At 43.1% G+C, this 72089-nt stretch overlaps 1 protein-coding gene across 1 annotated transcript; it reads right to left on the bottom strand.

Moving 5' to 3' along the window:
* Positions 1-31502: 31502 nt before the first annotated feature.
* Positions 31503-60867, bottom strand: LOC128946025 (uncharacterized). The gene is made up of 4 exons (XM_054289966.1): positions 59784-60867; positions 32256-32440; positions 31743-31872; positions 31503-31648 (listed from the first exon to the last, which is right to left on the bottom strand). The coding sequence occupies exons 1-4, from the start codon at positions 60790-60792 to the stop codon at positions 31503-31505; spliced, it is 1470 nt and encodes a 489-aa protein (XP_054145941.1). The 5' UTR covers positions 60793-60867.
* Between the last annotated feature and the right edge of the window lie 11222 nt (positions 60868-72089).

Below are 72089 nucleotides of genomic sequence, written 5' to 3'. Positions count from 1 at the left end.
TGATCAGAATCCCATTTTATTGTGAGATACAAGCACTTATATACTATTTCAGGGAGACTAGTAATGTGTACTACAATGATTAGGTTAAAATCGCATACACAAACTTATGCATATAACAACACCTCTTGCTTGCAGAGCTTATGGGATTTTCTTTTTCTGGTAAACCTGTTTGATTTAATCTTGCAATCTAGGTCTAATTTTCAAAGCTCCGTTTGCTTTTGCCAAGGCATCCTGTTATCAAATCTCTTATGTTAACCAGGTCCAAAGTCCATCATCTGTCTTGTGTCCCCCAACATTCCAACATGTCCCTCTTTCCTTTTGACTAAATGGCCTTATTAATTGCCTTATTAATTAATCTCTGCACACATTGAAAGGTATCATGATTAATAAAATTATTATCAACATTACCACATACATACCTATCTTAAAAAGAATCTTTTAGTTTAAAACTCCAGCCACTAAAAGGCTCAGGCTTGATCCTGATAAACTAAAAACATTCCTGATGGCAGCTGCATTACTGGATGTGGGATCTCAGCCCCTCAGGACTGAGGTGCAGAGTGACCGAGACCGCCCTTGGGGGGCTTGGGAGTCCTGGAATGTTGCCAGAAGTGTCTGGTGGCTGGACTTTGATCCTACACAGGAGACGACATCTGTATGAGGATGGGAGGATTTCACTGGGGTAAATGGTGAAGGGATAAGTTAATTAGAGTGTAAAACACAGGGTTTAGGATTTCTGTACAGGGGGGTCTAAAGAAGTAAGATGGAGGAATTGGGGCGTGTCCTGTCCTTCTTCTTCTTCTTCTTGGCCTCCATCTTCTGTGGTGATGGTGGCACTTTGGGATTGGTTATTACAAAAAGTGCACCGGTCAATAAGGGTAAAAGGTATTGGAAAGAATAGGTAAATATTGTATACGTAATTTTGAGTATAAAGATAGGTGACCGCCCCGGGGGCTCGCAGTGTGCACGTGGATGGCTTGCTGTGCGGACCTCTGTCGGGCAGAGAGAAAATCTTTTAGATAAACAACCAATAAATACTGAAGTCCGAAAAAGACCTGGGGCCTCTTCTCGTCCTTTGAAGCGCGGGCTGCCCAAGGCCATCTCCGAGCCTTTCCAGGCCACAAAACAGTCGGAGAAACTGGCAACTGGATTTAGAAAGGCTGCCAGAAGTGCAATTGTACCAAAAGGTTTGATTCTTATACAAGGGGTGATAGGGAGAAACATCCCAAGCTTTAGACTGATTTCTTCCCATGTATTTAAAATTAACACAAAAATCCAATTTCACAGAACCCAGGAATTCTAATTCTTGGGGTTCCACCAATGGTGTTTCAGGAGGGTAAGGGATCCAATTTGATGTGATTTGATCTGCTTTCAACAAAAAGGTTTTTAGAGTAAAGTTCTGGAGGAGCTATATTCTCCCCAAATTTTTTTTTTTAATAACATGTGTGTTTCTCATTATGAACATGAAGGTACTATCAAAGTAAAACAATATGTAACATAACAAACTTATATAGAATGGTGATTTAAAACAATGACTTATCAATTTCTTTAATATTGTACTATTACTTAGAGTCTGTAGTAATCGGCAAGCTTTATTTTTTAAAGTGGGGGCTTGGAAAATCATTCCCGGGTATGATTTCCAAGTTTGCCTTAAAAAGAGGTTTAGCTATTATAGGTCCAAATTTGGTGAGTCAAAATTACTTGAATATAATTTTGGTGCATAAAATTTTCTCTACTAGTTAAGGCCAGGGCTTGGCCAGGGTCCAGGCTTTTAACTGGAAGAGTCTTTTTAATATATTTCAGAAACCTCTTAGTGGTAGTAGTGAAATAAATAGGGCAGGAGATATTTCTCCTTTTTTAATGCCTTTATTAAAAATCAGCTCGGGTGGGAAGAACTGACAGGTCACACTCACGCCGCTGCTACTTCCAGGAGTGGCACGGAGGAGAAGTGCAGCTTCGTCCGCTGGTCTGCAGGCAGAGCTGGGGCTTCGGTCTTCAGGAGAGCATCGGGAGATTCCCAGTTTTTGGGTATGACATTCGAGGTCCTCTGTCCAGCTGACATCTTTTAGGTTAGAGTGAGGGGTAAAAAGGGTCTTAGCAGATACTGGATTCTGTTCCTCACGTATAGACATCACTTTGATCCGTCAATTCCTTGTTTTTAGGGGTTTTTGTTAGGTTTGGTGAGGGGTTTCTTCATTTGCATGCTAGCTGCGATGTCATTTGCATGCCAACCCTAATGTCCTCTCCTCTTCACGTCAGGGTGCCATCCTCCAGGAAGCAGCAGGGTGCCACTCGACAAAAGGGGGATTCTCCAACCATCAACAACAGGTAGTTAACGAAAATGACAGGTGATTACAACAACAAACAGTTGGAACTCCACCCTGGCAGCAACTAGCCCAACCTGTGAACTCTGCAACCTTTTAAAAAATGGGCAAATTTTCTACTCATAGCAGTTGTTCGAAAAATAATATTTGTCTTATAAATAGTTATACAACAATAAGTGAAAGTTTGTAAAGTAGCTGGCTTTCTCATTTATCGTTAGTCATTCAATGGTACCATAGACAAACAGCAAATGAATAAAGTAATGCTTGTTATAAAAAGTCAGTGAATTCACATCATGAGATTAACAGTATAATCAGGGTTACTTAATATATCAGTAGAAATTGTCTTAAGAAATTGAGGCTATATTTCCCTAGACATACATGACATTAAAGCAAAAAAGTAAAAGAAAGCATTAAATAATTCATAACTAATTACAGTCATAATATGGAGACATTCTTCAATACAACTTATAAAAAATAAAATAGCAAATCTGTTATTTCTATAGCAAAATAACGTTATCTTGTATTTTAAATGAGCACATTTTGACAAAAATTCATTCTGACTTTATGACATTCACTTGTATAGCAAAGGAATTGTATCCTGTAACTCAAACAGGTACACTTCTGCAGAATCTGTGGGTCTCTGGGCTTTATATCAGTCCAATCTGGCTTGCTCAGGACTCAAGCCCACACGGAATTGCATAGACCGAGGATAAAAGACCGAGAAGTGCTCTTTGCCATGTGGAGACAAGTATCCAGTTTATTAGCTGAGACAGGACGCTACTGTGGCCAAGACCACCCAGGAAGGAAAGAAGCATGGCCCTTACCTGCTGGGGGTTTTATACCCCAGGGAGAGGGGGCGGGGAAGGAGGACCATGGCCAATGGGATGCCATTGGGGAGGGGCGAGGGGAGGGGCCACCCGTGGGACAGACCACAAAAGAAAAAAGGGGGGTATGGGGATACACCATGTGATGGGGAAGGGGGAATAAACCAGGGTAAAAACATCAACTACATAAGCTATTTAGTGCACTACTACATACTTCAACAAAACTTAAAATCAACTTCAGTAAAACTTAACCTTAATAAAGTATCTCTAAAAGAACTTAAAGTTGACATCACTTAGACAAAGCAAAAATCCATCTTAACAAGAATTAACTCATTTAAACTTTATTATTACAAAAAGGTTACTGAAAATTTGTCATATAACAGTTAAACATAAAAAAAAAACCATGCAAGTAAACAATGGTACTGAAGTCTTTACAATAAAATTACCTAGTTAGAACTATGGAGTAAAAAGCAAGCACTTAATAAAGCTGACAGTGGAATTAAGTCTCAAAATATCAGTACATATAAAGTTCAAGATTTGTCTTGAATGTGAGCTAAAGAATCTTGAATTTAAAACTTATCTAATTCCTCTTAGTGAACGATGTAGTTTTGCTATGTTACTAATATGTAAAAAGACACCATCTCTATACTAACACCTTTGAATTTTTCTTGTAACAATCCTGTTAAAAATCACAAATTACAAGTTAGAAGGTAAATCTCAACATTGGCTGGTGCCACGCAGATGGGGCTGCACCCCCTGCAGCAGCTTTAAAGATTGCTTGTGTTATGAACAAAAATTCAGTTGATTTTTTTCTGTGAGAAAAAAGTTACCACTACTGCTGGGCTGCTGCCTGTGTTATGGTAATTACGGGTCGTTGTCGTTAATGGTTGTTTTTGTATTAGTAAAAGCCCTGGCTGGGGCGAGTTAATGGCCCTTCTCCTGAGACAGTAAAGGGTGGGGACCTTCCCGAACAGTGAGGAGAAGAGACCTGGAGGGGGGGGTTATGCAAAGTGACTCCAGGACCAGCATGTTTTGTGGGACCCCCAACTCCAAACCCACGGAGAAAACCCCAAAAACAACAAGCCAAATAAGAGTTGAGAGGCTGGAGTGATGTCTGGACGTGAGGAGCCGAGTGCTGAGCCTGCAGAGATGCGGAACACCTTCGGAGTCTCTCGCCCTGACCATGGGAGTAGCCCCCGGAGATGAGGGCCTGCTAAGACAGCCGGCAAAAGGAGGAACATCTGGCAGGGAATACCACGCCCTAAAGGCTCCCACGAGGACTGGATCCCCCAGCTCTGCCCCTAGTGGACAGAGCTGTGCATATCCTCCCCCTCTGAGTCGCCCTGGGAGACGACAGACGCTGCAGACCCGTCGAGACGCACAATCCTGAGCTGATCACTTTTAATAAAGGCATTAAAAAGGAGAAGAAGTCTCCTGGCCCTGTTTATTTCAGCTTGTAGGATAGATTTAAATTTGGCTTAGTAAGAGTAATGGCATATAAACATTGAAGGCTAAACCAAAAAGAGATGTAGTTATATAATACTAAATACCTGTACCAAAAAATTCACAACAAAATACATTGTTAAAAAAAGGGCAAGTAACTGGAAGTTTGACTCGGGCTAGGTGTCCCTCAGGGCTTTAGATCTGTATGAACTGTGGTTTTTGATAGCTGGGCTGCTCCTTCCAATGCTTTAAAGTGTCTGGGACACTTCAGCCAAGGACCATTGTGGGGGTGTTGAGTGTCCCAGATGACTCCTGTATATAATCTGAATGCATAAAAATTCTCCACTGTGTTAACACATCCCTCTTCCACAAAACCAGGGGGACAGACAGCACAAAAAGCTTACTGTGGTGATCTGCCCATCAGGCCCTGTTATTTGCACCAAGTGTTGGATTTTTAGGCTTTCACCATTCCCATTCCCACCCCTGCCTGGGAGTGCCTGAGGCACAGTCAGTAGTGGCCACTCACTGGGCCATTGGCCTTTTGAGATAACAGGCACATCGGCTCCTGTATGTCCATAAAATCTGTGAGACTACTGTGGAACCAAAAATCCCCCTCCCTCTTCTCAGTTATCGGGGATGCAGATAAGCGTACCGCTGGAAAAAGTATGAGTTAGTGTGAAAAATACCAATCACTTGTTTTTTAAATTTCAAAAGTTTATTAGTAATAAAATGGTTATAAAAATAGTAATACAATTAGAGTAATAATAATTTGGACAATTCGGATTAGGACAATATGAGACAATAAAAAACAAAGAGTTACAGATATCCGGGTACCTTTTTCTGGGCAACATAAGCCTGAAAAAGGACACCGGTTAACAAAGGATTAACCCTTAAAAGCAATAGCCTGTTGAATATTCATACACATACATGATGCATAAATTTGATTCAAACACAGTATTCAGTCTGGTCATTGAAATGAACAGGGCAGAAGACTTTTTCTCCTTTTAATGCCTTTATTACAATTGATCAGCTCAAGGTTGGGAAGCTCGACGGGTCTTCGGTTTGCCGTCGCCGCTTTCAGGGTGACTCGGAGGACGAGGAATTGGCAGCTTTGTCCACTCAGGGGCAGAGCTGGGCGTCCCGTCCACACGAGAGCAGTGGGGCTATATCCTGTGTTTTGCAACTTTAGGGTTTGCCATCCCGGGTCTTGGCCTCAGCTGAAGTCTTCTTGCTTAGGGCGAGGGGCAACAAAGGTTTTCAGCATCTTTGCAGGCTCGGTACTCTGTTCTTCAAGTCCAGACATCACTCTAATCTCTTAATTCTGTATTGGCTCCTTGTTTTTGAGGTCTTTTCGGTAAGTTTGGTGGAGTAGCCTCCCATGGCATGCTGTGCTGGTCCTGAGGTTAATTTTGCATTCTCTCTAATGCCCCCCCCATGTCCCCCCCATGTCCCCATCCCTCACTGTCTGGGGAGAAGAACTATGAACTTAGCCTCAGGCAGGGTCTTACCTATACAAAAGGAGCAATTAACTAAAATGACCGGTGATTACAATAACAAACAGGTAGAAGTCCACCTTGGTGGCAACCAGTCCAACTGGTTCTGCAACTCTTTTTTTCCAAAAAAAAATTGGCAGATTTTTTATTTATAACAGTCCGCCCTCTTTTTCTTTGATCGAGCTTAAACTTAAGCTTGCATCAACTTGCAATTTCTGACTCATGAGCTTCATATTTCTTTATTTTTTTGTATTGATAATAAATTTCTTGAACACTCTGGTAATCATGGTTACTTTACTTTGTTACCGTTCTTGACTTCTTCAGGTTAAAATTTTTTGAGATCTTTAGGTTGGTCTGCATGGCCAATACTGCTATTTCAATGAAGCAGGGAAATAAGCATAGTAAAAAGAGCAATCCTCCAAGTATACACACAGTGAGGAAAATTACTTTTTCCCATAAATCTTTTTTGAAAATCCATAGGTTATCCCACCAGCTGGAATCAAGTGTGGGAGTTTGTTCTTGGTTATTTACATATGCTAGTTTTTAATTTCGTTTGAGATGTTTCTAATGATTGCATTCTTTATCTCTAATACTGCCTGGAGCCTGATTATTCTGTTTAACATAGATATCGGGGTCTGAACTTGGCTCTTACAATTTTGGATTCTCCCAATTTCTATTGCACATTGCCTCTTCTGTTTGGTTTCTCTTAAATCATTGTATATAGGAACACCTAAACTTGATTCAGTTTCTTTGGGTAATATGAAGAAAGCTGGTTTTATCATTCTAGCAGTGCAGCTGCCAGAGCAGTCTCCTGACAATTTAGTATATGCTGTAGTACTAGAGATCAAAACCATGTGTTTAGGGCTCTCTCGAAATGTGTTATTAGTTTCTCTTGGGCATTCACAATATCTGCACAGTTCATTCATTTTCCAAAAGGGGTTTATCTCTTTTTCAGTACACTCATGAAATTCATATACTTCATGGTAGATACACTTGTCTCTTTCTTTTTTCTCAACAGACTCTAATTTATTTGGATCTCTTGGGATCCACCGGGTAGCCGAATTCTTTACTGCTAAATATTATTACAAACTATCTCTCTTACTGCTTTTACTATTTCTTTTCTTTTGACTAGATCTATTAAGCTTGCTTCAGCAGCATCACATTTAAAGCACAACCAGGCCTCTCCTACAGGGCACTCCCCCAGGAGTTGCTGCCTAAAAGTGGCGGTATTCTGGGTTATCCAATACATTATCTTCTTGATAAAGGACCAATTGGGAGAGGTTAACATAATTAGGGTTAGAATTGATGTGGACTCTTGACAAGGCGCTTACTACTTCCTCCTTATTGAGGGGTTGGTAGCACTTACTGCATGGCTCTCCTGGGCTCCCCAGAGCACCACCAGCAATTAGAGCCATCATTACTACCCTTCCCAAGAGTCCAGTATGGATCATCTTGCATGACCTGCCCACTCGGCCTTGCGTCTTGGGGACTTTGCTGAGAAGAAGCTTCCAAGCTCTTTAGAGTCCCTTCTACCCGCTTCTCTGGTTAAACCTCTCTTGGTCTGTTCCCTAACAATTTTGGTTTCTCCTAGGGGAGTGCTCTGTAGAGGATTAAGCTGGAGTCTTTGGAACTAAATTGGGGGAACTTAACTAGAGTTACTTATTTACAGCCTTAAAATTTTTACAAACTTATTTTACACACAGAACTTTCTTGAAACATTTTAAGCTATGTTATGGCTCTGATACCAACTCTTTTCCTATACAGTTCATTGGTCTTTTTGACTCTTCCTTCTGAGAGTCAACTTTAAGTCTTTTGGTCTTTCTATAACAGTATACTCAGGTGAATTAACTCATGATGTGGTTGAATTTTGTCCAGTGCCCAGAGGTGAGAGGAGTGTGGAATCTGGTCCAATGCCAGAGGGAAAAACTGATGTGGAGTCCAGTCCAATGCCAGAGACAGAGGCGGGTCAAGTCTGATCTGATGCCAGAGGGAGAGTGGGGTGGAGTCCAGTCCAATGCCAGAGGGATGTTTTGCGGAGAAAAGAAGAAACCCCACAACTTTATAAAAGTTGTAAAGCTCGATATATTTACGGCGCCGGAGGCATGCGGAGAAAATTCTCCTCAAAAGGCATGCGTACCCCTGAAGACCTCAGGTCTCCTTTTATCCCCCTTCCAAATGCATATGCATACAGTTTCACAATAGGTTCATACATATTCATTCCGCGTGACATTTATCACCAGTTCTTCTTTATCAAAGGAATTCCTAGTTCAGGGGCAAATTGACCTCTTTGTCTTTTCTCTTTTTCTTTCTCTGCCTCCTTGCTGTCTCGGCATGCAAGTTTTTCCTTCAGCTTTGGCCTCACAGACTTTTCACCTCTCCTAGACACTTCACCTAATTCAGAATGGATCTCTACTCTGTCTCAGGGCCAATGCCAGAGGGAGAGTGGGGTGGAATCTGGTGATGTGGGTCCAACTCTTTCTTCTGGTCTGCACAGTGGAATTAGCAATGAGGAGTACCTGAAAGGGGCTTTCAAATATAGGCCTTAATGGTCTACTGTTTTATGATTTTATCAAAACTTAATCTGCATACTCTGTATTTTGCAAGGAGTTGTATTTCTGTTAGCTAACTTAACTCCCAAAGGGCTTTTACTTTCCTATTTTTCTGTGTATCTAACTTACTGGTTTTCTGTTCTATTTTCAAGATCTTATCTATTCATCTCCCGCCTCTGTTTCTCACTTTCACTAACAGCTTAAATACCACTTTTCTTTCAACTCCCTACACCTAAAACAATTTTTTTTTTCACTATATTTTTCAACACAATACACCTCCCTCCAAGGAGATGTGGTAAAACTTGCAATGCACAATCCACATTACCCTATACTTCCATTTGTCTACATTCACTCACTTTTATTTCTCATTCACCTTCACACATTTCTTCACACCCTCAAGACACAAAGTGGATCTTTATTGCCAGTAAATCACGGGTGCCTGTGGCCCCCTCACCTTGGGGTTGGCCTCTAGGTCTCAGTATCTCTGGGCCTCTTGGAAGGGCCCTGACTCTGGTTGCCTCCGGTACCTGTTCACCTGTGAGGCTGTCTGCATATCACTCACGCTCATCAGCTATGGCCCCCTCACACACCCAGGGAACACTAGCTTGGTTTGCAGGTCACACACAGCCTTCAGCTAAAGCCTCACCTGCCCGGGGAACAGTAGCCTGGTTTTCAGGTCACACACACCTTTCCACTTCCCCCACCTTCCCACCCACCCGGGAAGTTGGGGCTGACTTTGTTACTCTTACACACACAACAAGACAACAATAAGGTACCTTTTACTTTCACATCACTTATTATGAGTTAAGTGCTACTGTCCAGTTCCAGTGCTATTGGATTTCTTTCCACCTAGCTGTTTTGTCTAACTCCAGATGTTTTTGGGTATTTTACTATACTTTCTGGTACTTTGTTGAGACAAGACTTATCTGCTCCTGTATCCGCCCAAAAATTCCAATTCTTAATTTAGGGGTCCCACCTCAATGTTTACCAAGGGCATTTCTAGAGGTTGCATCGGCTCCCCTAAAGTGTAGAGTCCCTGACACACCCAATTCTCACCTCTAAGAACCCTCTCCAAGGCTTCTTGTTCCCTGGCTATTGCCTCATCGAGACTGAGCTTTTTACAAAACTTCCTGAAGTGTCCAGTTACTCCACAATAATAGCAGTGTCGTTCACTCAAAAGGACTTGAGGTCTCTCCATCTCTCTTGTACCTGACAATACTGGCCTATCCTTGCCTCCTCCTGGTGGTGGACCTGCCCATTCTTTTGTTACCTTGCTTGCCCCTGCACTTTCTCTAGCTACCGCAACCATGATCCCAGCCTTGGCCTTTGCTTTTTCTTCTTCCCTCCTTAAATACACCTTCAATGCTTCTCTTAATAACTCATTAATGTCCTTCTCTTGCCAATCTTCACTCTTTTCTAGTTTTCTCTGTATATCAGGCCAAGATTTGGTAACAAATTGGACCTTTAGTAGCACTTGACCTTCTGTGGTGTCTGGGTCTAGGGGGAAAAGTCTCTCTACCTTGGAGGTCCTAGATCTGGTACTACAGTACGGCCCATCGTCAGATGCCAAACTACTAATTTGAGAGATATCAGGGTTACCCTGAACTTTCTGCGGATCAGCAGATGTATTTGGTGATAACTGTTTACCAGGCAAGGAGGCACTTGTGTCCCAACTAGGAGGAGGTAAAGGGACAGCAATCGGAGGGGGAGAAGAGCTTGAGTACATATTAAGTGGAGCTGGAGAAGGGGTGGAGAATGCAGCAGGTGGAGTAGGCACTTGTGGAGGTGCAGAAGGAATTGGAGGAGCTGAAGGGGTGGTGAGGGAGTGGTTACTAGGGGAGATACCGGGTCTACCATAGAGGAAGCCAAAGAGGTAGAAGGAGGAATTTGAGGAGGCGGTAATGAGATGGCAGCCAGGGGAAGAACCGGACCTGCCATTTGAGGTGCTTGAGGAAGAGGATTATAAGGTGGAGGGGCAGCAGGAGGCAAATAATCCAGGGGGTCCCATCTTTTCCCAATTCCAGCATCCCCTCCTTCATTCCCCTGTTTCTTCTTCTGCACCCTACAAATTCGCACACCTTCATCCCCAACAGCGTTCTTTAACTAGCAAGCTACATACAATAATTGCTCAGGATCAGTATCTCCTTGAGCTGTCAAATAATGATTTAATTGTTGGCACATCCTGTGGAAGGCGCTAGCAGCGGGCCTGTTAGCTAAAGGAGCGAGAAGTAAGAAGAAGAAGAAGCTGATAAGGAGCTCTCTCCAAGGCCGTAACCAAGGAGATCGAGAGAAGGAAGATAAGAGCATTCTGCAGCTGGATGAAGCATTTTTATAAAGTTAGGTGGAGTTAGAGTAACTTTTCACCAATGGCATGGTATTGAATTATTGTGGCCAATAGCTAAGGTAGAAAAAGGGTAAACAACTGGAAAGTGTATAAAAGATCAGTCATTTTCACTAATAAACTGTTGCCAAGTGTTGCCAACTGAGACTGCTTGTGGTCTCTGCTTTATGTCGTGACCGCCTCGACTGTGACAACATCCACTTGTCCCTTGTCCTACACCAAGGCCATCCTCCTTGCACCTCTAATTCTGGCCATACTTCTACACAGTAGTGAATCATCTTCACCTTATCTAATCCCTCCGTGGCCTCTATAGAATCCCATTTTTCTAACAGTTCCCCTAAGGGGCTATTGGGAGGTATATTCCCCAATCTCTTGCCTGTCTTCTTACTATTACACCTGCCCATTTTTCGGGTTTCAACAGAAAAAATCCCAAAGGTGCCTCTACTGACAGGTAATCTCAAGAAAAATGTATTTGCCTGACACTCAGGACTTTACACTGAAACAACTGCCTGATCTCTTGATTGCCTAACTTTACCAATGTCAGGTCTTATATCTATCAGGACTTGAAAACATGAAACCCCAGCGTAAGAGACCGATTCATGCCTGACTCCCCTCTGTCAGGAAAAACAGTTGACTGATTTCTAGTTTGCCTAACCTTCCAAATGTTAGGCCTCACCGTATCAGGACTTAAAAACAAACCCCAGCTTCCTTCGCTGGGATTTGTGCCTGACTCCTTTGTCAGGACATAATTTGCCTGCAGGGCTTGTGAGCTTGCCCGAATCCTTCTTGGGACTTGAAATCTGCCTGACTTCCCTATGTCAGGACTTTTGGGAGAGCCTGCCACTCAGACAACTATTTCCTCCGCACACCCGGAGGGGGGCCCTCACTCCCCCTTAGGGGACCACTCACTCACGCTAATTCCTCTCGCTTCCCCCTGTTCCCAGTCAGCCCCCTTGTTGGAGTCTGAAAACGCGGTACTTAGGGGTCCACACTCATGTCGAGGGTCCGACCTGCCTACCCTCATCTCACTCACACACACACTGGCTCATCTCCTACTCCTGCCACCTGATATTTCTCACCAGTCCAGCGCTCCTCTGTGTCACTGGTGCTGAGCCAATCTTCTCTGGTCCTGATAGCCAGCTGTCCTGGTGGTCCAAGATGGCTAGTCCTGGTGTCCTCTTTGGGCGTGGCTATCCCGGACGAATTCCCAGCTGAAATAAACAGGGCAGGAGACTCTTTTCTCCTTTTAATGCGTTTATTACAAGTGATCAGCTCAAGGTTGGGAAGCTCGACAGGTCCACAGTTTTCCGTCACCACTCCCAGGGTGACTCGGAGGACGAGGAATTGGCAGCTTTGTCCACTAGGGGGGAGAGCTGGGCGTCCCATCCACACGAGAGCAGTGGGGCTATACCCCGTGTTTTGCAACTTTAGGGTTTGCCATCCCGGGTCTTGGCCTCAGCTGAAGTCTTCTTGCTTAGGGCGAGGGGCAACAAAGGTTTTCAGCATCTCTGCAGGCTCGGTACTCTGTTCTTCATGTCCAGACATCACTCTAATCTCTTAATTATGTATTGGCTCCTTGTTTTTGAGGTCTTTTCTGTAAGTTTGGTGGAGTAGCCTCCCATGGCATGCTGGTCCTGAGGTTAATTTTGCATTCTCTCTAATGCCCCCCATGTCCCCTTCTCTCATTCTCTGGGGAGAAGAACTATGAACTTAGCCTCAGGCAGGGTCTTACCAATACAGAAGGAACGATTAACTAAAATGACCGGTGATTACAATAACAAACAGGTAGAACTCCACCTTGGTGGCAACCGGTCCAACTGGTTCTGCAACTCTTTTTTTCCAAAAAAATATTGGCAGATTTTTTATTTATAACAGTCATCGTCAATTTCTTTTTCCTAATCCTAAGGTGCCTTCAAACTTTAGCTAGGCAGGAAGAATTCAGTTTCTTCTGATAAGAGAAAAATAAATTCCTTTTCTCTGAAAGATTTAGGTGTCCTGTGGCTGCTGTCTGGTGTGAGTGCCTCATTCCTTTCTTAAAAAAAAAAAATTCCACTTTCATAGTTTCCTATTTTAACAACAAAAGTTACCTTTCAACTACAAGACTACATTTATCCTAATATTAAAATGTTAATACAACACTACAAATCAATACAACAAAATACATATAGTAAATCTCTGCGTAGAGCCATATAATATGCACTTTTCACAGTTAGGATATATGGCTCACGGCCAGGACTACACAGGGCGGCTGGGGAGTCCAAGCCATGATCTTTATTTCCCCAAGGCAATCAGAGTCTATAGCCCCTGGGAGAACAAACAAACAAAGTATGCATACGTTTTCCAGGTGGTCCAAAAACTCCTGTGGGAATCAAATGAATTGATGAATCAGGCAACGTTACTGTGTTGGAGGTTGATATATCCAGTCCTATGCCCCCTGGTGTGGCTGGTCATGTGCCAGCCACAGTGGTCTGGCCAGGGCTGCCTGTGGTCCAGTGAAGGCTGTTTGGGGAGACTGGGTTGAGGCTTGCGGTGGTCCCTCTGAGGCATCGACTGGGGCATCTGTGTCTCACATGGCACCACTCAGTGCTTCCACTCCGGTTTCCCCATATCGGACACCCTTCAAAATCATACTTGGACCGAAATTGATTATGGCATCGAGAGCAAATACCGGGAGTTGTGGATCTGGCCTCCCCCTTTTCAAAACAGTCCTTGTTCAAATGCCCGCAAGTTTGGGGGTCCCCCTCCTTAAGAGCATTTTTCTTTACTTGCATCCAGTTATCATGAGGGTCAGGAGGGAATGGATCAGTCTCATAATCTGAGTCTATTGGCCCTGGATCAAAGGGCTCCCCCTTCCGCCCTGCTAGAGCTGTGGTCAGCGATATAAACTGCTAACGACTGTGATAAAGGATGCCTCCCCCTCCTTTGTCTGGGTGGGGGTGAGGTTGATGGCTGTGGCCGCTCTTCAGTACCAGAGGTGCCAGTTTCAAGCAGACAGGGAGAATCAGAGTGAAGAGAGGCAGAGTGGGGTAGGGGGCCGGCAGCATCTGGCCACTCTTGCTTTTTCAACGTCTTAAAAAGTATTCTCCAGGACGGGAGTAAAGGTGACTTAAGGTTCTTCTTTATGATGGGGGATTCATGCTTGCCCAGAAGGGCAAGCATGGTTTCATAGACGTCTCTCTCTTTTTCATTTCCCATTCCTTTAGTTCCCCTAGCTCACCTGTCAAGTCCCAGAAGACAGGGATTGCAGGCCCAAAGACGGTTCTCTCGCTGTCATGATCAGTTACAGGTGCTCACCGACTGCCGCCAGTCAGACCGGTTCATTTCCTCACACGGAGGCTCCAATTGTCGGCAATGGAGACAGACGGGGAGATTGACTCCGTGATCAGAATCTAATTTTATTGCGGGATACTGAAAGAGAGATTTTTGGAGTTCACTTGAATTAGCAATATGAATTAAGCATTTTTAAGTTTAGCCTGTAGAACTATGTGTTGAATTTTAACCTTTTTACTTAAGAAACCTCTGCCATGGTACAAAGGGCATAGGAAAATGCAGATTTCTGAAGCTTCTTGAATAAAGAACAATACCAGAGAAGACCAAGGGATGCAAAGAGCCCAGATAAAGGAACTCCTTCATCTCCAAGCTAATCAAGGCCAACAGACATACTCAGAAAAGCACCAAGGGACCAAAAGCGCATGTGCAAAGGAGAAAAGTTCAAAAATTCAGTCATGAGGAAGACCACAATCTTCAGTCTCAGAGACCACCAGAGACCCCTGTGTGACCACCACAGCAAACAACGCATGCCCAGAAGGGTGTGGATCTGATTATCATGCGAGGCAAGAACAAGCGGGGCCAGGGGTTCAATATGCATGGAAAAGTTGTGCAATGTATTGCATATGGAATACCTTTGTGAATAAAGATGTGGGTCAGACTGAGGCTCGGGGCACAAGTTTTCACGAGAGCAATCTCGCTTTTGCCAGGTGCTGACATACATACCCACTTCATAACTATATCTGGTTGTGGAATTAATTTATTCCTCGTATCGCTTCATTTTGGCGACCACAAAGGGACAACTCTGCTCACCCGCGGGTCCAATTGGGGGTAGACGCTCTCAGGCGTTGCGGGGCTTTTTCCAGAGAAGGGTCTCTGCGCCTCGGCTGTACACTGCAGGGGGCAGACCACAGCCCGTTGCGACTGTGGACAGAAGTGGTATGTATTAATTTCCTTTTTTTAAGGTTGGCATCTGGTAAGTCTAATTGAGATGTCTTTGCGCACAGTTTTGCCCAGGGGGCTTGCAAGCAAACCGCCTGCCGGGGGTGAGGCCGGTGGCGGTGGAGTTCCCCAACTGATAGTGCAGCTCAGGGAGTGAGAAATCTCGATTTCGGTTTGGTGTGCCTCTTACATCCAGACGTGTGTGCTTGTGTGTGTGTGAGGGGGTGAGTAAAACGGTGGAGTGCGCTGATTGTGATTGCTGCTCAGAGATTGCTGCTTTAACGAGAAAAGCAGCAGAAGAGTGGCAGCGGCGGTGCTGGAAAGTGCAGGCGCAGCAGCGGTGTTACTAAAGAGCATAGACGCGGAGTGGCATTGCTAGGAAGTGCGGACGTGGTGCAGCGGTGCTGGAGAGCACAGGCACGGCAGCAGCCCTAGCGAGCGGCCCCAGGCTGCAGAGCTGGGCGGTGGCGTGCGCACAGCACGGAGGGTGCTTAAACCGGGGCTTAAAGGGCAGGAACCAGCTGGTAGCTGGTAGCACAAGCTGCGGTTTTGCAAAGTTGCTTTGAACTCTGCTAGCTGATAGCGCAGCTAGCAGGAGCGTAGTACAAGTTAGGATTTGCAAGCGCCACATTGCTGGTTGGTAAGGAGCAGGAACTGGCTAAAGGTAGCCAGTTAGCCCAGCTGCACTAAGGGTTAAGTGTTTGTTGTGTGATAACACTGCCCTTCAGTGTTAAAATTTGTTACTGGGAGATCCTTTACGGGGTTTGCTGTTTGGTTCTTGCTACAAGTGAGAAGTGATTTCCCACAGTGGCCGCAGAACTTCAAGTCCGAGCTGAGAGAGCCTGGCCTCCCAGAGAGGCTTTACACAGGTGGTTTCAGCTTGAACCAAGTCAGTCTCTTCATCCAGCAGGGGACTGGGTATTCATAGAGCAGGAGGACAGAGGGAGAGACAGAGTGTTCTTGGTAGGAATATACCGCAGTTCAACGAGTTGCTATCTAGCCTTTGACTGGGAGCAACCACCAGTTGAACAGGCACTTAGGAACCCCTTGAGGTGGGGTCTGGAAGGGGTGATTCCCTGTTTCGTGTGCAGATTGACAACCTTTTGCTGGGAGCCAAGCTGGCACACAGCTTGAGTTCTCCTCCAATGTTTAAAGTGTCAGAGGAGGTGGTATTGTATTTCATATAGACAAAGATCCAGGTGTCGTGCATGCACTCCTGAATTACTGAGATACTATAACCCAGGGGTTGAACAAGCAAGGTGTGAAATAGTGAACTTGACCTGTGGAAAAAGCCACCTAGTCCCTGAAACCCAGAATGTTTTTGAAGAAGATTGGGAAAAGATAAAGGAGTGGCACAGCCTTAGTATTAAAAAGAAGAACTAAAGGCTTTTTTTCTTTTCTCCCCAGTGGTTTAGATTGCACCCTTAGAAGTTCGTAAATTTGTGTGGGACTGGGCAAACAACAAATGACTAAAAGTTAATGGTTAATTATGATCTATTAATTAATACATTAATATTTTAATATTAAAAGTTATTAAAGTATTATTGATTCTTAATTTGGCTAAATTATATTTTAATTTGGTTATTTGATTGACTATTCAATCTTTTTGTATTTGATTAACTATAAATTTCTATTAATATTTTAATTTGAATATTTGATTAATTATTAATTTTTTAAAATCACAAACATAAGAGGTTGTCTTTTGTTTTAATCTGTGACTCATATTTGAACACTCAGGACTGAATAAGCAAAGTTTTCCCTAAAAGACATAATGGGAGCGAGACAGAGTAAGGAAGTACCCAAGGCCAGCCCATTAGGGTGTGTCTTAGCACACTGGAAAGAAATAGCAGGCAAAGGGGGCATGGAAAATAAAAAAAAGTTTAATTAAATATTGCTCTCATTGGTGGCCATTATATCACCTAGAGGAGGGGGCAAGATGGCCTCCTACAGGTACATTGGAATATAATATCCTGTTACAGCTAATGTTATTTCTACGGAGGGAAGGGAAATGGGAGGAGGTTTCTTATTGTGATATGTTCTTCTCCCTCCGAAATAACCCTGATTGGCAAAGGGACTGTGGTATCAGGGCCCCCTCTGACTCCCTTGTTGTGGCTCTTGAAAGAGAAAACAGAAGCAAAATGGGAGAACTTAAATGGTGCTGCTCGGCCTGTGGCATAAGACAGAGATGCACCAGGACAGATAAAGTTTATCGTGCAGCACTAGAGGAACAAGAACAAGATCTAGGCAACCTATTTAGCCCTCACTTGGGAGGGCAGGGGGAAAGGGGTGGAGACTTGGGAGTGGCATCAGCACAACTTACACCGCCTACACCACCTATCCCACCTACACCTCCTATTCCATCTATTCCACTTATTCCACCTACACCATCTATCCCACTTACACCTCCTATTCCACCTATTCCACCTATCCCACCTACTACTCCCACTCCTACTCCTTCTCCTCCTCTGGAGAAGATACCAGCCCCAACCCCTCCAAGCAGCCCAATTGCATCCTGAACCAGAGGACAAATACTGCAGGCCCCTTTATGGGAGACAGTGATACCAGGCAGAGGAAAGATATTGGTTAAGGTGCCCTTCTCCACCCTTGATTTGGAAGCATGGGAAAGGGTTGCGGGAGATTACCGAAATGACCCAGTGAACACTGCTAAATGTCTATGATACATTACGAAGCAGCACAATCCAGACTGAGGTGATATTCAATTGTTATTAGATGCATTCACTGAAACAGAAAAACAGTTGGTTCTAAAAACAGCAGGGGACCTGGTAGCAGACCACTTTAGACAACAAGTGGATCTAAAGGAACATTTTCCACTTCAGGACCCAGACTGGAACTCAAACCAGCCAGAAGAAAGACAGGGGCTAAAGAACTATCAGGATTGGACTATATTGGGGGTGGAAAGAGTGATACCTAAAACTATAAATTGGTCAGCTCTATATGCTATTAAAGAGGGACCCTCAGAATCCCCCACAGAGTTCCTGGACCACCTGAGAAACACAATGTGATACTATACACCACTGGACTCTGCATCTGATGTGGGGATACAACAACTAATTAATCTATTTTTGGGACAGTCCATGGGGGGTATTAGGCGTAAACTCCAAAAAATCCGAGAAGAAGATGCACGGAATTTGGAAACTTTATTGGGGGAGGCTTGGAGGGTCTTCAGCAACAGGGAAGAGGGGTATAAACGAGGGATGAAAAACTTAATAACAATAGTGCAGGAGGAGCAGAGAGAAAAAAGTGAAAGCAGGCAGGGACCACCCAGGCAAGGCCCTCCTCGATTAGGCAGAAATCAATGTGCAAACTGTAAGAAACAGGGCCATTGGAAGAGGGACTGTCTGGAATGGAAGCAGAATGGTCAAGGGAATCAAAGGAGAGGGGTGGTTGCCCATGTGCAGGAGGATTAGGGGGGACTGGAGGAGACTACCCCAGCAGCCCCTCTGGTAGTAAATCTGAAGCTGGGGGAAATGGAAAAAGAAGTAAAATTTCTAGTCGACACTGGGGCAACGTACTTGGTTTTAAATACAGCCTTGATGCCCATAGGAGATGATTATGGTATAGTTACGGGAGTGACTGACCAAACTGAAAAGGCATTTTTCTTTAGGCCGCTAAAATACAAACTGGGAAAGCAGTGGGGGATCCACAAATTTCTATATATGCCCAACTCCCCATAGCCACTTTTGGGCAGAGATATCCTGGGACAATTACAGGCAACTATTGCATTTAAAAATGGGGAGATGACTCTGGAGGTAAATGATCAAAAGTATGTAGAAATATTGAGTTTGATATTAACCACTAGTGAAGTCGTGAAGGAAACTGAAATTGATGAAGGGATAATGAATCAGGTATTCCCTGGGGTATGGGCCTCTGATGTACCAGGGAGAGTGAAAAATGCTCCCCCTATACAGATCAGGCTAAAAGAGGGAAAGCAACCTGTCAGGGTTAAACAGTATCCCTTGAGGAGGGAGGATAAGGAAGGAATTAGCCCAGTAACTGAGAACTTTTTATGTCTAGGATTATTAAAAGAATGTCAATCTGATTTTAATACTCCTATCCTACCAGTCCGCAAACCTGATGGGTCATACCTGTTAGTACAGGATCTGCGAGCCGTGAACAAGATAACCGAGGATCTGTATCCTGTCGTGGCCAATCCCTACACATTATTAACTTGCTTAACACCTGAACTAACTTGATTTACCATTTTAGATTTAAAAGACGCCTTCTTTTGCCTTCCTATCCATAAAGCCAGACGGAAAATTTTTGCATTTGAATGGGAAAGTCCTAAAAGTAGGCGAAGAACTCAACTTGCATGGACCAGACTGCCACAAAGATTTAAAAACTTGCCCACTTTGTTTGGAGAAAAACTTGAAAAGGAATTGGAGACTTGGGAAGCCCCTCCAGAGGAAGGAAAGCTGCTACAGTACATAGATGACATCCTGATAGCCACACAGACAAGGGAAGCATGCGTGACCTGGACGGTAAGCCTCTTGAACTTTCTGGGGCTCCAAGGGTACGGGGTATCAAAGAAAAAAGCCCAAGGAGTAAAACAGAAAGTAACTTATCTGGGTTACGAAGTCAGTGCCGGACAGCGTACCCTGGGCCAAAGCCGGAAAGAGGCAATATGCCAGACCCCAAAACCTCGGACTGCAAAAGAATTACGGACTTTCCTGGGGATGACGGGGTGGTGCAGGTTATGGATCTATAGCTATGGACTGTTTGTTAAGCCCTTATATGAACTTATTGCAACTGAAAGCAGGGACATCCAATAGACAAAGGAAGCTACACAGGCTTTCAACCAACTGAAAAAAGCCCTCATTTTAGCTCCAGCTCTGGGACTGCCAGATGTGAGTAAGCCTTTCCTTTTGTTCTCCCATGAGAAGCAAGGAATCGCCTTGGGAATATTAGCACAGGACCTCGGCCTGTACCGGAGAGCAGTTGCTTACTTCTCTAAGAAATTGGATGCAGCAGCTAAAGGGTGGCCTGGATACCTCAGAGCGGTTGCAGCAGTTGTACTGAACATCCAAGAGGCACGTAAATTCACCCTGGGCCAAAAAATGACTGTGCTAGTGTCTCACACAGTGTCTGTAGTGCTAGAAGTGAAAGGCGGGCATTGACTTTCCCTACAACGGTTTCTGAGATACCAAGCTCTTATGGTGGAGCAGGATGATGTGGAGATAGTGGTGACTAACACTGTCAATCCAGCCTCCTTCCTCAGTGGAAATCAAGGGGAACCAGTGGAACATGACTGCCTGGAGACCATCAAGGCCACCAATTCCAGCCGCCCTGACTTGAAGGACACCCCTCTCGAGAATGCAGAAATCTGGTTCACTGATGGAAGCAGTTATGTCATCAGTGGGAAATGACACGCCGGGCATGCAATTACTACCTGCAAGAAGGTAATAGAATCTGGGCCCCTGCCAATGAATACCTCTGCACAAAAGGCTGAGATAATTGCTCTAACTTGGGCCTTGGAATTGGAAAAAGGGAAAGAAATAAACATATATATGGACTCAAAGTATGCATTTGGAGTATTGGAGTAGTGCATGCTCATGGAGCCATTTGGAAAGAGAGAGGACTGCTGAACTCTCAAGGGAAAAACATTAAACATGCATCAGAAATTCTGCGACTTCTAGAAGCAGTCCAGTTACCAGAGAAAGTAGCAATTATGCACATTAAGGCACATCAGAAGATAAACTCAGAAATGGAAGAAGGGAACGAGCTGGAAGATAGGGAAGCAAAAGAAGCGGAAAAAAATTGAGGTAACAACATAGACGGCCCTGATTCCAGATGGGCAAATTTCCCTTGAAGTTAAGCCAAAATGCAACAAACTAGACAAAAAATTGATCCATGAGCAAAAAGGAAACTATAACCAGGAGGGATGGGCCACCATAGAGGGAAAAGTTGTTTTACCCTCCTATTTATTATGGTCCCTAATAAGGGAGGAACACCAGAAAACACATTGGGGAATTGATGCCCTATATAAATACCTAAATGAAAGGGTAATAGCTAGACATTTGCAAGCCACTATCACCCAAGTGACTCGACAGTGTGACCTTTGCCTCCAGACCAACCCCAAGAATATTCCCAAACCAAAACTTGGCCAGACTGGGAAGGGTCATGGGCCTGGGTAGAAATGGCAGATTGATTTCACAGAATTGCCAAGAAAAGGGGAGTATAAGTTTTTACTGGTGCTAACAGATACCTTTTCAGGATGGCCAGAAGCATTCCCCACCAGGACTTCTAAAGCTCAGGAGGTAACTAAAGTATTGATACAGGAAATCATACCATACTTTGGAGTCCCAGCCGCAGTCTCCTCAGATAGAGGACCACATTTTATTGCAAAATTAGTGCAACAGGTTAGCCAATACTTGGGTATAGACTGGGAACTTCACACCCCATATAACCCACAATCAAGTGGTCAGGTGGAGAAAATTAATCATTTTCTCAAACAACAAATTGTACGATTGGGACAAGAGGCTAATTTGCCATGGCCTCAATCCCTCCCATTAGCACTACTGCAGATTCGAACCAAACCCAGCACTAAAGAAAAGCTGAGTCCCTTTGAAATGCTTTATGGGAGACCATATGGGGTGCAGAAGGGAATGTCTACCCAGGACGTATCGCTAACCTCCTATGTGATCCCTCTAAATAAACAACTTAGAGCAATCAAAAAATATGTGGCTGGAACTCGGAGTACAGGGCTTGATGCACCAGTACATGACGTACAACCTGGAGACTATGTATATGTTAAGTCTCTTACAGAGAAGGCCCTGGAACCACAATGGGAGGGACCATACCAAGTGCTCCTTACTACCTTCACTGCAATCAAGATTAAGGAACAAAGTGCTTGGATACACCACAGCCGTGTTAAGAAAGCTCCAGAAGCCCCTTGGAGAACAACACCGGGTGATGGTGAACTGAAATTGAAACTTACTTGGACAAAATGAATGTATCGTGGGGAGTGGGGATTTTTGCTGAAGCATTGTTTACAGTCATAGTTGTAATGCAAAAATTAGAAAATACTCCTAGCCAGAGCGATGCTGAATGGCCTTGGTCCCAAGCCTTTAGTCAATACACTGGTTCCATGGGGAAACCTTCTGATTTAAAAGGTTTAAACCTAACAACTCTGGTCATGCACAGTAACCAAATATATAAAAAGCAGGAGTGGCAGAAACAGAGGTTGTGGTCACTTCAAGAGACCATAGGGGAGGTAATTAAGATAGGGTGTCAAATGATTAATGGAACTACCTACAGTAAAGCAACCCAAATCAGTGTGAATAAACACTGGAAGGTTTGCAATTGTCCAGATGAATTAGACTGTTGGTACAACTTCCCATTAAGACAAACTGTTGACGTGGTTTGCCTCTGGGCACGCAACACTACTGGGCTATATTTCAAATTTAAAATAAGCACTATAGCCAAGACTGTTACAACCCAACCCAGCACTCAAGCACAAACCCAAAATATGACATTTAAGCTTGAACCTAAGGTTTATGAAATCGGCCCATATGCAATAAGGAATATGGGTCAACAACAACTGTTATTTAACCCAGAATGGTCCCTTAAACATGTCGAACTCTTAATGCAAACCAATATCTCGATGGTTCAGCCAGCTTGCTCCCCCTTCCTAAGGTCATCCTTCAAGGGATGGACAAAATGGCTACAAGAACAAGTACACCTCAGAGATAGAACACGAAGGGATTTAACCGGGATATTAGGGACCGGGTTAGGGGTTTTGAATGGGGTTGACTCCAAAATATTAATGAACAAATTAGGTGCAGCAACTAGCCATCTGATAAAATTAAAACAGCCTTTACAGTCATCTCTATTGGCATTGGGAAATAGTCAGTGGCAAGTTTCAAGGGTGCTGTCAAGATGGAGAGAAATTGAAGATCAAGATCATAGCTTACTAGTAGATGCATTAAAGGTGACGCAGGATAACATATCTTTAGCCCTTAGCTGTATACAAACACAATTATGAATACAATCAACAGCTGCTTTAATCATAAGAGAAGGGAGTGAAGGGGTGTTTCCAAATGAGGTACGAAAGGTTGTCTGGGATAGTGCGTGAGAGTCTGTCCAAATTTTCCCTCATCTGCCTCACGATCGTCCTTGGGAGACCACTGAAGAGAAGACCCCCCCTGTCTAGAATATCTGGCTCTGAAGGAGAAAAGTCACACGCCATGGGCCCTGAGACCTGAAAGCTCAGTGTTAAGCTATTGTTTTCACAAGTGTGTTTGCTGTATGCTAAGAAGAGGGCACCATGCCCCGTTTGCAACAATAGCAGCTTTTGGAAGCTGTCCCAACTCTCGGCCTGGCTGGACTTCTCCTGAGTTTCAGGTGGTGTCCCACAGAAGACCCTCACCTGTTTTACAACCACCGTGACAGACAGACTGAGATGTAAGAAGATTCTCCATCAAGGACTGAGACATGAAACTCCTAACAGGCCCCTCTCCTCCTTCCAAGGACTGGGACTGAAACCCCCAGCCAGGGGGAGGTGTGTGGGGGAGGCAAGCTGACTGAAGCGAGATGTTTGCCTGCAGATTGTGACCACTGGACCGAGAAAACAATGGCTCTCATTTACTGCTGAGAACATAGACTACCTGTTACATCTGTTCCCTATTGTATCTGTTCCCCCCCCTCATAATTTTCAGTAATAAAAACCTCTGAGTTAGCTAGAGCCTTTGAGATCTCCCCGGCGTAGCAGGCGGACCTTCGGCTGGACTGGACCAAAGGACTTCGTCTCTGCGTTGGTAGCTATATCCCCTCTCCCTCCCTCCCTCCCCCCCCTTTCTCTCTCTCTCTCTTTCTCTATCTTTTTCTCTCCCTTAATCCCTCGATCGCATTTTTGCTGTGGTTATTTCAATAAAACTGCATTTGATTTGATTATCACTGCAAACCCCCTTGTACCATGTTGGTTTTTGCACTCTGAGATCATTCCTACGAACCATCAGGTCATCTGTTCACTAGGACAGACCCTGACACAGTGCTACAGACTTCGAGAGAGATTTCCAGTCTTGGTGGACCATGGTAAATTTTACATATAATCCCACCACTAACACAGCTACTGCCTTTGTGCTCACTATACGTAATGCCACAGTCCACGCTATTCACCTCATTGTTGCCTTAGGGTTAAGTCATGAGAAGTTGGTATTATACCCCTCAGAACATAGGGTATGGGCTTGGAAAATCCAGGAGAAATGGCAAACCGTGAAACTGGAACCTTGCATTGCTCAAGAACAATGGGGATTCATCTGTGAGAGTAATTTGATTAGTGCTCAGGACATATGCCTTGACACTGATCAAGGCATTTGTCACTTTGAGATCTACCCAGATACCAACCAACAAATTGTACTGGTGTATATAGGTGATGGCTGTCTGTGTTCAAGGACTGTGTGTGATATCATAGAAATTGATAAAAACAAGGTCCCCTTATGCATTAAGAATAATTCCAATTTTTGTATTTGCAACTTTATTAAGATTACTGGGTGTGACTTTGTATATTCAGTACCAGCCATATCCCACCAGTTAAAAAATCAAACTACACAACATACAAGTTACCACCCACACCCACTGGAATGAATTTAACCCTAGTAAAACAATTAATGGAACATCAGGATCTAATCAAAATTGTAGAGGAGATTCAAAAGAATGGGCAGAGAACTCTGGTAACTGTCCATCATGACATAACCTAAATAAATGGAGTCCTGCAAAGAGTAAAACAAGACACAAGTCATAACTGGTGGGATGCACTATTTAGATGGTCACCAACCACAACTGGGATCTTGACCACTTTATGTTACCCCATTATAGTTTTATTAATTTTAGTTACTATAAGTTTAATGATATCTATTTTAACACTCATGTGGAATTGGAGAATGTTGAGACCCGTGGCCATTTTGACTTCACTCTCTAGGACTCATGGAATCCCTCTGAAAGAGAGCTGTCTTGATAGTAGGTCAAAATTTGGATCAAGAGCCCCATAGTAAATGAATTTACTATATTTTAAGAAAAGGGGGGACTGAAAGAGAGATTTTTGGAGTTCACTTGAATTAGCAATATGAATTAAGCATTTTAAAGTTTAGCCTGTAGAACTATGTGTTGAATTTTAACCTTTTTACTTAAGAAACCTCTGCCATGGTACAAAGGGCATAGGAAAATGCAGATTTCTGAAGCTTCTTGCATAAAGAACAATACCAGAGAAGACCAAGGGATGCAAGGAGCCCAGATAAAGGAACTCCTTCATCTCCAAGCTAATCAAGGCCAAAAGATGTACTCAGAAAAGCACCAAGGGACCAAAAGCACATGCGCAAAGGAGAAAAGTTCAAAAATTCAGTCATGAGGAAGACCACAATCTTCAGCCTCAGAGACCACCAGAGACCCCTGTGTGACCACCACAGCAAACAACGCATGCCCAGAAGGGTGTGGATCTGATTACCATGTGAGGCGAGAACAAGCGGGGCCAGGGGTTCAATATGCATGGAAAAGTTGTGCAATGTATTGCATATGGAATACCTTTGTGAATAAAGATGTGGATCAGACTGAGGCTCGGGGCACAAGTTTTCACAAGAGCAATCTCGCTTGTGCTGGGCACTGACATACATACCCACTTCATAACTATATCTGGTTGTGGAATTAATTTATTCCGCGTATCGCTTCAATACAAGCACTTATATACTATTTCAGGGAGACTAGTAATATGTACTACAATGATTAGGTTAAAATCGCATACACAAACATGCATATAACAACATCTCTTGCTTGCAGAGTTTAATGGGATTTTATTTTTCTGGTAAACCTGTCTGATTTTATCTTCTTGCAATCTAGGTCTAATTTTCAAAGTTCCGTTTGCTTTTGCCAAGGCATACTGTTATCAAATCTCTTGTGGTAACCACGTCCAAAGTCCATCATCTGTTTTGTGTCCCCCAACATTCCAGCAGTTATGTTTTGGTAATGGGTGCAACTGGCCAATCTGAAAAAGCATATTTTTGCAAACCATTAAAATATAAACTTGGAAAATAAGTGGGAATTCATAGGGTTTTGTATATGCTCAATGCTCCAAAGGCACTGTTGGGTAGGGATTTGTTGGAGCAGCTAGAAGAAAAAATCATATTTAAAAATGGGGAGGTTGCTTTGTAGGTCAAAGATCAACAGTATGTAGAAATGTTGAGTTTAATATTACCAATTAATGAAGCAAAATAATAAGACCACAATTGAAGATGAAGAAAAGGTTAACAAGAAAATAATGGATCAGGTATTTCTTGGGGTATGGGCTTCTAGTGTACCATAAAGAGTAAAGAACGCACCCCCTGTGCAGGTCAGGCTTAAAGAAGGAAAGCAACCAGTTAGGGTCAAAGAGTATCCCTTGAAAAAAGGAAGACAGGGAAGGAGTTAGCCCAGTGATTGAGAATTTTTTGCAATTAGGGCTACTGAATGAATGTCAATCTGACTTTAAATCTCCCATCTTGACTGTTGAAAACCTGATGGGTCATATCAATTAGTACAGGACTTGTGGGCTGTTAATAAGATAACTGAGGATCTACACCCAGTGGTGGCTAACCCATATACCTTGCTTACACGTTTAACACCTGAACTAACTTGGTTTACTGTTTTAGGTTTGAAAGATGCTTTCTTTTGCCTCCCTCTCCATGAAGCCAGCCAGAAAATTTTTGCATTTGAGTGGGAGATTCCCAGAAGTGGTCATAAGACTCATCTCACATGGACAGATTTGCCCCAAGGTTTTTAAAACAGTTCCACGATATTTGGAGAACAGCTTGCAAGAGATCTGGAATCCTGGGGAAGCCCCATCAGAAGGAGGACAGCTGTTGCAGTATGTAGACGACCTCCTGATTGCTACTCGAACCCAAGAGGCATGCATAGAGTGGACGGTAAGCCTCTTGACCTTTTTAGGCTTACAAGGGTACTGAGTATCTCAGAAGGCAGCTCAGATAGTGAGATAAACAGTTAACTATCTAGGTTATGAGGTCAGTGCTGAACAAAGGACTCTAGGGCAAGACCGTAAACAGGCAATATGCCAGATCCCAAAACCCCAAACAATAAAGGAACTAAGAACCTTCTTGGGAATGATGGAGTGGTGAAGATTGTGGATTTACAATTACAGACTGTTGGTTGAACCCCTGTATGCCCTAATCACAGAAGGGAACAGAGATCTTCAATGGACAGAAGAAGCCACACAATCCTTCAACCAGTTAAAGAAGGCCCTCATGTCAGTCCCAGCTCTGGGACTTGCAGATGTGAATAAACCATTTTTCCTATTTTCTCATGAGAAGCAGGGGATTGCCCTGGGCATACTAGCACAGGACTTGGGCCTGTATTGGAGGGCAGTTGCCTATTTTCCCAAGCAATTGGATGTGGCAGCAAAGGGATGGCAAGGGTGTCTCACAGTTGTTGCAGCAGTGGTGCTGAACATCCAGGAAGCACGCACATTCACCCTGGGCCAGAAGATGACTGTGCTAGTGTCCCATACAGTGTCTACAGTACTGGAAGTAAAGGGGGGGACATTGGGTCTCCCCACAGAGGTTCCTGAAATATCAAGCTATAATGATAGAGCAAGATCATGTTGAGATTTTGGTCACTAACCTTGTGAAGCCAGCTTCCTTTCTCAGTGGGAATGCAGGAGAACCAGTGATCCATGATTGCCTGAGGACTATAAAAGCCACCTACTCCAGTCACCCAGATCTAAAGGACACTCCTCTTGAGGACACTGAGACATGGTTTACTGATGGAAGCAGCTATGTCATCAGTGGAAACAGGCATGCTGGGTATGCAGTTACCACCTGCAGAGAGGTAATAGAGTCTGGACCATTACCAACGAACACCTCTGCACAAAAGACTGAAATAATTGCCTTGACCCCTGCCTTAGAATTGGCAAAGGGGAAAGAAGTCAACATCTATACAGATTCAAGATATGCATTTGGGGTTGTACATGCATATGGAGCTATTTGAAAAGAAAGAGGACTATTGAACTCACAAGGGAAAAACATTAATCATGCACAAGAAAGAGCAAAATTGTTAGATGCAGTCCAGCTACCTGCAAAGGTAGCTATTATGCATATCAAGGGACACCAGAAAGTGAGCTCTGAATTGGAAGAAGGAAATGAGCTGATAGATAGAGAGGCAAAAGAAGCAGCTAAAGGTAAAGTATCCATTGAAGCAGCTTTAACTCCAGATGGACAGATTTCCCTAGAAGGTGAGCCAAAGTACAACAAGAAGGACAAGAGACTTAGTGAGACTGAGAATGGGAAATACAAGCAGGAAGGATGAGCCATTACACAAGAAGGGAAAGGAAAGCTTTTAGTCGCCTCCTATTTGTTGTGGTCACTAGTGAAAGAGGAGCATCAGAAAACCCACTGGGAAATAGATGCTTTGTCTAATTATTTAAAAGATAGGATTGTAGTCAGAAATTTACAAGGTACAGTTATTTAAGTGACTTGACAGTGCAGTCTTTGCCTCTAAACTAATCCAAAAAATATTCCTAAACCAAAACTTGGACAAATTGGAAGAGGCTATGGGCCTAGGCAGCAGTGGCATATTGATTTTTCAGAACTCCCCAGGAAAGGGGTATATTGATATTTATTGGTATTGACAGATACCTTTTCAGGATGGCCGGAAGCCTTTCCTACCAGAACTGCCAAGGCACGCGAAGTGACTAAAGTACTGTTACAAGAGATAATACCATGCTTTGGAGTCCCAGCCACAATATTTTCAGATAGGGAGCCACATTTTATTTCAAAAATTGTACAGCAAATTAGCCACCAATTGGGCATAGACTGGGAACTTCATACTCCATATCATTCCCAGTCAAGTGGCCAAGTGGAAAAAATAAATCATTTAATCAAGTAGCAAATTATAAGGCTAGGGCAAGAAGCAAAATTACCTTGGCCCCAAGCTCTTCCATTAGTGTTACTGTGAATCCAGACTAAACCAAGGACAAAAGAGAAATTAAGTCCTTTTGAGATATTATATGGAAGGCCATATGAGGTACAAGAGGGAACATCAACTCAAGTAGGGGAAGAAAACTTACACAGCTACATGGGGGTCCTAAACAAACAACTCAGAGAAATTGAGAAGCATGTGGCTGGGGCTCGGAGCAGGGAATTAGATGGACCAGTACATGACATACAGCCTGGAGATTATGTGTATGTCAAGTCTTTTGCAAAAAAACTCTGGAGCCACAGTGGGAAGGACCATTCCAAGTGTTCCTCACCACTTTTACTGCAATCAAGGTCAAGGAACAGAATGCCTGGATCCACCATATGTGAGTGAAAAAGGACCCAGGAGATGTTTGGAAAGTTACACTAACGTACTGAAATTAAAGCTCACTCAGGAAAATAAATAGATTGTAGGAAGAAATTTTAGTCTAGTTTGTATTTATAATGACGTTGTTTCAAAGAATGGCAAGTACAATTTGGAAAGTTGTGTCCTTCACAATCATAGCTATGGCCACAACCGAAGTTAATAGGCACAACGCAACTGGTATTTATACTTGTCAAGGAAAAGCTTATGACTTTTACTCCCGTAGGTCCTTGTTGAAAATGATGAGAGTTATGAATGCATCTGTCTGGGAAGGGAGATCTGTCATCTGTCTGGGGATGTGAATATGCATTTGTTCAGGATGGGTTCCTTGAATTCTGTCGAGAACCTATGGAACTCATCCTGATTGGCCCTGAATGTTGTGACAAATGCTTAAGCAACTGCCCTGAATTCAGACTCAGAATAGAAGGATGTGCAGACAAGAACTATAGAATTGACTATAATATAATGCAAGTTTGTGGTGTTTCTCCGAAGTATAGAATTAGAACGATGCAACTATCAAGACAGACTGCCCAGATTAAGACTACACTCACCCAGATCCTAAAAGAGGCAGTTCAACCTATAGTTACCAAAATTGGACCATATGCTATTGATGCAGGGCGACCCTCAGCCAGGGAATAAAGCACTGTGACTCCATGATTCACAAGGCTGAACAAATGCTTTATTAAGCTATACTATTTTATATTACACTACATACTAATACTATACTATACTAATACTACAGCTAATACTAAAGAAAAACCCATGACCCTTTACAGACAGTCATGACACAGATTTGACCTAATTGGTCAATCAATCCAAACACCATCACCAGTGTCCAATTAACAAATCCCTTTTGGGTAAACAATCTCCATAACACATTCCACATGTGCCAAACAACAGATGCAGCAAGTAGAGATAAGAATTGTTTTTCTTCTTCTCTGAACTTTCTCACTGCCTTCCCCAAGAAAAATCCTGGGGAAGTTGTGCCTGCTGCTCTGTGAAGAGAACTGTGGCCACAATATGCCATTAAAAAGACTGGAATCCAAAGACTACTGCTTAATCTAGAATGGTCCCTGAAGCGAGTAGAAATGACAGTGCAGGTAAATGCTTCTGCCATTAGACCGGAGTGTGCCCCATTCCTTAAGACCCCTTTTATGGATGGGACCACTTGGTTAGAGAAGTGTACATCATATACGCTCAGACAAAAAAGAGATCTGACTGGACTATTAGGAACAGGACTGGGGGTTTTGAATACAATGGATTCAGATGTATTAATGAACAAATTAACTGTATTTGTTCGTGACACAATTAAGTTACAACAGCCTCTACAATCTTCTTTATTAGCTTTAGGTACCACTCAGTGGAAAGTGTCCAAGATATTACCAGAACGGGAAGAGAACTTCAGTCTTGGTGGGTCTTGGTGGGTCTTGGTGGGTCTTTGTCAATTTTACCTATGGTCCTGTCACAAGTGTAGTGACTGCTTTTGTCTTGACTATACATAATGCATTACTGGATTTAATATACCCAATAGTCACCTTAGGGTTGAATAATGAAGGAACTGTACTATAACCTTCTGAACACAATATGGGCATGGAAAGTTGAAGGGAAGTGGCAGACTATTAATATAGAGTCATGTGCCATGAGAAGACAATTAGGTTTTATATGTGAAGGAAATATGAATAATGATCAAGATACTTGTCTAGATACAGAACAAAGCATTTATCACTTTGAAGTTCATTCAGTCAACCAGACAACCCTGCTTGTGTATTGTAATATATGGAAGGGATAATTCACGCTATTAATGTATGGTATAAAATATTGTGAAATCCAAACCATGTATTTTGACCACCCCTGCCGGGAGCAGGTGTCTTATTTAGATTCAACTAGTTCCCGGACACAAGATAAGATAATGATCGATGCCTTAACATAAGAATAGAAGCTTCCAGGACGATGATCGTCGGTTTCCCAGTCGGTTTCCCAAGTTGTCAGGGAGCCACCCGAGAGCGACTATCGCCTTGCCGATTGCATCTATCAAGATAGTCAGCGATGCCACCCTGATACATCTGAATACACAGCTCCTCCGAAGTCGATTGACACCAATGGCACACCTGGACTGGACTTTTGTCCAGCTCTGCACATGGAAAGCAACAGCGATGCATGTGAAGAGACACAAAGAAAATTCGGTCATATTTGCCTCGGGCAGAATAAACTGTATAAAACCTCACTGCGCGAAACCACGAGCGTGAACAGGGGGAACTCTGACACTTGGGAGGTCAGATCCGAGTTCACCCGCCGCTGATCCTGGGCTCGACGCTGTCTTTTTGGCTGTGGTGGTTTTGAAGACCGAACTTTGGTCTCGCAGAAAAATTAATAAATCTTTACTAAATTTTTGATAGTTTTGGCTTACGATTTGATCATTTATAACATGTATATAGGTCAAGGTTGTGTCCCCTATCAAGCACCTGTTGTATCACATCAGTATCTAGAGGCAAATTTGACTATCATACAAGAAGTATTGAAGCGATACGAGGAATAAATAGACTCCACAACCTGATGTAGTTATGAAGTGGATATGTATTGTCAGCACCCAGCACAAGCGAGATAGCTCTCGTGAAAAGTTGTGCCCCAAGCCCTGGTCTGAGCCACATTTTTATTCACAAACGTGTTCCATATACATTACATTGCACAACTTTTCCATGCATATTCAACCCCTGGCCCCACTTGTTCTCGCCTCATACGGTAATTAGATCCACGCCCTTGTGAGCATGCATTGTTCGCAGTGGTGGTTGCAAGGGGTCTTTAGGTGGTCTCTGAGGCTTAAGGTCGTGGTCTTCCTCATGATTGAACTTTTGAACTTTTCTCCTGTGCACCTGCACTTTGGTCCCTTGGTGCTTATCTGAGTACGTCTGTCGATTTTGATTAGCTTGGAGATAGAGGAGTTCCTTTATCTAAGTTTCTTGCATTCCTTGGTCTTCTCCTGGTATTGTTCTTTATCGCAAGAAGCTTCAGAAATCTTCATTTTCCTATGCCCTTTGTACCATGGCAGAGGCTTCTTAAGTAGAAGGTTAAAATTCAACACACAATTCTACAAGCTGAAATTTAAATGCTTTATTCATATTGCTAACTTAAGCAAATCCCCAAAGCCTCAATTTCTATGTCACCTGTACCTATAGGGATGAATTTAACTTAAGCAAAGCAGTTATTGAAACATGGGGATCTAAAGGAAATTCTTGAAGAAATTAAAATTATGGGAAAGAAGACCTTAATTGCAATACATCAGTGAATACTGAGAAGCTAGATTCGCCTCTGTGAAACACACATGTGAGAGACAAGAAACTCCAAGAAGTCACTCTTTCTTTTCTGATTAGCGAGGAGGTGGCAGGCCCCGGCCCCGGCCCCTCGTCTCAGCCAGGCCAGGCTGGGCAGTCCAGCCCCGGGCCGAGCCCCTTCCTCCCTCCCGAGCTGCCCACCGCTCCCCCGCCCCCCCGCCCTCCCCCCCCAAATCGGCTCCAGTCTAACCAGGCCAGGGTCCAGCAACTGCCAGGTAGGAAGGCAGGGGAAGCTGCAGAGCCTTGGCCGGAACAGGTCTGGAGCAGGACTGGCCATGGCTGTGAAGATCTTACCATCAAATCCCCTTCCCCCAGCATGGCTGAGACCAGAGGCGCTTGCAGCCCGTGCATAAAACCAAAGACCAACCATGAGGCCAATCGATCCATCGTGACACAGCCCGCCACAAGCTACCAGCTGGAGTCAGGTAGGCCTCAGGCATAATATTAACCCTTTCAGTGCTTCAATCCTCCCTCGAGTGAGAGAAAAGAACAAGATGCAAGTATATAAAGGAACAGCATAAAGACATTGAGGTCAGTGAGGAAGAAGTAAAGTCTCAGATAAGAGGGAGGAGGAGAAGCCTTGTTTTTAAAACTGAAATCGTCTCATAAGCTATAGAGAAAGAACTCTTTTTCCTTATAATGCATGAAACTATGGGGAGATTAAAGTGTTCAAATTGATATTGAGCAAAAGCCGCCATGCTAAAATAAGCAAATGTTAAAATAGCTGTGATCCCATGAGAAGTTTAAACAGCGGAAGATAAAAAAGTAGTCCTGTGCTTCCAAGAGAAGAAGATCTCTATTCCCAGATGATTGGCTCTTGCAACTAAGGGATAACTATTGTGTGAATATTAAGAAAAGCTTTAGTGATATATAGTTATGTTATTGTAGTTTAAATGTCCTCTGTTCTCCCCATAGTTTCCTTTTCCCCCCCTGTATTGTTACCATCAGACAGCCGGGGTTGTCTAGGACAGAAGGCGTGCACGTGTCCCTTACCTGGTGCAGTTGGGAATAGAAAACTTGTTGCTAAGGGGGTGTGGCATGGCAACACCTGATCTCCAATCAAGTTGCAAGAAAGCATTCTCCACTGATAAATGGCAAAGAAGAGCTGACTGACAGACTTTGGGAGGGGCCAGGGCTGGTTGATGCAACCCCAGGGGTATAAAAGACTGAGCATCCATCTTGAAGACAAACTGTCCACATGGTATCCACGGGGGTCAGTTCCCAGCACTGCGAATTTTTCCTTATATAGTCATTTTGTTGTATTTTTATCAAGGTTTAATAAACCTTTTTTAAATTTTCAAAGTGAGCAGTTGTTTCTCACACCAGAGATGAAGATGATTTTAAAAATAGATAATGAGAACTTTTACCTTTTAACAGCTCATCTTTAAAACAATATCCCATAAGTCAACATAGCCCATCGACAAGCTATAAGAAGGCTTGTAGACGTGGGAAAGATTTCACAATGGTAGGGTTCCCCAGGCGGCTGCTGCTCATGACGAAATTGAGAACTACAAGAGAAATGTTTTTTCCTCTTATAGAAAAGTCTCCATAACCTTAACAAGGGGAACTTCTCTCCCTCACTAAACTAAAGAAAGCCTATTTTAGAAGTGGTAAACTGACTGGAAATCTTACGTGTAGTTTCTTTACATTGTCAGTAAGAAAAAAAGTTGTAGGAAGAGAGAAGTGTTCTGAAAAGTTTGTTTTGATTCTTAGTACTTTTTTTCCCTTCTAGTTACTTTTAATAAAATTTTCTTTATACCCTCCTAAAGTTTTGAGCCTACTTTGCCTTTCTCCTAATCCTGTCTCACAGCAAGAAGTGAGTGTATGTGTGCGTCAGCCAAGCAAATATCAAAATTAGAGAAATCTTAAATTAGCAAACCAAAACCCCTACAAGAGCTTAACAAGGAAATTAATTGTTACCAGGTGGGGACAATTGAAGTGAAGACAATATATCATGTATTTGACTTAGTTGTGTTCTTAGAAATGACAGGAAATATATGAAGTATTGTAAAAGTGTAGGCACCATAAATATACCTGGCTTCTAAGAATAATTGAGCCCTGGAGAGGGGATTTGGACCATGAACAACAGGTCAAGAAACCCTGCCAACCAGATAAAGGTGAAGAGTTTACCACAAGGAAGACCTCCTTCTTCATCTTCGGAAGCCCACTGACCCAATTAAAGAAGAGGACTGCCCAGCCATAATGAACATTCATCTAATTATAATACAGAGCAGGAGCAGGTGATGCATATGTATAGGTATCTCAGATGTCTTTATGAATGTGTAGAACTTTTGTGGATATATGGAGAAGCTACAGTTTTGGAAATTTGCACATGCCTTTGGAGGACTACCTCCCATGTGCCCAGGGCACTGAATCAACATTCCCCTTTTCAACTTTAATTAGTTGAGGAGTCATCTGTCCGTGCATCAAGACCACCAGTTAACCGAGTCTCTTAAAGCTGAAATCAAAGAAAGTGAATGGACTATTACACCAGAGGGACAGATTGTAGTCCCACCTCAGTGAGAACATGAAAGCACCCATAGGGGAACAGAGAACATTTTGAAACATCTGAAAAAAGTAGTAATAGAAAGGGAAATGACCGATATTGTACAGTCTATAGCAAGCAGATGTGAAATCTACCCTAGAAACCATCCCAACATGAGCAAAAGAGTTGTGTTAGAAATAACAGAGGCAAGGGGCTTTCCTGGAGATTATTGGTGAGTAGATTTTGCTGAGTTACCATGCAAAGAAGGATACAGGTGTGTATTGGTGTTGATTGACACCTTTAGTGGATGGTCTGAGGCTTACCCCTGTTGCAGTAACACAGCAAAGGAGGTGGTGAAAGTTTTGTTCAATCATATAATTACATTGTTTGGGGTTCTTTTGGGGTTGTTCCCCCAGTGATTGGGAAAGTTAGTAAAATGTTGGGAATTGTTTGAGATCTGTAAATTCCCTACACACCCCAGACAAGTGATAAGGTTGAACATGTGAATGAAACCCTTAAAACCCAGATTAGTAAAATTTGTCAACAAACATCCATTACATGCATTCAGGCCTTGCCTATTGTCACAGCACAGCTGGTCTGTAGCTGGACAGATAAATCTGGCCATAACAGAAATCCAATTTGGCTAGCCTAGTATGTTACAGTAAAGAAGTAAACAAGTCCCTGGGTGAGCAATGATAGGATGGATTTGAACTCAAACAAGGGACCCCAGCCAATCCCATTCAATCCTGAATGCAGACATATCATTGGCCAGGGAGCTGAGTGGTGCTGAGTCCCCAACCAATCAGTCATTCAGGCATGGGAATTTTGAACCCCCTATAAAAGGGGGTGGCCATAATAAATCTTTGCTGTTTGTTGCATGATCTTCAGTGAGTCCTGTTGCGTGTGTGTCGCCAACCTACGACCGTAACATAATAGCTTATAGCCTTAGTGAGAATCTGCATACAACCAAGTCAGAGAGACAACGTAAGTCCTTATGAAATATTGCATGGCAGAGCATATCAAATTATGTATATTAAGGGAGAAATTGATATGAGGGGAAGTTAGTCTTTGCATATTAACTTACAGAGGTATTTAATAGCTTTAAGTTCCACTTTGCAGATGCTCCAGAGATTTGTCTTGTTATCCAGACCAATAGGACTGGACACACCTGCTCATCCATTCCAGCCTGGAGACTGAGGCTATGTTAAATGGTGGGACAGTGACCCTTTAGAAACTGAGTGGAGAGGACCGTTCCAAGTCCTGACTATCTTCACTGCAGCCAAAGGTGCTGGCAGACAACCCTGAAAAGTGTGTTGTTTTATTTCTAGGTTCTTTAATCATCAAGAGAATAAGATGGAAAACAACTAGTCGGTTGAGATAAGGCAATTTACTAAAGCAAAGGAAAAAAATAAAGAAACAAAAGTTTGTATGCACATAAGCAAAACAAAAAGTTAATCTCTACTTTCCATCAGCGAGCACTGTTCAGACTCCCCAGGAGGCAGGGCTTCAGTGTCGCAGACATATTTTCATTAAAAATCCTTTCTTAGGATTTTTCTTCCTGAGAAGCTGAGAGGCTTCAGGAACAAAATGTAAACAGTGGTTATCTGCTGCTGTAGAATGCAACAGATGCATCTGTGATTGGCCCATCTTGGATGTTTATAATTAATGGCCAATCATAGCCCAGTTAGCTTGGACTCTGTCCGAGACACAAACCTTTATTATTCATTCCTTTCTATTCTTTGCTTAGCCTAGCCTTCTGATGAGAACTTTTCCTTCTATTCTTTTTAGTATAGTTTTAATGTAATGTACATCATAAAATAATAAATCAAGCCTTCTGAACATGGAGTCAACATTCTTGTCTCTTCCCTCATCCAAAGAGCCCTGTGACCACTGTCACACTTCAGCACGCATAGCGATTGTTCCAGAAGGCAAATGTAGAATAATGAATGCCCCCTGTTCCTCCTCCCTCCCTTAGCTTTTATATCTGAGCTGCTGTCATATGGTATGGAATATTCCTTTGGTTAATTTAGGTCAGTTGGCCTGGTTGTGTCCCCTCTCAGGATCTTGCTCACTCCCAGCCCCTTGATGGAGGGGAAGGAATGCTGGAGAGACAGCATTGCTCAACAATAGCCAAAACACTGGTGTGTTATCAACACCCTTCCAGCTACCAATGCAAAGCACAGCACTGTGAGGGCTGCTAAGGAAAAAAATTAACTTTATCTCACTCAGACCCAATACACCATCTTACAAACAACAGTTCTCTGAGACCTGTTGCAATGCGAGTCCATCCCACACACAAGAGTCTTCTTCAAACTGCTTCAGTGTGGGTCACTCTTCCATGGGATTCAGTCCTTCAAGGACAGGCTGGTCCATCCTGGGAGCAGGGCCCCTTCATGGGCTACAGGTGGATCTCTGTATCCCCATGGATCTCCATGGGCTGCAGGGTGACAGCCTACTTCACCATGGTCTGCACCATGGGCTGCAGAGGAGTCTTGATTCTGGTGCCTGGAGTACCTCCCGTCCCTCCTTCTTCACTGACCTTGGTGTCTACATAGTTGTTCTTCTCACATGTTCTCATTCCACTCTTCTGTGGCTGAAATGATAACTGTACAACAACTTTTTGTTTTGATTTCTTCTTAAATATGTTATCACATAGGTGTTACCACTGTTTCTAATTGGCCCAGCCTTGGCCAGAGGCGCATCCATCTTTGTAGTGTTTTGCGGAGAAAAGAAGAAATCTCAAAACTTTATAAAAGTTGTAAAGCTCGGTAGGTTTATTTACAGGGCCGGACACATGCGGAGAAATCTCTCCTCAAAAGGCATGCGTACCTCTGAGAACTTCAGATCTCCTTTTATCCCCCTCTCAAATACATATGTATACAGTTTCACAATAGGTTCATACATATTCATTTTTATGGGTTTCTTGTGACTTTTACCACCAGTTCCTTTTTATCAGAAAGAATTCCGAGGTCAGGCTGACTTGCCCTTACAGCAGTCCCTGTCTCTCTCTATCATCTTCTGTCTCCTCCCCTTTATCACTGTCCTTCGTTGAAGTAACTTCACTGAGCGTAGGCCTTGCATCCTGGCTCAATAACTACGATTTCTAACCACAGGCTCAACTCAAAAATGTACATTTCACCTAAATTAAAATGGATTTCTATCCTGGAAAATTTTCACTTTGCTTCAGTAGCTACCAGGGATTGGCTCTGCTGGACATGAAGGAAGCTTGTAGCAGCTTCTCACAGAAGCCACCCCTGTAGACCCCCTACTACCAAAAACCAGGCCATGAAAACCCAATATGTTGAAATAAGTTAAAAGACTATTCAAAAGACAATAGCATAAAGAACTGCAAGCAAAAGCTATGCCAGAATCTGAAACAGTGAAATGAGTCTGTTTCTATCAACTGGTTATGAAGACTTTATGTGCATTTATTAAATGCCAGATACATTTGGAGTCTTGCAGATGTTGTATACAAGGAGTTAGTGATCTTGGCCAAGTCATGTCTATCCTACTTGGCCTTGTACTTGAGGTTTGAGAAGCCCACAGGTTAGCATTAATCACTGCTCTAAAACAATCTGCTGGAATGACCCGTGCCAGCCTGTGAAGCACTAGTGGATGTTATCATTACAACCTGTCAGGAGAAGATACATGGATTTGTTACACAAAATGTTACACAAAACCTTCCATGTTATGGAAGGAAGAATCTCTCCACAGACAAGAACTGCACACCACACTCTGGGGAAATCCATCCAAGGTCCATCCAATGCTGCATGAAGGCAGGGTTCCCAGCAACGGAAGGTTAATAGGATCTACTTGCTATATATATTCCTCTTTTTAGTCTAACTTATTAAAACAGCTTTTTTAATCTATTTGTTGTCAGGCATTTTTTATTGAGATCTGAAAGGAGACCTGCACTGCACCATTCCCTCCAATGTAGTATATCTGCAAAAAAGTTACAGTTGTTTAAAGTGGAACTAGCTAGAGATGGCTTGTCATTTATGTCTGCAAGTGAGAAACACATTATTTCTGTCAAGATTAAAAAGCCTGTTCTCTGGTCAGATTACTGCATAGATGATATCAGAGAAAGACCCTGAATCCTAATGCCAGGAGAATGGCAACAAAGTTGTAGCACGTTACATACACCAGTCTTTTCCGTGTTTAACCATGTGTTCTATTCCAAACAAGGGAAAACAGGTAATAAGCAACAATGTCGTCCAAAATTTATGAAAGCTGAAGTTAGTAAGACTGAGGCAAAGGATAACTCCATAACAGCTGATGAGTCCTAAAGGGCACAAAAGATCTGTCCAGAAAACAATTTGACAGTCAAGAATCCTGAGAAGTTATGAGAACTTGACAATGGGCGTCCCTTCTACTCAGTACCAGTCCACTTGGACAGAAATGTCTTAGTCCTCACAAGCATGAATGTATGAGTAAATGAAATCTGAAAGCAAATAAACATGAGTGGGCAAAGTCAACCCACTTACAGACTCTGTGAATAAATATCTCCTACCTCTTCTGTAAGATCTGACATTAAATTTTATTTTGCTGTTTTCCCTATAGTCAGTTCTCTATATCTCTGACATGCATGTTTACCTCCAGTTCTCTTTCTTTTTCTCTGAAGGTTTTCAGTTCAGAGTGAAATTGGTACATTTCTGGAGGACCAGTAGATTCTTCAGTGGCTTCAAGCAAATTAATCTTAATAAGTTTTGCAAATTTTCAAACTTTTCCCTACAAAATAAAAAACTTATAAAAATGCAGTAGTAGTTAAAATAATTCTATGCAGCAATATTGAATTTAAGTACAGCAACCTATTTCTCATCAAGATCAACTGATTTATAGTTCTAAGTCAGATAATCATATTCTGTTTAACTTTGAGACCAATCTCCTGAAACAGTTACCCAATCCTCCCAAACATTGGTAGGGATTCCATATGTGGTTTTGTTGGAGCTGTTCTGGCATAACTTAAATCTTAGCTGTTCTTGTCTGGGGCAGTTTGGCTTTGTTGGCAGCTTTTGAGGGTAGCTGCTAAGGGTGAGGACTGGTTGTTTTTCAATTGTCTATATCCTTTTTCTGAGCAAGATAGTTCAGAAAATCAAAGATGTTATTCTACTGAATTACTAATGTTGTTTCTCAGGCTGTTAATGCTACGTCTTTAGTAAATGCCACGATGTCTTGGGGTAATTTTATGATGGTACTTTATTCCCTAACCATCTGCTTTATGTCCAGAAATGTCTGCAGTATTTTTAAGATGAATCAGGAGGCGGGGCCAGAGCCTGGGAACACAGGGCATGAGCTCCGTTCAATTTCTTTTCCCAGTGTGTTCTGGACAGGGTGGATTGTAGATGTTGCATTGTTCTTTTTGTTGGATTAGTTTTTTGTTAGCTTGAAGCCAGAAGTTTTTTTTCCCTTCCCTCCCCCTAGACAGAAGGCTGTACTGGGGACTTTTTGGAGGTTTTTTTTTTTGTTTTTTCCCCTTGAACTGTTTTTGGCTTGGCTTGTTTTTTTTTTCAGCCTGTCTGGGGAGGCGGTGGTCCACCACCCGAAACCTGAGATCTCAGAGGAGCTGAACCAACACGAGAAAAGACATTAAACTCCACCAACTTTGGCTGCTGTGAGGAGAAGACCCATGCCAGAAATCCAACAGGTTCCCAGCCATTGCGTGAGCTCTTCTCCCCACTTCCCAGAGACAAAGAAGGGCAGCTGCCATCTTTGCCTCTTGGCCATGCGGTGAGGTGGAGGTGAGGTGTAAGGTTCTTTTTTTTTTCTGTGCTTTGCGAGTATCTTGCTTTGTCAATAAACAGTTTCAATTTTTTCACTTTCATCCCCTGGTATCCATTTCTCTCAGGGGCAGAAGAAAAGGGAGTTATTGAAGCTGTCAGGAAAATAAATCCCCAAACACCAGAATGTGAGAAACAAAGCCCATTACTCTGTTAAAATTTAAAGAAAATTTAATAAGGGACAATAGGGGACAAAGTCAATAAAGGGACAGCGCTGGGTGTGTTAGTGTTCAGGAACACATAATCACAGAATGATTATATGCAGGAGCTTTTGTTGAAGAGCTCTGGGTGTCAGGGGTACAGACCCAAATCTGACTCCACCATGGGTTCAAGATGAACATGTTTTTATATTTTACCGTTATATAACTTACATATTAATTATTGAGCTTACATTGTTCTATTGGATACATTGATTTCATCCAAGCATGGGTTTCTCGAGATCATCCTCAAACCCTTGAACATAGTTTCTCATGATTCTTCCTATGATTAAACAATAATTATATCTAATTGCTAAGCAATCATCACATCTAACAATTATTTCATTTATCATATACTGGTTACACAGGTGCAGTTTCACATGATCCAGCAAACACAAGGCTTAACACTTCCCAGGGCCTACCCTTAACATTTTCCCAGGGCCTACTAAGCCTAACTTTCTTTCTAACTCCGCTGAATATACTATGATTTTAGAAACATTTTATCCCTGTACTATTAGGTGCTTAGCTGCAGTCAGAGGCACACCAGCCAACATTGTGTGAAAAATGTGTATTTTATGATTGGCTTTTCTCAATTATTAAAAGCATCATTATATGTGTTATGTTAGAAAGTTATGCTGCATGAATTCTCTTAAGTAGTGTGTTAAATATAGTTTTAGGTTATAACATAATGTTAAAATAGAAACTATGCTATGTAAGATACTTTTTAACTAGCTCAAGAAAGAGATGAGATAATCAAGAAATTCTTCGCACAGAGATAACAGCAACAAGACACCAAGATCCCAAAAGAGAAGAATTATTGCCCCCTTATCGGAAGAGACAAACTTTCTTCCACCTCTTTCTTGTCTTTAAGGCGCCAACAGGATTAATAAGGAGAAGTTGACAATAACCAGACAACATCCTTTGTTTGAAAAGAATTTTTGAATCATGTATGAGATATATGAATATTCAACAGACTATTGCTATTAAGGGTTAATCCCTTGTTAGCGAGCTATGCTTTCAAGAGGAGAGCATCCGAACGTTCGTAATTCTTTGCTTTTATTGTCCTTTATTGTCCTAACTCTGACTGTCCAAATTCTTATTGCTCTAATTTGTATTACTATTTTTCTCACCATTTTATTACTATTAAACTTTTAAAATTTTAAAACATGTGATTGGTGTTTTTCACAACAGCAACATCCCTTATATACCCTGGGTATTGCATCACCCTAACACATATTTACAAATGGTTTTACATATCCAAACATTTTAACATAGTTCCTCCACCATTCTGCCTTTTTGGAGCACTTGCAGTGGTCCTAGTCGTGGTCATTTGTTACTTTTCGATAAATTCAACAGGTTTCGATTCCTTCATTGGTTAAATGCTAACATTACAACAACTCTTCACCAACACTGGTATCACAACACAACATTCGCCTTAAAAGAACTCTAAACTTTAGCAAAACTTCTTTTACAAAAGTCAACATTATAAAACACATAGTATTCACTCTAACAATTGTGAAAGCCAGCACTGTAATATATTTATCACAATCTCTCCTCTTCCTTTTCATAAACCATTTGGCTCCAGCAATAATTCTTTTTTTTAACTTCGGTGACACAATCATGTTTTTCATAAATCAATTAAGCTTCTTTGAAAGGGTTCTTTGTTTTGTCTTCTTTAACATCATTATCTTTTGTGCTGTTCCGGATATAGCCAATTTTGGGTCCATAGCCATTGCCATTACTGGCATACCCTGGTCTACACTAGTGATTAGCTGAATAAAACATTGAATCAGACAAGGAAGAAATAATAAACCAGCTGCTGCACATAAGAGGAAGAAGCTTAGCTTTTTCCACCATTCCATTTCCAATAAATTGTCCCATCAACTGACTTTTAGTATTGATTCCCATTTCTGGACCAGGATATGGGCTATTTTTCTGATATCCTTGCCTATATCCAGGATGGCATGCCTGTCATCATCTGTCATCATCTATTTTCAAGCAACAGTCAGATGTATTAAATTTTCAGACATCCCCTTCTTCTGATAATAAGTAGTCTAAAGTCAACCTATTCTGATACGCTGCAGCTCTTGTTTGCCTTTGTTGGTTTGATATTAATTCCGGTGCTAGGTCAGTTTTGTTAGCTATTATTTCTACAACTATCTGGAGTCTTATAATATGATTTAGCATATAAATTGGGGTTTGGCATTCCCAACTCCCATCTTGTGCCCATGTGGCTGACATATACATTTCCAATATTCGTTCAGGAGGCCATTCCTCATTCCCTCATTTTTGAGATCCTCTGATTAATTCCCTTTCATTTTAAAGGCTTTGTAAACTGGCACCCCTAAGTCATTGCTATCCTGCCCTGGTGAAAGAAAAAATCCTGGCTGTGTAATTCCCAGACTACCACTCCCTTTCCAATGGGGGGAATTTCGAGTAAGCTCTTTTCCCACATATTCAGAATAGGCCATCTGGAGCTCTTCAATAATCGTTACTCTGTTGATGTATATTTTCCCAAAATTTTGATATCTCTGGGATTTCAGAATAGGGATTTTTTTCCCCTGCAATATTACATAGAAAAAGTCCAGTTTCATTATTATATTCACAATTTTTATTAGTTTTTCTCTGGGCCTAGTACACTGTTGGTTCTTCAAGGACCCACCATGTAAAAGTCCCATTATTAACTTTATATATCTTACAGGGGGTACTTCCTTCTTTATTAAGAAAATTTTTCCCACTGTGCCAGAGGCACTCTTCTCCTATCATTGTTGAACTCAAGATCCACCCTTCTGGTTGGTTGTCCCCTCTTATATTTCTTCGATTCCATTTAAGGAGTTCAACAGGGCCTAGGCTACTGCCTATCCATGTCCATTCCTCGATCATTATGGCCCCCCCACAAACCCAACAACTGGTTACATTTAGTTCTCTACTTATTCTTTCCCCCAAATCCACAAATGTCTCAATACGGCACAAAATGAAGGACACTCACATGCTGGAATGTCCAAGGCAAAAAAAGGTTCATTTATTTCCGGACCTCTATATTTATAAAATTCCAAAAGTGACCATGGATTGGAGGATGAAATTGCCACCTCTCCAACCACACTGGTCAAACCAACAGTCCATCAGTTCTCTCATCCTCCAGAAAGGAATGCAAAACAATCATTATTTACATGAAAAGTGTGTGGGAAACTCCATTACAAAAATGTAAACATCAGAAGGCTTAGAAGAACCTTAGAAGAACAGGGCAACACACAAACAGGTTTTTCACTAATCTAGGGTTTTCTATTTCCTTTTCCAATTGTCATTTGAGTTTTGTATGCAAATCTTCATGTGGGGTTGCCCCCAAATTAGATTGCTTTATTTGTTTTGTCATCTTGCTTACTATTTGTTCTTTTACCAAATCCCGGACTCCATCCCTGAGAGCAATTGTATAGTAAACCCATCTTTCCCCCTTTGGGCATCTACTTCCCAGCCTTTGCCCACCTTGTCCTAAGTTTTCTGCAACCCAGAATGTCTGCTTGTTCTGTGTACAGGTTTCTAATTTGAATGAGTCACAACAGTATCTGTTGATGTGGGTGTGAGCAGTGAAAAAAGAACCTTGGGTTTTTCCTAAGTAAAGTGATTGGTAGTACTTATGACATGGATTTGCTTGAATTTCAAAAGGGAAAAGACAAAAAAGGAGCAACAGACAAAAAAGGAATAACAGAGTATGACTTCTACCCCCATCTCTCATGCCTATGGGGTTGCTACCCATAGCAGATATATATGATCTTCTTGGAAGCAAGTACAGTGGCCAACTTGGTCTTGCCCTCTATTTCCTTGCCACTCTCTTTTTGTTAATTTCCAGGTAAATTGCTTATTGCACTTCTGTATTGTGGTTTTTCCACTGTTCCTCAGGTACTTCCCACTCAACAGACACTAGTAGTTCTCATCCACAAAGTAAGATAACTATAACAGTACAAATCACGTGCTAATGCCAGTACATTAGTGATGCCTAAAGAAGCTACCAAGAACAGAGGCTAGACTGTGTTAAAGGAGTAAAGTAGATATTTATTAAAAAGACCTTCAAAGGATACACCTTGGACAGTACAAGAGCCTGGCCGTGGCTTCACCCAAGATGGACTCAGAGTCACAGGTTTTCACACTTTTATAAGTTTTGGTCCATTTACATTTTGGGGTTAATTGCTCAATTACAGCTTCAGGTTATGAAGTCCCATCCTCCCAGTTTGCTTTCCTCAATTCGCTGTTGTTTATACATATTGGGCCAGAAGCTTCAACAGTGTCCTTGGTTCTCAGGCTGGAAAAGGATTGTTTTGTCTAACTACCCTGTGAAGACAACTTGCTAACACTTTATTTGAAGTTCAGAGTTATATACTAATGCAGTACAGAATCTAGAAAATATGAAAGCTAAAACTTAAGTCATCATTAGGACCCCCTGACCAATACAGTCCTGATCCTCCTGCCTGGAGCAGAAGTGTTCCTCCCCAGAGGGATATTGGAGGTTTCTCAAAACTTATCCAGACAGTACTTGAAACCACTGATATGAACTTGGCCCTGTTTCTCAATTATCTGTGATCCTTGGAACATTCATTGGATCATTTGAGTCATCTTAGTTCATTACCCCCCAGTCCTCATTTAAGAGTCAGTTTTGTATCACCTGGTCTAGATGTTATGGTCCATTCCTTAGGTTCTTCCACAGGTCCTTTGATTTTGCTGGCGTGGATCCATCCTCTTTCCTTGGTTCAGATCGCAGCTTCAGTCATCAGTAGTACCTGAAAAGGACCTTCCCATTGTGAAGTTAAAGATTGTTCTTTCAATGTTTTAACCAATACCCATTCTCCCGGGTGAATGCTATGGATCTTGAAATCTAGGGGTGTAGTTTGAGGGATTAGCCCTTTTAATCATAAATTTTCTAGAGTTCGTGCAATTTTGGTGACATATTTTCTAACACTCGCTTCCCCTTCTTCGTAAGTAGTAGTTTCATGTTGAGTGGTCAAAAAGGGCAATCTAAATATCATTTCATAGAGTGACACTGCCAGGTCTGATCTGGGTTGTGTCCAGACCACTAGTAGTGCCAGAGGCAAACACTTTACCACTGACATCTGAGTTTCAATCATCAATTTAGTTAAAGTCCTTTTTAAAATTTGGTTCTGTTTTGCGGAGAGAGCCAAAAACTCTACAACTTTGTGAAAGTTGTAAAGCCGGTATGTTTATTACAGCTCTGGACGCATGCGGAGATTACTCTCTTTAAAAGGCATGCGTACTTCTGGGAACTTCAGGTCCCTTTTTATCCCCCTCTCAAATACATATGCATACAGTTTCACAATAGGTTCATACATGTTCATTTTTACGAATTTCGCGTGACATTTGCCGCTAGTTCTTCTTTATCAGAAAGAATTCCTAGGTCAGGCTGACCTGCTTCCACAGCAGTTCCTGTCTCTCTTTATCACTCTCTGTCTCCCCCTCCTTATCTCTGTCCTTCACTGAAGTAGTCTCTCTTGAGCCTACGCCTTGCAGTCAGGCTAAAGTGACTTAAAGATGTACATTTCACCTAAATCAAAATGGATTTCTACTCTGGGGAATTTTACTCTCTCATTTCCCCCCTTTTCTAGAAAATAAGTAAATTCTTTTACTTCATGCAAACTCTTATGACAAGAAGGTTCTCTTAATGCTTTACCATGTACGTTTGATAAGGAAGTTAACACAGCTAGTCGCTGTAGTATTCTTCAATTCCAAATTAGCAATATAATGGATAATCTTAAACTTATTCTAACTAATATTAACAAAACTACAATGGGATAACACAACTTATTAAAGATTCCATTTGCAGTTGGTGACCACTCAAAGATCACATCTCACTAGTGATAATCCGCATTTTTTTTTATTCTCTGTAGAATTCTGGTTATTTCTTTTGTATCATGTTGGACAGTAATTAAGGTTTTCTTTCTGCTTTCTTGGATTTCTTTAAAGATCCCCAGTAGGTCTTGGTGCTTAATTAATTGTTTTACTAATGTAAGGTCCATCTCAATAGGGGTAGGTGATAGTCTGTGATTCACTGTATAATTGGTTTCAATCAACTGGTGGGATGTCACTCGGTCTAAGTACGAAAAATCACACTCAATAATCTTAACAAAATTACAAATACAGAAATAAGAATGATTTCTACTAGACAAAATAACATTGTTGCTATCAATTTTTACAGCAGCACAGGCAGTTCTCAGGCACACACACCTTTTCCCAGTTTATACGAGCACAGTTTTCTGGTCAGTGACTGGATGAATTTCAAAGTGGCAAATACTCTGTTCAGTGTCTAGACACACATCTTGGGCATTAATAGTATTGCTTTCACAAATGAATCTCATCTGTCCTCTGGTACTGCAGGATTCTAAGTTTACTGTCTGCCACTTTTCATTCATCTTTTGTGCCCACACTCCATGTTCTGAAGGGTAGAGTATTGTTTTTTCATGGTTTAATGCTAGTGCAATGACGGGATGGATAACATAAACAGTGGCATTACATATGGTAAGCACAGAGGCAGTGGCTACATTAGAAGCAGGATTATAGGTGAAATTTACCATAGTCCACCAGGATTGAAACTTCCTTTCAAAATCAATTGCATTATCCCAGACAATTTTTTTAATTTCAGCTGGAAAATTATTTTCACCCCCTTCCTGTATGATCAGAGCTTCTGTTGCCTGCATTCATAACTGTGCTTGTATACAACTGAAAGCTAAATGCACATTATCTTGAACTGTACTAAATGCTTCTAATATTAACTTGTGGTCTTGGTCCTCGGCCTTTTCCCACTTTGGCAGTACTTTTGAAATCTGCCAGTGGCTAGCTCCTAATGCCAATAGAGATGACTGTAAAGGCTGCTTCAATTTTGTTAGGCCACCTGCTGCAGTGGCCAGTTTATTCATCAGTATTTCTGAATTAATTCCATTTAAAACTCCTAATCTTTTCCTTAATATCACAGTTAGATCCTTTCTTATTCTGCTCCTGAGATATACTCGTCATTGTAACCACATTGTCTAGCCCTCAGAGGATGTTCTTAGGAAAGAGGAGCAGGCTGGTTGGATTTTTGAGATGTTAATTTGCATTAGCAACTCAACACGTTTGAGAGACCATTCTGGATTGAACAACAGTTGTTGTTCACCCACATTCCTCACAACGTAGGGGCTTATTTCATACACTTCAGGTTCAAGTTTTAGTTGGGTCTAAACTATTTGAGTCCTAGTGTGGGTTGTATAAGGTCTTGCTGTTGTAAAAAAGTGCAGTGTCTACTTTGAATTTACATGAGAGTCCAATAGCATCTCGAGACCAAAGGCAAGTCACTTCTACAGGCTGTATTAAGGTGAAATTACACCAACAGTCTGATTCACTTAGACTATCACAAACTTCCTGGTATTTGTATACACCAGAAGAGGTTGACACACTAATTGTATTTGGTCTCTCATAAGCTGTCCCATTGATGACCCGGCATCTTACTTTGATTTCTTCTCTTCTGATCCTTTGAAGTGTCCACAGTTCTCATTCCTGCCATTCTTGCTCTTCATATACCTGATTCCCGTGGATTACTCCAATGGATAGGTTCAAATCTTTTATCTCAGAAAGTACTCCAATGGATCTAGTATACTGATTAAAAGCCTGGGACTAAGGCCATTCAGCACCACCTTGGATAGAGGTACTCTCTAGTTTTAGAACTTCAGTTATAATTACATACAAAACAATTCTGTAAATCGAAGTATGAACTACCCCCGACCGCAATATACTAATTTTGCCCTAGTAAGTTTTAGTCTCAGTTCATTGTCTCCTGGTGTCACTCTCTAAGGGGCTTCTGGGGCCTTCTTCACTTGAGAGTGATGGATCCAGGCATTCTGCTCTTTGATTTTGATTGCAGGGAAGTTAGTGAGAAGCACTTGGAACGGTCTCTCCCACTGTGGTTCTAAAGTCTTTTCTGTAAGAGACTTAACATATACATAATCTCCAAGCATTTATGTTATGTACTGGCCCATCTAGCTCTCTGCTCTGAGTTCTAGCCACATGTTTCTCAATTTCTCTGAGCTGTTTGCTTCAAGTCACCATGTAGGTGGCCAGAGTTACTTCCTTAATGTGGGTCGACATTCCCTTTTGTATTCCATATGGTCTTCCATAGAGTATTTCAAAAGGACTCAACTTTTCTTTAGCTCGAGGTTTAGTTGGAATTCACAATAGTGCCAGTGGAAGAGCTTGGGGCCAGGGTAGATTAACTTCTTGCTCCAGTCTTGTAATTTGCTACTTAATCAAATGATTCATTTTCTCTACCTGGCTGCTTGATTGGGGGCGCTATGGAGTGTGAAGTTCCTAATCTATGCCCAGGTGGCTACTAATCTGTTGCACTATTTTGGAAATGAAATGTGATCTTCTATCCGAGGATATTGTGGCTGGAACTCCAAAGCGTAGTATTATTTCTTGTAATAATACCCTGGTTACCTCTCGAGCTTTGACAGTTCTGGTGGGGAATGCTTCTGGCCACCCTAAAAATGTATCTGTCGATACCAGTAAATACCGATACCCCCCTTTCCTTGGGAGTTCTGAAAAGTCAATTTGCCACTGCTGTCCAGGCCCATGGCCTCTCCCAGTCTGATCGAGTCTCGGCCTGGGGGTATTTTTGGGGTTAGTCTGGAGGCAAAGATCACACTGTCTGGTCACTTGAGTAATAGTGGCATATAAATTCCTAGCAACAATTCTTTCAGTCAGGTAGGTGTATAGGGCATCTATTCCCCAGTGCGCTTTCTGGTGTTCTTCCCTTACTAGTGACCACAATAAATGGGAAGGGGTTACCTGCTTCTCTTCAATGGTAGCCCACTCTTCTTGGTTATACGTCTTTCTTTGATCTTCAATTAGTTTTCTATCTCTCTTATTATATTTTGGCCTACCTTCAAGGGAAATTTGTCCATCTGGAATTAGCACTCTTTCAGTACTTAGCTCACCTTTTGCTGCTTCTTTTGCCTCTCTATCTGCCAACTCATCTCCTTCTTCTAATTCTGAGCTCACTCTTTGGTGTGCCTTAATATGCATAATTGCTACCTTTTCAGGCAGCTGAACTGCTTCCAGCAGCTAGATTATCTCTTGTGCATGTTTGATGTTCTTTCTCTGTGAGGTCAGCAGTCCCTTCTCTTTCCAGATGGCTCTATGTGCTATTTCCAAGTCACGGGTCAGTGCAATTATCTCGGTCTTCTGCGCAGAGGTACTTGTTGGTAAGGGTCCAGATTCTATTACCTCTCTGCAGGTGGTCACTGCATACCTAGCATGTTGCTTCCCATTTGCAACATAGCTACTCTTGTCAGTGAACCAGGTCTCTGCATCGTCCAGAGGAGTGTCCTTTAAGTCTGGGCAGCTGGAGTAGGGAGCTTCAATGGTCTCCAGGCGATCATGGTGTGCTGCTTCTCCTTTTATTTCCACTGAGAAAGGAAGCTGGGTTGGCAATATGTCACCACTATCTCTACATCATCTTGCTCTACCATGATGGCCTGATATTTCAGAAACTTCTGGTGTGAAAGCCAGTGGCCACCCTTTACTTCCAGTGCTGCGGACACTGTGTGGGACACTAGCACAGTCATTTTTTGTCCCAGGGTAAACTTGCGTGCCTCTGGAATATTCAGCACGACTGCTGCTACAGCTCTGTGGCAACCTGGTCATCTTTTGGCTGTTGCATCTAGTTGCTTGGGGAAGTAAGCAAGTCCCCTCCGGTACAGACCCAAGTCCTGAGCCAATATTCTCAGGGCAATTCCCTGTCTTTCATAGGAAAATAGAAAGAATGGTTTACTTACATCTGGAAGTCCCAAAGCTGGAGCTGACATGAGAGCACTCTTTAGCTCGTGAAAGGCCCGTATGGCTTCTTTCTTTGTCCACTGGAGATTTCTGTTTCCATCGGCAATAAGAGCATAGAGGGGTCTGACGAGCAGTCCATAATTATAAACTCACAGCTGGCACCACCCTGCCATGCTTAAGAAGGTTTGGAGTTCTTTTATTGTCTGGGGTTTTGGGGTTTGGCATATGGCTTCCTTGCGAGCCTGCCCTAAAGTCTGTTGCCCAGCACTCACCTTGTACCCTAGATAGATAACTTTCTTTTTCACTACCTGTGCCTTTTTCTTTGATACTCTGTATCCTTGGAGTCTTAGGAAATTCAAAAGGCTTACCATCCAGGCCACACATGCTTCTCTCGTCCGAGTGGCTACTAGAAGATCATCTACGTTCCGCAAAAGCCTTTCTTCTTCCTGTGGAGCTTCTCACGAACCCAGATCTTTTGCAAGTTGCTCCCCAAAGAAGTGGCAGAATTTTTGAAGGCTTGGGGTAATCTTGTCCATTTGAGCTGGGTTTTGCGCTTACTTTCAGGGCTTTCTCATTCGAATGCAAAATTTTTTTAGTTGGCCTAGTGAATGGGGAAGCAAAAGAAGGCATCTTGTAGGTCTAAAACCGTAAACCAGGTTAGTTCATGTGTTAGACAAGTTAAAAATGTATATGGATTGGCTACCACCAGATACAAATCTTCTGTTACTTTACTGACAGCCTTCAAATCTTGTACTATCCGGTATGATCCATCAGATTTCTGAAAAGGTAAAATGGGAGCATTGAAATCAGACTGGCATTCTTTCAGTAACCCTAACCGCTGAAAATTTTCAATTATTGGGCTGATTCCTCCCCTGTCCCCTTTCTTTAGGGGGTACTGCTTAATTCTCACTGGTTGTGTCCCTTCCTTGAGTTTAATTACTATAGGGGAGGCATTTTTTGCCCTCCCTTCTCGAGTCAGCTGTCTGGTCTCTGCCCTGAGATGCGTGGGATGGTTCTGAGGCAGCCTGCGCTCTGAATGAATGAGTCTGGACTCTTCACTTTTCGGTCTTCAGGTTATTTATTATTTCTTATCTACAAAATTTTCTCTCTGCCCAGCTGAGATCTCTTCAGCAAGGCAGCCACAAGCACTCTGACCGTCCCCGAGGCGGTGTCATCCTTATGTACTACAAACTACGTATATCATATTTACTTTTAATTCCCAATACCTATCGTCTATGTTAGACAGTGCACTTCTACTCTAAACCAATCCCCAAGTGCCAACATCACAGCAGAAAATGGAGAACAAGAAGAAGAAAGAAGAAGGACGAGACTCGCCCTGATTCCTCCATCTTGTCCCCATAACCCCTATACCAAAAATCCCAAAATCCATATTTTTACCCTGTGAAAACTTTATTCTCACACCATTCAATCGCGTGTGGCTCTCATGTGCTCACAAACAGGTGGCACTTCGTTAGAAGGATCAAAATCAAGCCACCAGGTGTTCCGGACAACATGTCAGGGTCTCTGAGCCCCCTGAGAGGGTTCTTGGCAACTCTGGACATCCAGAGGGATGTGCTGAGTTCCCACATCTGCCCCTTCTGTTTGCACCAAAAACACCTCTTTTGCGACTCAACTCTTGATTTGCCGCGCACATAAGAAGATGCACGGCACAATGAGCATGAGGACCTAGAGCACTATTAAAACACGAAGCCCTATTCCTAAAGTTTCTTTCCATAAATGAGATAAATCAAAAAATCCAACCAAATCATCGATCCAAGACCCAGTAATTTCTCCAAGCTTTTTTATGTTTTCTTTTATCTTTTGAATATTTTCATGAATCGACCTCGAGTGATCTGTCAGATTCATTCAGCACATTCCTTTGAATTCTTCACATCCATGTCCATGTGCAAGCAGCAGATAATCGATTGCTGCTCTGTTCTGAAGAGTTGCTTGTCTTACACTGTCCATGTCTTTCAACATGTCGCTCAGTGCAAGAGAGACAGATTGAGCATGCTTGCTCAACCAGCAACCCATGTGGTCCAGTTGAGTCAAGGCCACACCCGACCCTGTCTGAAGTGAGAAAATTGCAACAGCAATTCTCCAAGCCTTGTCCCAAGTGTACACTTCATCATCACAATCTGCACTATAATGTTGCAGTGATCTTTTCTCTTTCTGTTTTTGTTCTCTCAATGATTTTGAATCTGGTGACAACATCAAAATCCTCCCAATGCTGCATGGACCTCCTTTGACATTTGCAGGGATGCCGTGCCAAATTCTGTCCCCACAACTGAAAAACATTCCTCGTGGCAATTGCACTGGAACTTGGAGTGACCCTCTGGTTGTCGTCTTGGTGTATTTGCACCAAGCCGATGCATTTCTATAAAAGGCATGATTCGGAGTGACATCAATTGTCTTATTCTTTGTTTTTGCCACATCTGAGTTATCAAATTTCATGCATAGTTCCATTGTCATGGACCCGAAAATTTCCAATTCCTGAGGTTTAAAAGAAGCCACAGGAAGGAGATGCATCCAAGAACACCACTCATTCACAGGATCTTTAACGATCTGCGAAATTTCAACTGGAGAGTGTCCTGGAATTGGCCATTCGTCCACTGGCAACCCAACCATGCATGTTGAAAATGGTCTCCCTGGTCTTGAGTGTGTCAGGCAAATACTATCTAAATTTGCTGCCTGGGCCAAAGTCTCCCAAACATTTTGTTTTGGATGATCAATGGGTAAATTCTCCTAGTTGCTCAAAGCAACAGATGGAAAAATGAGGCACATGAGCATTATGAAGCCCATGACTTCACCCTTGTTGAAAAGCATTGCCACCCTTTTGCCAGTCAAACCCCAAAGGAAAACCCCCAAAGTCTTTGTTCTTTTATTTCTCTTCTGAGTTGTTGTTTGCAGCCTGAATCTCTTCTGCCATCTGTGTGCCCGCTTCTCTGTTTCTGGGATCAGTGTTCTCTTGCTCTCGCATCCTATAGGGCTTCACGTGTTGCGCTGACACCCACTTCAGACCTTGCCCTGTGGAAACACAAGCGAAACCCTTGCCCCACATGATTAGTTTGAAGGGGTCTTCTATTTGGCCTGTCTCTGGGTTTCTCATCAAAACCAAAGGATTTTCCCTTATTTTTGCCTGAGACCTGTTAGAGAAATGTCTCAAAATTGGTGGATTGGGCTCTGAAGATGAGCTGTTAAGAAAATTCAACACATACAATGCTTTGTTCAACTTCATGTGAGGCGTCGCGTCTGGGTCCCCCCTTTTTTGTCTATCCAAAAGGGATTTCAGGGTGTGATATGTTCTTTCAATGATTGTTTGACATATGGGAGAGTATGGAATACCAAATGTGTGTTTGACACCCCACTTTTTCAGAAATTTGTCAAGCACCCTGCCTGTGTATGTTGGGCCATTGTCTGTTTTTATTTCTTGTGGTACACCCAATGATGCAAATGCTTGCAGAAAATGTTGACAAGCGTGTTCTGCTGTTTCCCCTGTATGGGCTGAAGCAAAGACTACTCCCGAAAAGGTGTCAACTGAAACATGAACATTTTTGAGCTTCCCAAATGATGGATATTTTGTGACATCAGCTTGCCACAGTTGAAGACTTTGCAGTCCCCGTGTATTCACTGCTCCTGTGGACGCAGGTGGCTGCACAAGCTGACAATCTGGACAAGCACCAATGAATTCCCTCAGCTGACTCTTTGAAAGACGAAAGGATTCCATCAGCGCCTGTGCATTCTGATGAAAAAATGCGTGGCCTTATCTTGCCTGCTCAAAAATGTCTGGAAGGGTTTGTGAAATGGGCATTGGCAACCTGTCTGCCTGAGCATTTCCTTCTGCTTAGAAATCCTGGAAGTGATGTGTGTGCTCTGATGTGAGTGATGAAATATTCATGTTCTCTGCTTTCTAGCAATGTTTTCATGCTTTCCAGATATGAATATAAAACTTCATTGCTGGTTTCTTTCAAAAGCGAACCTTCCAACCGTCTGACCACACCCGCAAAATGTGCGGAATCTGTGACCAGATTGAGAGGTTATTTGAACAACTGAAATGATCTGACAACAGCTGCCAATTCCACAATTTGTGGAGAGCCTTGAACTGTCTTCCTGTTTGAGTCCCATTCCCCTGTTGTTGAGTTCATCCAAGTGATGACTGACTTGCGTGTTTTCCCTGAGCCATCAGTGAACACTGTGATCCCGTCCAGTGGTTCTTCACTTATTCTTGGCATTGCTCTGTAGCAAATTTGTGATTGCAACACTTTGTGCTGCGGGAAATGAATTGTGCAAATTCCTGGAAAGCCTAACAATGCAATTAACAAGTCTTTAGATTTCTGCATGGCCCAATCCAAATAATCTCATTTCAACGGTAAATGGATGGTTGAGAATTCCCTTCCTGCCTTTGTCAGCAACCTTGTCCTCGCTTTTATGATGATCTGCGCTGCCATCTCCAGATCCGTGAGAATCGTCTTTGAAGGCCTGTATGGTAGAAAAATCCACTCTGATGCCAAATTTTGCCCCAAACAGGCAGGGTGACTGCCTAATCAGACTCAGCTTAAGTCAATTAAGCAGGAGGTATTTTTATTAGCGACGCGTCGGAGAAATCACAAAATGGATTTCTAAGTTCTCATAGCAAAGCAAGTCTTATATACAATTTTGGGTATAGGATTACATCAGATTAGATACATAATCATGCATATTCATATGGGGCGTGGTGTAGGCGGAGCGTGGGCGGAGCGTAGGTGGAGACATCTCTTTTGGGGAATTTTCAGGTGGTCGTTCCTGTTGCCTTCATCATAGACGGGGTCTTTCTGATGAGTCTTCCTCTTTAAACTTTTGAACTCTTTTCCTAATTTGGTCAATTCCCGGTGTATTTGGCTTGGATCCCGTGGCTTGGCAAAACCCATAGGGTCGTTTTGACATTGCTGGCTCTAAACCTGCTTAGCTTATTAGTTTCTCCTATACTTATCTCTTCCCCTGTCATGATGCTCTACCTTTTATCTAATTGATTGCTCTGTTTTCCTGGTGCTGTGCTTTCTCCGTGTGTTCTAGTGCCAGGCCCTTCTTTACATGCTTCTCATTCTATGTTTTAACCCATTACTTCTGGAAGGCTATCTGCTTTAGGGCTTCATTTCCCCCCTTTTTCTAGTAACTTACGAATTCTTTCGTCAAGTTCTGGTCCCACAGGACGCTGATAGGCTCGTACCATTGCCCAAATCATTTGGGTCCTCTTCATTATGCCCCTTAATTTCCACCACAAACAGATGTTTGTAAGAGTTAGTAATAACAAAGCTACAATTACTACTAGCATTGGGTGCACCAGGTAATGGAAGACCTGTGTAGCTGTTGGGGAGTATCCTGTAAGGATGTCCCACCAGTGATGCTGGCCTACTTGTTCTACTTCGGTCAGGACATTCTTTTTCTTTTCTGAATTGTGTTCTATCTGCCATACCATTCGTTTAGTTGTTTGATTCACCTTTTGCACCAATTTCTTTACTTCAGGGTGTGCAAGCATTGCTTTGAGGATTTTGACGTCCATCCCTATTTGTAATTTCGGTATCTCTTGATATAGGTTGAAATTTGTGTTAATTAGCTGTTGGGTAGTTATTGGGACAGTGTAATGAAAATCACAACCTATGATCTTGGTAAAGTTGCATACACAAAAGTTAGTATTGTTAGTCTCTTCTAGGCAATTATCTATAGTGACGTTGTCACAAGCTGTCCTTACGCAAGCACACCCATTTCCTATATAGTAAACTTGTGATTGTGTTTTATCATGCGGAAGCATTTCTAAGGTACATACACTGTTTTCAGCATCTAAGCATAAATCTTCGGCTTCTACCACAGCATTTTCGCAAACATAGCCTAATTGTCCTCTAGGGATACATGCTTCCGTGCTAACCGATTGCCACCTATTTTTGGTGTAATCATAACTGGCCCAGACGTTATGGTTTATTGGCCTAACAACGACTTTTTGGTGTGTTGTCCCTAGAGTGAGGATGGGAAAGATAGCTCTTTCCTCTGCCGCACTAATGGTGAGGACATAAGCTTCAATGTGTTCTTGTTGAGGCTCATAGGTGAAGTTCACTAGTTGCCACCAAGCCTGATGGTCCCTCTCAAATTGTGTAGTGTGATTGTCCTTTAATATTGTTTCCCTTATTTCTTGAGGTAATATACCTGACGTTCCTTCTCTCATTATTCCTGCCGCTACTGATTGTACCCATTGTTGCGTCTGAGAGCATTGGATAGCGAGTGCAACGTCTCTGCTGAGTTCCCCTGTGTAGTCAGTGAGCTTTACAAAATCTTCTGCAGTATGGTTTGCTACCATGGCTAGTAATTTCACCACTAGCGATTGTGTTTCGGCTAATGTAAGCATGGATGTACTGAGAGGCACCTTAAGCTTTCCTAAGCTCGATGTGACGGTACTTAATTTGTTTACTAATACCTCTTGATCTATTGTGTTTACTATGCCAAATCCGGTGCCAATCCACCCACTTAGATCTCTTTTTGTTTTTCTGTGATGAGACCTTGTCGCTAGCCATGCATTCCATCCCTTAAGGCTTTGCTGTATAAATGGTCGACAATCCTTTTGCAAATAAGTAATATCGGTGTGAATGTTCATTTGCACCTTTTTCAGGGAATAAGTGGGGTCCAACAATAATTTTAGTTCGTTAGATTTTCTTATCACCTGAGGCCCTATAAAGGTTAGGTTGTGTACTGCTTTACACTCCACTGGTAGGGTGGTTTCTTGAGGCAAGTCTAGATCTGGATACAATGGGATCACATCTTCTGGTAATTGTATCCTATATTCGGCAGCACGCCCGAAAACACGCCCGAGGGAGCTAAAACCCTGTCCCAGTGTTTTTAACTCCCTTTCACATGTGAACGTCATTGACTGATCCAATCTAAATACCATCTCACACAGTGCTTCTCCTCCCTCAGGACCACTAGATGCTCTATAAATCACCGAGTTTCGGGGTTGTGATCCAGGTGGATCTTCCCTGAAGTCGCTCCACTGACATGAAATTGGGCCCTTTTGTTGAGTCCAGGCAATGGGTTTGCCCATTTTCACTAGACTAAAGGTAATTAGGTTTTGTTTAGAGGCTGGCATCGAGGGTTGAATTGTTAATACCAGCCGCCTTGTTTTTCCTCCTCTTTCTCCTGTTGGGTCAAGCTCTCGACACCCAATTTGGATTTGGTCTCCCTTGTATGCTATCATGGAGGGCTGATGCCATACTTTACTTGCATATGGCTGATTGTTACGTAAGGCATAAACCTCGAAGTAGGGTCCGCTCATTCCTAATTCCGGGTGGATACACTGATGTGCATGAGACCATGGGTCTATTGGGGAAGAGTCTTGGGGAAGAGCTATACTTATCGAGAGTCCAATGATCAGAGTTGTAAAGGTTTGGGGTGGAGTCGGGGTCATAATGTCTGGCTGTCAATTTTGTTTCTTTTGGCGTTCTCGTTGCTTGATGTGAATTTGTTCTACTCGTAAAATAGCCTTTTCTAGTTCAGTGTCTAAATCTCTTTGTTTTTTAAAGGGTCCAATTTGGTCACTTGTTAGTGGATGTCGTGGGACAGAAGAATAGCAACGGGTCGATAAAACCTTAGAACGACTAAGTTTCAAACAATATTGTAACCAGCGGTGTACTTTCCAATGGCACCACCCTAATACAATTTGTTCGGGAGCTTCAAACAATTCCTTAGCCTCTAAAATGGGTCTGTTGGCGAATTTCTCTAAGGCCAAATAGTCGTCATTTTCCCTTGCTTCTTTGCAGCTACACTCATAACATTGGAGGTCCAGTAAACAACTTTGTACGTTCCAAAATTTTCTATCGCAACCTCCACAAAGAAATCCAATTAGTCCCACACAATTTCTTTCCCCACATCCAAAGCACGGCCGATCGTGAATAGGGTCCTGTGGGTCAGGTCCTTGTTGACTGTACGTTTTGACCCACCCTATCCACTGTATTGGCGTGCTACGCAATGCAGCTCTAGCTTCGGCATTAAATTCTGCTATGAGAGATAAAGGTTTTGGCAAAGTCAATGTTAGTTTATGTTGGATTCTCACGTGATCCTGCGGAGACAGCTGACTCAGAAGTCTGTACATCTAGGGCAGGTTTAATCTCCTCTTGTTGGTTTTCCGGAGCTCTCTTGACCCGTGAATAGTGGATCCACGTAGGTCGTTCCTTGATCCGAACCGCGGTGAAGGTAGTCAGCAGCACTTGGAAAGGTCCCTCCCACTTTTCTTGTAGGGGTTTTCCTGAAAGATTCTTAACATACACCCAATCCCCGGGGTTAAACGGATGCAATTTGTAATCCGGTTGCTTAGGTTGGTGCTCTATCATCACAGCAGCATTCTTATCAAACTGTTTCCCCACCGCAATTACATAATCGTAAATGTATTGATTACCAATCTGGTCTATGACATCCCCATTTACAGCTTGCATAGCATAAGGTCTACCATATAGAATTTCAAAAGGACTTAACTTTTCCTTCGATCTTGGCTTGACTCTCAGTCTCAGCAGAGCAATAGGCAAAGCTTGATACCACTGCAAATTAGTCTCTTGGCATATTTTAGCAATTTTCTGTTTGATAAGATGATTCATCTTTTCCACTTGCCCACTGGCCTGTGGACGGTAGGGCGTGTGCAATTGCCAATTGATTTGTAATGCTTTGCTTATTGCTTTCACTACTTTTGCACAGAAATGTGTACCTCTATCTGAAGAAATGCTCTTCGGTACCCCAAACCGTGGAATAATTTCATTCAATAGTACTCTAGTTACCTCTCTTTCCTTATTTGTCCTACAGGGGAATGCTTCAGGCCACCCAGAAAATGTGTCAGTTAATACCAACAGGTACCGAAACCCCCCTTTTCTTGGGAGTTCAGAAAAATCAATTTGCCATATCTCACCTGGGAATTTACCTCGGTTTATAGCTCCTAGGTGTACTTTGGTTCCTGTGTTTGGGTTGTTCTTCAGACACCGTTCACACTGGGACGTAACGTGTTTTATAGTAGTAAATAATTTTGGTCCTGCTATTCTGGTCTGCAAATATTGGTAAAGCGAATCTAGGCCCCAATGGGCCTTCTCATGTTCTGCCTTCACAAACTGCCACATCACGTTTCCTGGTATCACTAACTGTCCTGTTTCTAATCGACCCCAACCATTTTCTAGTATTTTGCCCTTATTCCTTTGAATCCACTTATGATCTGATTCTTGGTAATCTGGCTGGATATTGATATCCAGCTCCCCTGGTATTAGGGCCGCTATTTCCGCTTCCTTATTTCTTATGGCCACCAATTTAGCTTCTGTATCTGCCTTCCTGTTCCCTATTTCTGGAATAGTATTGCCTTTCAAATGCCCCTTGCAATGCATTATGGCCACCTGTGTTGGGAGTTGGACCGCCTCCAGCAGTCGCAGAACCTCTCCTGCATGTTTGACTGTTTTTCCTTGTGTAGTCAACAGTCCTCTTTCTTTCCAGATGGCTCCATGAGCATGTACGACAGAAAAGGCATATTTAGAGTCTGTCCATATATTAATTTGCATGTTCTCTGCTAATTCCAGGGCTCGGGTCAGGGCTATCAGCTCTGCTTTTTGAGATGAAGTCCCTGCAGGCAGGGGGTTTGACTCAATTACCCTCTCTGTAGTGGTGACTGCATAGCCAGCCATTCTTACTCCTTGCCTCACGAAGCTGCTGCCATCCGAAAACCAGTTGTCCGCGCCTTCGAACGGCTCTTCTTTGAGATCTGGGCGACTGGAGTAGACGGCTTCAATTGTTTCTAGGCAGTCATGTTCGATGGGTTCTGCTGGAGCTCTTCCTTCTAAGAATGAAGCTGGGTTCACAATATTAGTTACCTGAATGGTTACATCATCTGATTCAGCCAGGATGGCCTGGTACTTTAAAAATCTGGAAGGCGACAACCAATGGTTGCCTTTCTGTTCCAGCACAGCTGACACAGTGTGGGATACTAACACAGTCACCTTTTGGCCCAGCGTAAACTTCCTGGCCTCTTCTATGTTAATTATTACTGCAGCCACTGCCCTCAGACAGCCTGGCCATCCTTTACTTACTTCATCCAATCGCTTGGAGAAGTAGGCCACAGCTCTCTTGTGTGGTCCCAACTGCTGTGCCAGTACTCCTAGGGCCATCCCTTGCCGCTCATGGGAAAATAGCCAGAATGGTTTTGACACATCTGGGAGACCTAAGGCTGGTGCTCTCATCAGCTCCCGCTTCAGCCTCTTAAAGGCCCCTTCCGCCTCGGGAGTCCAAACTAGGACATTCTTGGTTTCTTTTAGCAAATCATACAATGGTTTAGCGAGTATCCCATACTGGTAGATCCATAGCCGACACCAACCTGTCATCCCCAGAAAGGCGCGCAGGTCTCTCACCGTCTCTGGTTTGGGCATCTGGCAGATGGCCTCTTTCCTGGCTGCTCCCAGGGATCGCTGTCCTCTGGAGATTTCGTATCCCAAGTACACCACTTCCTTTTGCACCAGTTGTGCTTTCTGTTGAGAGACTCGATATCCACTTAAACCCAGGAAATTCAACAAGGAAATAGTCCATTCAATGCATTCTTCCTCCGTCACTGTCGCTATTAGGAGGTCGTCTACGTACTGCAGGAGAGCGCCATCTCCCGGCGGCCCTTCCCATTGTTCTAATTCTTTGGCTAACTGATTCCCAAAGATCGTGGGCGAGTTAGACCAGCCTTGGGGCAACCGTGTCCAGGTAAGTTGGGTCTTTCTCCCCCTATCTACTGATTCCCACTCAAAGGCAAAAATCCTTTGACTCTCGGGGGCTAAGGGAAGGCAGAAGAATGCGTCTTTCAAATCTAATACGGTGAACCAGGCCAGGCTATCCTTTAGCCTAGTTAAAAGCGTATATGGATTAGCAACCACCGGGTGTAATGTCTTGGTTATTTCGTTTACTGCCCTCAGATCCTGAACGAGCCTATACGTTCCATTAGGTTTCTTTACTGGCAAGATCGGTGTATTAAAGTCCGATTCACATTCTACCAAACACCCTAGTTCTAAAAACCTTTTGATTATGGGCTCAATTCCCTTTCTGTCTTCTATCCTCAGAGGGTATTGTTTTCTTACCACCGGTCTTGCCCCGACCTTAAGTTCGACAACAATCGGTGTCGCTCGTTTTGATTTTCCAGGTATATCTGTAGCCCATACCAATGGATAAGTCTTGCTCAGGATTTGCTCGAAATTGTGGTTCTCAGGTTTGGGTTCCACACAACTGATTGTTAGGCTTAGGGCTGTAATCAGTTGTTCATCGTTTACTTGAAATTCCAATTTGTCCTTGTTGAACTTTATTATGGCTCCCAGGTTTTCCAATAGGTCTCTTCCCAATAAGGGCTTTGGCGAATTTGGTAAATACAGGAACTGATGTATTCCCATTTGTTTCCCAATTTTGTATTTAATGGGTTTCAAAAAGTAAGCTTTTTCTGGTTGGCCTGTTGCTCCCACAACTTGTACAAATTCATCACTTTTAGGTACCAATTCCTGATTTAAAACCGAAAAAGTTGCTCCCGTATCAATTAAAAATCGCAATTCCTTTTTACCTTCCCCTAGCTCCATTTTAACCAGTGGGTCTGCTAGGGTACGGCCCACCGGTCCCCGTCATTCACTATCCTGATGTGTGGTGGTGGTAGTGGCCATAAATCTTTCCCTCAGTTGGGGACATTCTCGCCTCCAGTGCCCCATCTGTAGGCAGTGCGCACATTGATTTGGCCCTACCCTAGTGGGGTGGGGCTGGAGTCTCCCTCCCCTTCCCATTGGGTTGCCTCTACCCCTTCCTCGAGTTCCAGGTTCCGGGTAACCTGTCTTTTGAGCTGCCACTGCTACAGCCACCACTCGGGCTATCCTCCTGTCTTCCTTTTTCTTCTCTTCTGCTTCTCTATTATTATATACCTTCCATGCCTCATTTAGCAGTGTCTCTAGGTTTTTGTTTGCTGGGTGCTCAAGCTTTTGTAACTTCTTCCTGATGTCTGGGTTACTCTGTCCCATCATTAACCCTAGCAGGTGCTGTTTCCCTTCTTCTGTTGCTGGGTCTAGGGGTGTGTATTGTCTCATTGCCGCCCTGAGTCTGTCCAAGAACTCCGATGGGGTCTCATCCTTTCCCTGCCTGATGTTATATAGCACTGACCAGTTGATAGCCTTAGGGATTGCATTACGCAAGCCCATCGCTATCAGTTTCCTATACTGCACCAACCGTTGATAATGATCCGCGTTACCTGGGTCCCATTCTGGTTTACTGCTGGGAAAATTATCTTCTATTCTCCCCGGTAACACTTGAGCATGTTGTCTCCCTGTTTCCAACACAAGCCCCCTTTCTGTATCTGTCAGCTCCGACAGCATCACTTCTATATCCTCCCAATCAATATCTAAATTCTTCGCCATTAATTCAAATCTCTTTGCTACTCCCTCCGGATTTCTCCTAAAATTTTTTGCTTCATCCCTCCAATTGTTCAAATCACTTGTCGAGAACGGCACCTTTACTCTAGTCTTTTCCCCTACCATTGGCATAATTTGTCGGAGAGGAGCTATCGTATGGTTCCCCTCCTCTCTTTGCTTTGTTTCCCCCCGTGCCACAGATCTGGTATAATGCGAGTGACTGGTCCTTGCCCCGGGGTTCTCTTCCTGTGCCTCTATGTCCAGTTCCTCATTTTCACCTCCTATCTCTATTACACAGTCCGTCCGACTCCCGTCCTGGGTCTGTCGTCCCCCTAATATCTGTCGACCCTTATCCTGCCCCGGGCTACTACCCCTCTCATCCTCTGCTGCTTTCCCATCTCTTTTATCCTTTATCTGTATTATTATACTCAATCTCTGCGAGTTGTTCTCTGTCTCCTTTTCGCATGTCACATTACCACTCCCCTTATATTTTAATTCAGGGACGTCGCCCCCCCATGAGTCGCTCTTGTCCCCAGCCTTTGGTGTGCTGGTTTCCATTCTGCAAACACCAGTCCTTGGTGTGTTAGTTTCCATTCTACAGTCACCCCCATTTCTGGATGTGTTACTATCCCCGTATGGACTAAGCTTGGGCGGGCTGCGTGTCTCCCCCCGGCTCTCTTCTCCCAATGGACTGCCTTCTTCCCTTTCGAGCTCCAGTCTGGGTGGGCTGTCAACATAGCTCCCCGACCCCTGTGGGCTACCTAGTTCCTGAGGACTGCCCTTTCCCTCGCTAATCCCCGATTTTGATGGGCTACCCTCCTCCCAGCCGTTGTCTAGTTTCTGAGGACTGCATCCAAACTTAGATTTCCACCACTGCTCCAATTCCTTTAATGGGCTAGGATCCCCTTGTTCCTCTTTTGGTCCGGGAAGGGGTCCTTCCCGCCCTGGAGCGAATGGATGGTATTCCCACAAGCTTATTTCGCTCTCCTTTCCACTATCCCTCCTTGTTAACTTGAGACACTGCTGTCCAATACTGCATGCATCACAGCAACGGTCCTTTGACTTCGGACCTTTCTTATCTCTTTCCAAAGCCAATACTAGGGGGTCCTGAGGGGCTACATTAATTCCACATCCCTTTTGCCACTCAGGTTTATTCCTTAGGGTGAAAAACATGTCTGCGTATATTACCTCATCCCATTTATTGAGCCGTCGGAGGAAGAGCATAAGTTGTAAAATGGTATTATAGTTAGTTGTCCCCTCTGGTGGCCACTTTTCTCCGTCATCAAGACGGTACAGAGGCCACCATTGTGTGCAATACTTAAGAAGTGTTTTTTTACTTATGTTTCCCCCTGGAATCCCTCCCAGGTCCTTCCAGTGTTTTAAGATACATCCTAAAGGGGTTTTCATATTTATATCTTTACTCTGTTGGCTTCCCATGGCTATTCCCTGTGTCTGCGTTTTCTGTTTAACCGGAACAGTCTCTTTTCGCAAATACTGTATGTCAATTGATTTTAACTCTTCATACACACAATTTCCAATCGCTTTGTCCGTTTCCGACCTGGCTTCTCGCGAAGAACAGGAAATGCGGAGCGGGACTCCCTCTCGCTTCGCAGCGATGCTGCGTCTCATTCACTCTCACCCACACATCTTTATGAAACAGTTCCTGCCTTATGGTCTATATCAGAACGGACTGTTTACCAGGTAGGGCCACGAGAGGTCGCCTGCAGACCGTGAGATACCAGTTTGCCAAGTTCATGCACATACATTTCCAATCTGTTTACATAGAAAGTAATAAAAGCATCCCCTATAAAATTTTACAGCGGACACATAAGACAAACACATAAAACCACCAATTAACACATCTTTCTCCCGCTCTCAAAGAACAATAGGCAATCTCCCATACAGCAAAACAAACCAAGGATACCAAGTTCAACTCTTCTCTACCATAACCTAGTCGTTTCCTTTTGTACTCTATTTACGGGACTTTAACCCGTATTTACGGGACTTTAACCCGTAAAATCAGGGATTTTTACCGAGGCGTCCCTCCGGCTTACCCTGCGAGCGGTCACGTCTGACCCTCGTTTTCCAAACAAAGCGCTTTATCCCAAAACCAACAAACAATTCAAATACCTCTTAAAGCCAATAGGCAATTCAAATACCTCTTAATTGAGCAGGAGATGCAGCCAGCGTCCATCCGAGAGCACCGGTCCAGGGAAGGAGCTTCTCCTGACGAAAAGCCGTCAGAGGCGCCCAGAAGACCCCGACCCCAGACCCGGGCCCGGGAGAGGACCCTTAAGGCTTGGATCTCCTGTCTGGTGCCATACGTCCCTTCGTGGTCGCCAGAAAATGATGCCAAATTTTGCCCCAAACAGGCAGGGTGACTGCCTAATCAGACTCAGCTTAAGTCAATTAAGCAGGAGGTATTTTTATTAGCGACGCGTTGGAGAAATCACAAAATGGATTTCTAAGTTCTCATAGCAAAGCAAGTCTTATATACAATTTTGGGTATAGGATTACATCAGATTAGATACATAATCATGCATATTCATATGGGGCGTGGTGTAGGCGGAGCGTGGGCGGAGCGTAGGTGGAGACATCTCTTTTGGGGAATTTTCAGGTGGTCGTTCCTGTTGCCTTCATCATAGACGGGGTCTTTCTGATGAGTCTTCCTCTTTAAACTTTTGAACTCTTTTCCTAATTTGGTCAATTCCCGGTGTATTTGGCTTGGATCCCGTGGCTTGGCAAAACCCATAGGGTCGTTTTGACATTGCTGGCTCTAAACCTGCTTAGCTTATTAGTTTCTCCTATACTTATCTCTTCCCCTGTCATGATGCTCTACCTTTTATCTAATTGATTGCTCTGTTTTCCTGGTGCTGTGCTTTCTCCGTGTGTTCTAGTGCCAGGCCCTTCTTTACATGCTTCTCATTCTATGTTTTAACCCATTACTTCTGGAAGGCTATCTGCTTTAGGGCTTCAACTCTATGATTAATAGAGAGTGTCTTTGAAAGATCAAACCATGGAATTGCATTTTCTCTCCCAGCACTGCCAACTCAAAAGGCAATGATTCCACAAATCGGTATGCCTGCCTTTTCTGAATGGCATCTGTGACTTTTTCCAGTTCTTTTCTTGCCTCTCATGTGAGTGTCCTGGGAGATCTGATATCTGTGTCTCCTCTCAGAAGATCGAGCAACGCTGGAATGTCATTGTTCGTGATTCCCAAAATTGGTCTCATCCAGTTGATTTCTCCTAGGAGTTGTTGCTGACTTTCGTTCTGATCTCCATCTTTTGTGGCCATATTGTTTTCTCTGAGATCTTCCACCCTAGATATTTCCATGGTGCGACCTCCTGAATCTTTGAAACACTGATTTCCAGTCCTGCCTTCTGCACTTCTGCAATCACACAGTCACGAGCATCTTGCAGCTCCTGTGGTGTTGATGCTGCAATGAGCAAATTATCCATGTAATGAATGATTTTCACCTTCGGGAATTTCTTTCGCGCTGATGACAAAGCTCGTGCCACATACCATAGGCAGATTGTTGGCGAGTTCTTGAGTCCTTTAGGAAGAACCACCCAATGGTACCACTGCAGAGGCGTTTCCTTGTTGATACTTGGAACAGAGAAGGCAAGTCTTGGAGCATCATCTGGATGAAGGGGAATGCTGAAGAAACAGTCCTTGAGGTCAATGACCACAAGCGGCCAATCTCTGGGAATCATCGAAACTGATGGAAGTCCCAATTGAAGTGGTCTCATGTCTTCGAGGACTTCGTTGATCTTCCTGAGGTCGTGCAACAGCCTCCATGTGCCTGATACTTTCTTTTAGATGACGAACACTGGAGAGTTCCAGGGGCTGTCTGTTGGCTTGATGTGTCCCTTCTGCAATTGTTCTTGGACCAGGTTTCTCAGTGCACTCAGCTTTTTTCGTTGAAGGGGCCATGATCCACCCAAACTGGATCATTTGTTTTCCAGGTTAACTTCAGTGTGGCGAGTGCTGCAGTGACCCCTACTAAAAATCCACTTCCAGCGTCGTGCCCCATTGTGCCAAAAGATCTCTCCTCCATACTGTGATAGGCCTCTGCACAACAAAGGGATGAATGATCGCCGTCTTGTTTCCTGGTCCTGTGACAATGACAGAATTCTCACTCTGGAGATACAGAGAAACTCCCCGTATGCCTGAGAGAGATCCCGAGGGCGCAATCAAGCTCCAATCAGGGGGCCAATAGATGTACGATATCACTGTGACGTGTGCCCCTGTGTCGAGCATTCCTCTGACAAGGATTGTTCTGTCTCCACAAGTCAACTGACAAGTGACAGTGGGTCGATCTCGGCCTATATGTTTCACCTTTGTGGCATGTATTTCAACGTGTTCCTTCAAAGGAAGCTCTTCTTTGTCAAACACTGGCATGACCTGTTTCATGGCGTGCGGGGGCAAGGCAAAAGCTCTTGCTACCGAAGTATTTTCTGCCACAGTCAATGGTGGACGAAGAGCTTTCGCCAAAACTGTCAACTCTTCATTCTTGTCTGCTGAAACAACTGAAGGATAGATGATAAGTCCAAGGATAATACTTCTGTCTTGACCTATTATTAAGAAATCTTGTCTCTTGGGTGAAGCCCCGTTGACACCTGTGGGTATCACTGCAGGACTTCCATCCAAGAAGCATACTAATTTGGAGGCTGCCAATGTGCACTGCGCTCCCAGTGGGAGGAGTTCTGGATCACTGGGGAGCCCACTGAGGACTTTGCTGAGGGTGTCTGCCTGACGTTCTCCAATGACTGTCCTGTCTGCTCTTGTGTCATTGTTGCCCGATTGATAAATGACACAAAACTTGGATAAGTTTTGTGGGTGCTTTATTATGGGCCCGGGGTGCTGGGGGACTCACGTCCCAAAAACCCAAGCCCCCCGATTTCACATATGGGTGCTTCCCTCTTATACATGCGATTCACAACAAAGTCTCCAAGAAACAGTTCCCTTGTGATACATTCCTTGGTTCACAGGCAAGATCATAAATCTTCTGCTTATCTTATTCTAAGAGCATTGTATGCTGCCTTCAGACAGGTTAGCATTCTTACTCTCCTGCACTAGTTTAATTATTTACTAAATTCCTAAGACTACCTGCTAAGTTACACACAAACCAAACACACACACTATCAATGGCTGCAAAACTGCAAAACTGCTTTTAACAAACCAATTCACACACAACTCATAACTAAACTATAATTACACATTTTGCTAAATTTCATTTCTTTTCCAACATTTCCCCCCTTTTGAGCATCCTTCAGTCCTACTGCAAGGATGCTCAATCAACAGTATTGACAGTAACATCTTCATAACGAGGTGGGGAGTGTTCTTCATTCTGCCGCCCGCGGGTCATCGCCTTCAGCAACCGGAGAGATCGCTTCTTTTCCTTTTCGATCACTCCTAAGAGGCATCTATATACAATCCATATAGTCACTAAAAATACTAAAAACATTAGTGCATACTGTATAGCAGATGTAATCCAGCCAGACAGGTGAAGCCCCAAAGAATCAAATACTGCTCCTATCCAGTTATGCTGTGCTTCCTTTTCCCTTGGCTTAATTCGAATCCTGAGTAGGGCCAAAGGCAAAGCTTGAGGCCAGTGCAGTTTAGCTTCCTGGCAAATCTTTTTAATTTGTACTTTCAGGGTTTGATTCATCCTTTCCACCTGCCCACTAGACTGAGGTCTCCAGGGGGTATGCAAATTCCATGTTATATCTAACAGTCGTGCTAATTCCTGTACTACCCTGACTATAAAATGCGGACCCCTATCTGATGACAATCTTAAAGGTACTCCAAATCTTGGTATTATCTCTTTTAACAAGGTTTTTACCACCTCCTTAGCCTGATTAGTTCTACATGGAAAAGCTTCCGGCCACCCTGAAAACGTACATACGTACACTAACAAGTATCTGTATCCCTGTGCCCTAGGCAATTCGGAAAAATCAACCTGCCAGTAATCTCCCGGTTGTGGCCCGACTTGCAGCTTTCCCATTTGTATTTGTCTCCTAACTACTGGATTATTTTTCAAACATACCGGGCACATTGCATTAACTCTTTTTGCCATTGTTAACATCTGATTAGAGATTATCTCATTTTTCAAAAATTTTACCAATACTTCTGCCCCCCAATGACATTTGTTATGTTCTGATTCCAAAATAAATTTCATTATGCGAGTAGGTACCACTATTTGTCCCATTGGTGTAACATACCACCCAAGTTGATTCCTCTGTGCCCCTAGCAAGTTTATTAGTTTTCCATCTTCTATTGAATATTTGGGCTCCTGATTCAGGTAAGGGGTAGCCGGATTCGTTCTTACCGGTACCAATGCCATTTGAGTCCATATTTCCCGTGCCACTTGCCGTGCTGTAACATCAGCAAATCGGTTTCCTCTGTAAACGTCTCCTTCCGCAGTCTGATGTCCTCTAACATGCATAACTGCAACTGCTTTGGGACTATGTACCACATCCAGTAGCTGTAGCACTTCTTCCCGGTGCTTGATGTTGGTTCCCTGTGAATTCAAAAGCCCCCTTTCCTTCCATAACGCCCCATGTACATGAACCACACCAAAGGCATATTTAGAATCCGTCCAGATATTAACCCTTTTGTCCTTGCTCAAATACAGGGCTCTGGTGAGTCCAATCACCTCTGCCTTCTGGGCCGAAGTTCCAGGTAACAAAGCCTTTGCCTCTATTACCTGATCCAATGTTACCACTGCATACCCGGCATAGCGAGTCCCATTCTCGACAAAACTGGATCCATCAGCGTATAGTTCCCATTCAGGGTCTTCCAATGGTTCATCCTTTAAGTCGGGTCTGCTGGCATATACTTGTTCAATTACCTCTACGCAATCGTGCACCAGTCCCGCAGCCTCCTGGTCACTGCGTAAAAACTCTGCTGGATTAACATGATTAGTAGTCTTTATTTCAATATCATCCTGTTCTCTCAGGGTAGCCTGGTATTGCAACATTCGACTGGATGATAACCAGTGACCCCCCTTTTGCTCCAAAACAGCCATGACCATATGGGGAACAAACACTTTCATTTTTGCCCCCAAAGTCAATTTCCGGGCCTCTTGAATAAGAATTATTGTTGCCGCCACGGCTCGTAAACACGAGGGCCACCCGGAACTTACCGAATCCAGTTGTTTAGAGAAGTATCCCACTGGCCTCTTCCAGGATCCCACCTTCTGGGTGAGGACCCCCAATGCCAGTTTTTGCCTCTCATTCACGTACAACTGGAATTCCTTGGTCAGGTCAGGGAGTCCTAGGGCTGGGGCCTCCTTTAGTGCCTGCTTCAATTCCTGGAAGGCCTTCTTTTGCTGTGTTGTCCACTCCAGCCGATGCTGCTTCAAGGCCTCATACAGTGGCTTGGCTAGGAGACCGAAATTCATGATCCACAGTCGACACCATCCCACCATTCCTAGAAAAGATCTCAATTCCTGATGGTTACGAGGCAAAGGAATAGCACATATTGCCTCTATTCGGTTTACTCCCAAACGTCTCTGCCCTTGTGTGATCTCACAACCGAGATAAATAACGCTATTTTTGACCAGTTGAGCTTTTTCCTTAGAAACCCGATACCCTGCTTGGCCCAGCATGTTGAGTAATTTAATTGTTAATTCCACACACATTTCCCTTTCCTTAGTAGCCAGAAAAATGTCGTCCACGTACTGCAGGACTACATACAAGGATGGGGATATTGTTACCTGGGTTATCTTCCATTCCTCCAGCTCCTTGGCCAGTTGATTTCCAAAAATAGTGGGGGACCATTTAAATCCTTGTGGGATTCTGGTCCATGTAAGCTGCTTCTTTCTCCCAAAATCAGGACTCTCCCACTCGAAGGCAAAATATTTCCTACTCTCTACTGCCAGTGGGATGCAGAAGAAGGCATCTTTAAGGTCAATCACTGAGAACCATTTAAACTCCTCCGATACAGATGTTAACAAGGTGTAAGGATTAGCAACAACTGGATGTATGTCTTTCACTATTTCATTAATAGCCCTTAAGTCCTGTACCAAACGGTACTTACCATTAGGTTTCTTTACTGGAAAAATTGGAGTATTATACTCCGATTCACATTCCTGTAATATTCCTTGAGCCAAAAATTGTTTAATTAACGGGGCTACTCCCCTCCTTGCCTCAAGCTTCAAGGGGTGTTGCTTTACCCTCACTGGTTGGGCCCCTTCCTTTAGTTCCACCTTTACTGGCTGTGCAGCTTTAGATTTTCCGGGAACCCCTGACTCCCATACCCAGGGTACTACAGCCTGCTCAATTTCTTCTGGAATAGGAGAGGCATCCACTTCCTTGATCACAAAAATGCCTGCTATTTGTTCCTCAGGTATTTCCAATTTCACCCTTCCCCCTTCAAATATTATTTTCACATTAAGTCGGGACAACAGGTCTCTGCCAAGAAGGGGTGTGGGGCAGTTTGGCATATACAAGAATTGGTGATCTAATTCCTTCCCCCCAAACCTAAGATTTAAAGGTTGTAAAAATGGTTGTTCCTCTAGCTTCCCTGTTGCCCCCACCACCTGTACTGTTGTGTCACTCAA

This window comes from Melozone crissalis, unplaced genomic scaffold (genome assembly GCF_028551555.1).
Source record: "Melozone crissalis strain CALT ecotype California unplaced genomic scaffold, PUWL_Pcris_2 ptg000069l_1, whole genome shotgun sequence".
NCBI lineage: Eukaryota > Metazoa > Chordata > Aves > Passeriformes > Passerellidae > Melozone > Melozone crissalis.
This window is presented reverse-complemented; position numbering and strand designations above follow the sequence as displayed.

Coding starts and splice junctions, on each gene's coding strand:
- LOC128946025 (XM_054289966.1), bottom strand. CDS start 60,792: ATGGCTGGCTATGCAGTCACCACTACAGAGAGGGTAATTGAGTCAAAC. Junction 32,441..59,783: donor AAGCAAAGCATTACAAATCA/ATTGGCAATTGC, acceptor TCTATCTCCAAG/CTAATCAAAATCGACAGACG. Junction 31,873..32,255: donor AGGGCGTGGATCTAATTACC/GTATGAGGCGAG, acceptor TTTTTCTGCGAG/ACCAAAGTTCGGTCTTCAAA.